Genomic DNA, 72,089 nt, shown 5'->3' on the forward strand with positions numbered 1-72,089 from the left:
ATGGCTCTATGTCAAGGTTTCTAGGCTTCTCTTCAGACTTCTTTCAGAATATTTTATTATTATTTAATTAACTTCTTTATGATATTTTTTGGTTCAACTTCATTAGTCACCGAAAGCCCTACAGACTCTCACAAGCAACCCACCGATTTTATTAATATCTTAATTTCTGTATTGGGAATTAATTAAGATACCTCCTCAGGTGGATAATTTCCTAAGTTTTTATTTCCCACTGCTAAATTTCTTCTGTGAAATTACTAAAATTTCAATAGAGTAGGGAAATGGGATCAGAAGGTATGTGAGGGAAGACGGTAACCTGAAAGCATTTATCAGGAAAATGGAGAGGAGGCCAGGAAGGCTTATATATGGATCAGGAGGGTACATAGGTACCATCAAGAATAAGGGAAAGCTAAAATGTTCTTGAACACAGCCATTGTATGTTCAGTGAGACAAGATTACCAGGCAGTTTGTGAGCCTCAGATGTCCTGTTCTCTTCACTTACCATCAGTCTTTATTCCTGCCATGATAGTGAGAATTGCCCATAAGCTAAATTTCTTATTCATATTGCTAGTTTAAATAGAGGGAGGAGGTAAATACAGAATGTGTGTGAGGGAGGATGGTAACTTGAAAGCACATGCCAGGAAAAAGAGAAAAGAAAGGAAGGAAGTTCAGGATATATGCCGCAGCATGGCAACTGGGCACCACTGAGAATGAGGGAAAGCTAAACTGCTCTTGAACAACGACAACCTAAGTTCAGTGAGGTGAGCTTACCAGCCCATTTGTGAACCTCAGATTACTCAAGAACCAGGGCTGATCTGTAGACACTAAGCCCACTTCCCTCAGAGGTTCTGTTCTCATTTCAACACCCCTCATCTTTCTGCCTCCCATTCTGTTTTGCCAGACAGGGCATTTTGTGGGAATTGCATAGAGGGAAGAAGAAGCCAATGGGTACACAACCAAAAACAATTACAAGAAATATGAGGCTTGGCTGTCTAGGCCAGGCACAGTACATGCCAAACAAGGTAGATATCTCAGCAACCAGAATGAAGGTCCCAGAAAATTTCTCACACAACTCCAGCCACTCTGTGTGTGCCTGTGTGGAAGTCTGTGCCTGTGTTGGGTTGTGCATGAGGGTGTGTGGGAGTGACAATTGAGTGGTAATTGTGTGTGTGTGTGTGTGTGTGTGTGTGTGTGTGTGTGTGTGTGTAAGTGTGTAATTCTCAAGGACTATTTTGCCTGTACTGTAAGACTTCAGCCTCCTCAGTATTTAGGATAAAAGTCATGAAGCACCAGAGCATAGCTTCCCAGCTGGTATTCATAATCTATGCTGTAGATGTTCAAAAATGACTGAGTAGTCAGCTAAGGTTGCAGGGTTCACTCACACTGGCCATAGAGGATAAGGCAATAGGTGAGAGAAGAAGCTATGAGCACCTTCAAGTTGTGGCAGTTCCCCTGATGTGGTGAACTGCTTATGTCCTAACCATCAGCCCATCACCATGACAACTGTTTTGACCATGAGAGTGGTTTCCAGGCATCCAGGCAAGGGTGAGAAGCAGAGAGGAGATGCTTCCAGAAAAGTAACTGTGGTAGAGTGCGGAGATGGGAATTCAGCTGATCTGAGTAGGAGAGACAGGGACAGGAAATGGATGTAGGGATTTTAATTACACATAAGAGGCTTCCAATATTATGATGTCACCTGGCTCAGAACTCTAGAGGAAGGCCAGAGGATATCACTATAATGACCAGTGAGTGACCTGTGTCACTTCATTCCTGCATCACAGGAAGGTGCAGCCTGTTGGAATGGAGGTGCACCTGCATATATCACTAAGCAGCGTCAAGCCTCATCCCCAGTATTGTTGCATTGGACAATCTAAGGAAGATTAGCACAGCAGGAATAATGTTTATGCACTAGGTCCTACCTCAGAAGGAACACTGGTGCTATTTTGGAGCCTGAGTGGGAATCTATGTGTACATGTGGCATTGGGAGTATCAGTGTGCTGGAATGACAGTGGGTATAGTGAGAGGGGTAGGGGTGGGTGTTTGCATGTGAGTGTATGCACATCTAGGTCCTGGGGTTCTGAACAGGTCATGAACACTGTCCTTGAGGTTTGTTAGATAAAAGCCACCACATAGCACTGGAGTTCTAGTTACACAATTTTATTCATGGGCTATTCATTATTTGTTATGCCCCTAGTGTTTGACTCAGTTTCTTTTTTTTGAATATATATTTTTTATTGTAATTAGTAAAAGGGTTACATGATATTTGCCAGATAGAAGGTGCATTAATTCACATACATTGATACCCTTTCACATATCTTGGTACCCATTTCCCTCTCCCCCCACCCCCCTGACTCAGTTTCTTATCTTAGTTTTGCTCAGCCTAAGCTCAGGCACATCCTTATCAATAGTTATTTACTCATTTATTTATTTTTTATTCCTTCAATTATATATTATTTATTGTTATGAATTATAACTAGCGGTCTAGTCTCAGATGTTCTAGGCCAATCATGACACTGTTCCTCAGAGTGTTAGATATTTAATTACAGTAAAGAAATTTACATCAGCACTTGAGCAAAATGTGCAACTCCCCTCTAGCCCCAGAGAAATGTTTTGTATATTTATTTATTCAGTTTTAATTTATGTATGTATTTAATGTGACTTAACAATGGATTTTATTTTCAGGCTTGCCAGGTTTCTTCTCAGACTTCATTCAGAAAAATTTATTCGTAGTAAAATTAATCAATTAATTTATTTTGGTTGAACTTGAGTTGTCACCTAAACATCCTAGGACATGCACAGATAATCCTCAGAAATTATTTTATTCACGTGTTAATATCCATACTAGGGATTGATTTGGATATGTCCCCATGTTGGTAATTTCCTCATTTTTCTGCCTACCTGCTAAACTTCTTTTTTTTTTAGGGTGGGGAAGGGTCATGGGACTTGAACTCTGGGCTGGGTGCTGTCCCTGAGCTCTTCAGCTCAAGGCTACCGCCTCACTTCCTGTTTTCTAGTGATTAATTGGAGATAAGAGTCTCTGGGCTTTGTATTGCCGGGCTGGCTTTGAACTGAGATCCTCAGATCTCAGCCTCCTGAGTAGCTGAGTGACAATTGGACCGGTGAGTATTTGAGTGGGTGTGTGAGACTCTTAGAGCTAGAGCTCCAAGCAAGTGTCGGGGATGTTATCTTTTAGATACTTCCCGCAAGGCTTGTGCTTGTCACTTGTGTCCCATCACTACAAATGGTTTTTGGTGATGGTGATGACTGTGGGTATTAGCGTGCTTAGTTGGAGATATAATTATGAAGGATCTGCCTTCTCTCAGTGTAAAACTTCAGCCTCTGCAGGTTTTAGGATGAGAGTTATGAGCCACCAGATCTCAGCTTCCTAGCTGGTATTTGTAATCAGCTCTAAATGCTTGAATGTATGGGTATATTTGCAGGCCTGGCTTGCCCTGGCCATAGAGGCTATGGAAATGGGTGAGGGGAGGAGCTGGCAGTGCCATCAAGTTAGGGCATTTTCCCCTGATTCGGTGATTAAGTCCTGTCTCCTGTCAGCATGACAGCTGTTTTGATAGTGAGAGTAGTTGCCAGGCACCCAACAGGGATGGGGTCAGAGAGTAGATGCTTCCAGGAAGATGAACAGCAGGGAGAGCAGGGCTTTGAACTTGATGTGTCCAGGTGTGAGATTCTGGGACAGCGATTGTGTGTAAAGATTTTTATTTGCCTGTAAGAAGTCTGCCCTCATATGGGTGTGACTTCTGTGAAGTTCCTGAGGATGACGGGAGATATCATGATTGTGCCATGTGACTTTCATCTTATCATTATGCATCATGGGAAGGGGCCGACCCGCTGAAATGCAGAAGCACCTGCTCTTGTCACTGTGGAACACTAAACTTCATGTACAGCATTATCCCTTCCGGGCACACACACTCCCCAAATCCCCCCATGTGCCTGTGGAGACACAACTCTATACATAGGTGCTATTCTTGCTCAGCCACAGTCATAGGAAGTAGAATGGATCTTTATCTCAAAAGTCACCCACCACACTGTCCTACAGGGAAATATTTAAAACATCCAAATATGACAGATACCAGTGGTTCACACCTGTAATCCTAGCTACTCAGCAGGCTGAGATCTGAGGATTGCAGTTCAAAGCCAACCTGAACAGGAAAGTCTGTGAGAGTTATCTGCAATAAAACCAGAAAAATGTCGAAAGCGGCACTGCGGCTCGAGTGGTAGTGCACTATCTTTGAGCATGAGAAGCTCAGGGACAGTACCCAGGCTCTGAGTTCAAGCCCCAGGACTGACAAAAAATGAAGTAAAAACTCCATATTTTCTAGGAACTGTGATCTCACAATCAACATGTAATTATATTTGCAGGAGTTTGACCTAATTTTGGTACTGTCTAAAAACCCAAAATTCATCACTCTCCTACAGGCATTCCCACTGAGTTCTAATGCATTCTTTTCTTTTTTTTATTGTTTGATCATCAGAGTGATATATAGAGGGGTTACATTTACATTAGTAAAGTAGTGCGTACATTACTTCTTGAACACTATCACCCCTTCTCATGTTTGCTCCCACTTTCCCTCACCCTCTCCTAAGTTGTAGTGTACATTTCCAACATATTGTCCCATGAATATCACAGTTATACTGGTACTCAAAAAAATTCTGGCATCACTCCTTACCTCAACACCACATGATTCAACAGGCAGAATCTTAGCCTTTGGACCTTTGTCTTGCCAATCCAGACGTTAGCACTCACCTGTGGGATTTTTTTCTTGGGGAAGCCTCCACTTTGCAGCCTCCAGTCTCCTCTTTCACAGTTGGTTTGGTCTCTGATAGAGATAGACATTTGGCCAATGAGCCCCTTGCAAAGTGGGTAATGTGAAGAGGATGAACTGTCACCAGGACTATTGCAGCTCAGTTAGCAGAAAACAGGAAATTGGCACCCAAACTTCCAAAGTGAGAGGAAGAAAACCTGGATAGATTGATTGCTGTCTGTAGCAAGATGCTACCAGTGAGCTACACAGGGATGCTGCCATTGCAGTCAGATGCTTAGCAGCGGCAGTGGAAGAAGTCCCTTGTGCTTTCTAGCTATGACTTGAAAAATTGCTTCAGAGGTTGATTTCAAATACCAAAGCTAGGAGCTAATTGTAAAAGATCAGAAAGAATGACATTGCTACATTTGTCAGGAAATGGAAAGACTTGGAAAAATCCATTGTTTCCCTCATTTGTAATAACTAGTATATGTCTAGGATTTTCCTGGTAGAGGATCACAATAGCTCAATAGCTATGTTTATATGACCAGATAAGATAATGCTAAGCAAAATGAACTCCAGATAGGAAACAAGTGGTTTTTCTTTGTGGGGATTGTTTTAATATACTATGTGAATTGTTAGCTTCTTTCTTTGTTTCCCCCCCATATGGTTGATCCCCTGTTGTCACTGTATCTGATTGGGTATCTGGTGTATTGTATATATGTGCATTTGAATTAGAGAAGGGAAAGGGAACAAGAAAATGGTGAGACAAAGGACAAAGGGTGATCCAGTATAGCCATGATATAAGACAATGTGTTGAAAATGAACTTTTCAACTTGGGAGGGAATTTAGGGAGAGTGAAGTAGGAGTGAGAGGGGTAACAATGTTCAACATGAAATGTACTCACTACCTTTATATATGTAACTGTCGGTCGTGGAGTTTGAACTCTGGGCTTGGGCATTGTCCCTGGGCTCTTCAGGTCAAGGCTGCAACCCTACCCCTGAGCCACAGCACCACTTCCAATTTTCTAATGGGTAATTGGGGATAAAGTCTCACAGTCTTTAGTGTCTGGCTGGCTTTGATCAGAGATCCTCAGATTTCAGCCTTCTGAGTAGCTAGGATTACAGATGTGAGCCACTGTGCCCTGTGAAAATAATTTAAGAGTATATTTCATAAACTGAGAGAACTCTTTCCACACCTCCCTTCTGGTACCTCAGCATCTTTTTTTTGCGAGTCCTGGGGCTTGAAATCAGGCCCTGGGCACTGTCCTCGGGGGTATCTCAAGGACAGAGCTCTACCAATTGGGCCACAGCACCACTTCCTGCTTTTTTGTGTATGTGGGACCAAGGAATCAAACCCAAGGCTTCCGGCATGCTAGGCAAGCACTGTACCACTAGGCCAAGCTCCCGGCCCAGCAGCAACTTTTATTGTCCTCAGAAAAGTGTAGTAAATCATTGCTATGCACTACTTATGCATTGTTTCTCAAGATTCTCCACTAAGTGAAAGACCATTTAGAAATATGAGAGGTACCAACATAAACCCCATGAAATCAAATCCAAGAGATCTACTTTGTCCTGGCTTTCTCTGTGATTGAAGACAATTTCCTTTACATCTCTACAATAGTTTCCTCATCTGTGAAATGAGGGATAGCTAATAACTCCTGCCCTGCCTGACTCACAGGGCTGTTGTGTTAGGTGGCTAATAGATGTGAAAGGTTTTAAAATTTTTCAACTATTATACACATATACATTATTAATGTTATGAGGCATTGGCTTCAGGAAAAGCTAGGATGAGAACATTACTTTACAAGACACAAAAGTATGGTTGTATTCCTTATCCTGATTTCTTAAATCTACTAGTTTAATTTGACTGCTTCATGAAGTTTGAGGTGCTAGAGTTTAAAATCCCTCCATGGTTTACAAGACTAATGTAGGCACAATGTGCTACAATGAACGTCATTGTGCTAGTAGCTTTAGTATGTCCTTGTTTCTGGACATTTGGGTAAATGCCAAGGAGTGGAATTGCTGGGTCATAGGGGAGCTCTATGTGTAGCCTTTTGAGGAATCTCCATACTGCTTGCCAGAGTGGTTGAACAAGTTTACACTCCCACCAACAATGTAGTAGTAATCCCTCCTGGCCACATCCCCGCCAGCATTTGTTGTTATTAGATTTCTTGATCATGGCCATTCTAACTGGAGTGAGGTGGAATCTCAGAGTTGTTTTGATTTGCATTTCTTTTATGGCCAGAGATGTGGAGCATTTCTTCATGTGTCTATAGGCCATTTTTATTTCTTCTTCAGAGAAGACTCTAAGTCTTTGGCCCATCTTTTTATGGGTTGGTTTTTTTCTTTGGAGATTAGTTTTGAGCTGTTGATATATTTTAGATATAAGGCATTTGTCTGTTGTATAGTTAGTGAAGATCTTCTCCCATTCTGTGGGCTTTCTATTTACCTTGCTGGCTATGTCCTTTGCCATACAGAAGCTCTGCAGTTTAATGCAGTCCCATTTGTCCAAACTTTAATTTGTTATGTCTCTACACCTTTATTAAGGAAGTTTCAACCTGTGCCAAGGAGACTTGGTCTATCTCCCATTCCTACTTGTAAAGTTTTCAGTGTATCTGATTCTACCTGGAGGTCTTTGATCCATTTGGAATTAATCCTGGTGCAGGGTGATATAGAAGGATCCAACTTTAGTTTTCTACAGGTGCTTAACCAGTTCTGCCAGCACCACTTGTTGAAGAAGCTGTCTTTCTTCCATTTTATTCTTTTGGTTCCCTTATCAAAGTTTAGTTGGACATAGGTCTGTGGGTTGATTTCTGGGTCTTCAGTTCTATTCCATTGGTCCTCAGGCCTGTTCTTGTGCCAGTACCAAGCTGTTTTGTTTACTATAGCTCTGTAATAGAGTCTAAAGTTTTGTATTAATAGTCTTGCCGAGCTGTTCTTTCTGCTAAGGATTATTTTTACTATTTGGACTCTTTTGTTATTCTATTTGAATTTTTGGATTGCTTCCTCTATTTCCTTAAAGAATGACATTGGGATATTGATGGAATTGCATTGAAATTGTAGATAACCCTTGGCAGGATTGCCATTTTCATGATGTTAATTCTTCCAATGTAGGAGCATGGGAGGTTTTTCCATTTCCTCAGTTCTGCTTTAATTTCCTTTTATTCAGATTTTTAAAGTTTTCATCATAAAGGTCCTTTACATTCTTAGTTAATTCCTAAGTACTTTATTTTCTTTGAGGCTATTGAAAAAAGAGTTCCTTTCCTGATTTCTGCCTCGATCCTCTCATTGTTGACATACAGGAAAGCCATTGATTTTTGAGGGTTAATTTTATGCCTGCTATTTTGCCAAAGTTTTGAATCATCTCAAGCAACTTGGGAGTGGGGTCAACAGGGTTCTTTAAATACAAAATCATGTCATCTGCAAAGAGGGAAAGTTTCACTTCCTCTTTCCCTATTTGGATCCTGTTTATGCTTGCTTCTTGCCTTGTTTATTTGCGTCCCTTTCTATACCTAAGTTACATCTTTAAGTTTTAGTTGCCCATTGAAACTTTAAGAAGCAATTTCAACTGTTTCAGTTTCAAATCTGCTTTTAGTTTAATTTCATTTTTCTCTATTAGCTCTTGTTCGCTTCTTTTTTATTGTATTCTATTTTTGCCTACTACATTATAGAAGCCCTAGAAAGCTTTCCCTCTAGGGAAGTTTCCAAGGTTACTTTTGTCAGATGACATAGATATGAAACTCAAGGAAAAGGTCCCAAAGAAGTAAACAAAGCACAAAAGCTCTACAGACTGTCAAGGGGAGGGAAGGTACAATAGAGGAGCGCAACCCTCAAGGCCTGTACATGCTCAAACCTTTTACCATTCCATAATTCAAGCTCCTCATCTAAAGTAGAAATTGTTGTCCTGCCTACCTCACAGGGGTGTTGTGAGGATCTAGTGGACATATGAATGAATGTAAAGCACTGTTAATTCCATAGACTCAATGGTGTAACATTCAGAAAGGTATTTCAGTGGTGGTGTTGCCAAGCTAAGGTCCCTGATGTTTAAAAGGTAGTGGAGGAGGAATAGAATAAAGTTTCCCTGGTAAAGTTTGTCTACTAGTAGAGTTGACACTGCATCCTGATTACCCTGATGTGAATAAGCAGTTTATTGTACATACTATCCTCCCACCAGCCTTGTCTTTCTGTTACACAACTAATTTCTGGTAATCACTATAATCTTTTGTTGCATCCAGTCTCTGCTTTCTACCTACCTGCAGTGCACTGCCTGTGTCATGTGTGGCCATCAGAACCAACTGTACTTTCTGTACTTGGGTGAAAGAGGCTATCTTTACATGGTATTTGAACATTTTTTTCATTTCTAAAGTTAATAGATATTCCATAAAATATTTTTCCTTGAAAATTAGCCTGAACAGTAAATAACCTAAACATATTAGGGTTGTGATAGGAAAACAATTTATAAATATCTTACAAAAATTCTAATACTGATCCAGAACCCCACTCTGTACATAATTATTTCATCCCTACTTGTCTAATGTGTAGTCCAGACAGTGGGTTACTAAAAGGGTGGAGCAGGAGAGTTAGTGGAACGAATACTAAACTATATATCTAAGATCTAGTTGTGGCTGAAAATATAGCCTAGTGGTAGAGTGCTTGTCTAGAATGCACAAAATCTTGGGTTCGATTCCTAGCCACATACAAAGAAAAAGCTGGAAGTAGTACTGTAGCTCAAGTGGAAGAGCATTATCCTTGCACAAAAAACTCAAGGACAGAGCTCAGCCCTAAGTTCAAGCCCGAGCACTGGCAGAGAAAATGTTCTGGATGTTGGCCAGTTAAGCCATTGACATGGGGCCTGTCCTCTCACTGAGTTTTGTAGATGGTAGAGGAAGTAAGGAACCTACAAGTACTTAAGAATTCCAATCCAATTAGTCCAGATTGAGGGCCTCCAATGTTCTGTAACCCTTCTGAAATTAGCTGCTATTAATCTTCAGTTCTTATTAAAGTTTAAGGCTGGTTTCTGTACAGAATAGCCACAGCTCCTTCAGATACTACTACTAAGTAGTATGCTACGCCATGCTTTCTAATGGCAACATAGAATTCCATGCTGTATATATTGTAAGGAAATGGAAAGACTTGAAAAAAAAATCAGATTAAGTGAAGTAAGCCAGATCCAAAGAAACATAGATTCTATGGTTTCCCTCATTTGTAACAATTTGTACATGTAAAGCTATGTACATAAGATCATATAAGATGAGGCTAAGCTAAATGAACTCTAGGATAAGGAAACAAGAGGAAACGTAATTATTGTTCTTAATATGCTATGTGAGTTACTTCTTTTCTTTTCTCCTTATGATTTATCTCAAGTTGAATGTTGTACCTTGTATATTGTATATGATTTTGTTTATTTGAAAAAGGGAAGGTAAGTGAAAAACAAGACGAATGGGAGTGGATGGGGGAGAGAAAGTGGGAGAAAAACATGGGAAGAGGTAGCGATCTTCAAAAAGGGATGTACCTGGGCCAGAGTTTGGCCTAGTGGTTAAAGTGCTTGCCTAGCATGCATGAGGACCCGGGTTCAATTCCTCGGTACCACATACATAGAAAAAAGCCAGAAGTGGTGCTGAGGCTCAAGTGGTAGAGCTCTAGCCTTGAGAAAGTCCAAGGACAGTGCTCAGGCCCTGAGCTCAAGCCCAGGACTGGCAAAAAAAAAAAGGGATGTACCCACTACCTGATGAATGTAACTAACCCTTCTGCATATCACCCCAACATTAAAAATAAAAAATTAAAATTAAAAAAATAAAAATAAAAATAAAAAAGTATGCTAATATTGTTATCTTAAATTCTAGATGAGATTAAACAAAAGGTGTGAGATCTTGTCCCTCCTCCAGGGGTAATTTACAATACTAGTGGAGGCAGTCTACTCAAGTATAAACACAAACAGCTGGTGATCATGTTCTGGCTCCCTGTCCTGTATTACTCTGTAGTAAGTTCAATGCTCCTCTGAAAAACACATGCCTAGCAACCCATTTACCTGTTATAGACACTGCATAAGTAATGAGTGAAAATCAGTGGTTTGCAGAATTTGGTTATTACTATCCTGAGCAACATAAGCATTGCTTTTTCTTTCTTTTTTATTGTAATGGATAAAGGGGTCACAGTTACATTCACCAGACAGAGGGTACATCTCATACATTTACGATTTGTCCCATTTCCCTTCTAACCATTGCTTTTTTTCATTTTATAAATGTTTCATTTATAAAACAACCATTGCTTTTTTCATTTTATAAATGATTTCTTGTAATGTTTGCTTTGTATAGAATTATTAGATCTGTCCATGCTGTGTTTATATGTATGAATCTATACTTTGGCATATAACATTCATACTTCTTAATATTTGGTTTAGGGTGTTCATTTTATGTTTGGAAAGCAACAAATATGGTCTCAGATCTTTGCTCTTATTTTCCACTCCTTTCTCTTTTTGCCCCTTTATTTCAGTGGTAGGAACATCAGGATCACAGATGTGAACATGTATGAATGTATGAAATCAATACTAGGAAATGTCACTCCAAAATGTATATTGAGATCAGAATGAGGGAAAATTACTTTCAAATGTAAATGTGAACATTTTAGCTGGGTTACTACAATCACTGATTATAAATACTACACTTATTTCTATCTTCTATGTTATTTGAAGACATTACTGAAGAGTTTAATACTGTTTATATTTTAATGTTTACTCTATGGTATAATCTTGATTGATTTTATTAAAGAATTTATTAACATTGATTTTTTACATCATATTTCAAATGACATGTTTAACAAACAAGTATTCAAGAAGGGAATCTCTATGTATAATCACTGGCAATTGGATTTTAGAACATAATTAAAATTAAGCTGAGAGTTTGTATGTCATAGATACATATTAATCTATGTAATAAAACATTGTGTCTATAGAATCATATTTTTTCTTTTTTTCCCACCAGTCCTGGGCCTTGAGCTCAGGGCCTGAGCACTGTCCTTGGGCTTTCTCAAGGCTGGAGCTCTACCACTTGAGCCACAGCACCACTTCTGCCTTTTTTCTATGTATGTGGTACCAAGGAATCCAACCCAGGTCCTCATGCATGCTAGGCAAGCACTCTAATTTCAACCAAACCAAAGCTTAATCAACACACACACACACACACACACACACACTCACACACACACATACACACACACACACACACACACACACACACAGAGCATATCTGAGCTAAACCTTAGACTTACCAACTTGCTATTTTGGGGCAAAGTTTTAAAACTTCTCCAGGCAGCGCATGCGTGTTTCTGGTTATCATAACCCTTTCCATAAGCTTTACCAATCCATTTGAATTTCACAACATATACCATTATTTTAAATACAGAAATTTGATACCTAAAAAATTAAAGTAAATGCTCATCCAGACAGTTGTGTTTTACAGGTATAATTTGTTTCCTGTGTACCAGGTCTCTAACCTTACATAGCTGTAGCAGTCCCTCAGTAGCCTTCCCTCAGTGGCTGTGATTCCTTCACTTATTACCCGGGCTCAGTGACACACACCTGCTATTCTAATTATGCAGAAAGCATAAATAGGATGGCAGACTAACCTGGACATAAACTTTAGGCTTTATTTGAAAAATAAAGCAAAAAGGCCTGGAGATGTGGCTTAAGTGTTTGAGCATTGACTAACAAGTGCAAGGCCGTGAGTTCAAACTGCACTACTACTAAAACCAAGATAGTAAGTTTAAGTTTTTTCAGTAATAGCTGTTCATGGACAGATCAAAGCACTGGATCATCTTTGAACTATTTTATATAAACAAATTGTTCTTCAGAATTTACATAAAAAGAAAATCGATTCTGTGATATATTACCTGGTTTTAGTATGAAAAGGTTAAGAATTAAAGTAAGTTTACTTTGAAACTTGACCCCTTTTGTGAGTTTCTCTTTCTTTCTTTCTTTCTTTCTTTCTTTCTTTCTTTCTTTCTTTTTTCTTTTGCTTTCTTTCTTTCTTTTTTCTTTCTTTCTTTCTTCCTTTCTTTCTTTCTTTGTGGGTTATGGGGCTTGTACCAGGCCTGGGCACTGACCCTGAATTCTTCAGCTAAAGGCTACCACCCTACCCTTGAGCCAAGCCTCACTTCCCGTTTTGTAGAGGTTAATTGGAGATAAGAGTCTCAGGCCCTATAGCTAGCCTACACAGTGGGAGAAGATCTTAACTTACCATACAACAGACAAAGGCCTCTTATCTAAAATATATCAACAGCTCAAAAAATTGAATCACTCCAAAACTAATCTCTAAAGAAACAACCATCCCATTAAAAGATGGGCCAAAGACTTAAAGAGAGTCTTCTCTGAAGAAGAAATAAAAATGGCCTATAGACACATGAAGAAATGCTTGACATCTCTGTCCATAAAAAATGCACATTAAAACAACTCAAAGATTCCACCTCACTCCAGTTAGAATGACCAGGATCAAGAAATCTAATAACAACAGATGCTGGCGGGGATGTGGCCAGGAGGGATCACTACTACACTGTTGGTGGGAGTGCAAACTCGCTCAACCACTATGGAAAGTAGTATGGCAGTTCCTCAAAAGACTAAACATAGAACTCCCCTATGTCCCAGCAATTCCACTCCTTGGCATTTACCCAAATGTCCAGAAACAAGGACATACTGAAGCCACTAGGACAACGATGTTCATTGCAGCACTATTTACCATAGCAAAGATATGGAACCAACCCAGATGTCCCTCAGTTGATGATTGGATCAACAAGCTGTGGTATTTATACACAATGGAATTCTATGCTGTCATCAGAAAAAAATGATGTTGCCCCATTATAAAGAAATGGAAAGACTTACAAAAAATCATATTACGTGAAGTAAGCCAGACTCAAAAGAACAGAGGCTCAATGGTTTCCCTCATTTGTCATAATCAGTAGAAACCTTGAGCTCTCCTAGCAGAGATTTACAATAGAACAAAATCTAGATACATAAGGCCATATAGTATGACCCTAAATGTAAGGACCTCCAGAATATAGAAACAAAAGCCATATAATGAGTGATTGTTGTCCTTAATGTACTATGTTATCTCTCATCTGTTTTGCTGTCCCTTGGTTATCTCATATTGTTACAATATTTCACCTTGTTATCTGATATATGCTTAAATGATTATTTGAAATTGGATAGGGAAGGGGGGGAAATGAAGATGAGCGGGCGGGATGGGGGGGGAGGGAAATGGGGACCATGACACGAGAAAGGGTATCAATGTTTGTGAAGTAATGTACCTCCTATCTGGTGAATATAATGCAACCCTTCTATTAATTACAATAAAACATATGAAAAAAAGAGTCTCGGGTCCTTTTGTGCCCGGGCTGGTTTTGAACCTTGATCCTCAGATCTCAGCCTCCTGAGCAGCTAGGATTACAAGCGAGAGCCAACACCACACCTGGCTTGCTCCTTTTATGAGTCTTTTTTTTTTGTCTTTTCACCCAAGTTCATTCTTGGCAAGTAATTTATTAAAGATTTGTAGAGATCTTTTCAGTGAATAACATTCTTCAAAGAGAATATATCTCAGATAATTTGCATTGTGACTACTTTATGAACTCTTTATTTTCAATATAGTTAATCTAAGAAACCCCATGGTAATTTGCAATGTAATTTTTTTACCAGTTTTCATATAATTTTTTAAGATAATCCCATTGATACCCTTGGCCCTCTGGAAGGATATATTAATGCTACAGCACAGCTACAAGAAATAACTTACTAATTGCATCTACTTCTTACCCTTCTAATATAGCAGACCATTCCTACTACTAATGTGTTATTAGTAAACCCTTTTCAAATTAACATTAGGACCAAGTTATTCCATAAAGAATATTTAGAAAGAACACTAATTTCTTTTTTTTTTTTTTTGCCAGTCCTGGGCTTGAGCTCAGGGCCTGAGCACTGTCCTTGGACTTTCTCAAGGCTAGAGCTCTACCACTTGAGCCTCAGCACCACTTCCGGCTTTTTTCTATGTATGTGGTACCGAGGAATCGAACCTGGGTCTTCATGCATGCTAGGCAAGCACCTTAACCACTAGGCCAAACTCCCGGTTTTCTTTGGTCTGAGTTTGAAACTGGCATGCTATATACAGTCTAAAAATTAGATGTTCATCATCATGGATTTCCAAAGAAACAGCTATTGTATCAGTGGCCTGGGAGGAACTCCAAGGACTTCCTCAGTGACAGTATCCACTAAATTTAAAGACAATCGAATGATAGTTATTCGTTCTCTTAACAAGCCAATGTTATCTTAACAACTGATGTTGATTTTCATAGAATGAGCTTATGAAATGTTGATTTTTTTTTGTTTGGTTAGGGATGGATTTTTTTATGTGACATGAATAGGCCAAAAGACTGGGAAATGCAAAGCAATCACCATTGAGGTAGCATCTTATGTTACAGTTATATTCGTCAGATAGTAGGCGCATTACTTCTCACACATTGATACCCCTTCACATGTTTTTGTCCCCATTTCCCTACTCCTACCCTGCCCAATCACCTTGTTTTCTCCCTTCTCTTTCCTATTTTAAATAAACAAATAAACATCTTATGTTTTAATATTTTCATACTTTTTAATTTTACAAATACATTTCTTGCTGCATTGTAGGTATTAAGAAAACAATTAAAAGCCTTTTATAATAATTGGAAAAAATGCAAACCTATATAGTATTAGTTAGCTTTCTCCTCAAGGTGGTGGAAGGCTGCCATGAGCAACTTAGAAGGGAAAAAGGTTCATTGTACTCATTTTCATAGATTTCATTCTATCATGGCATGGTAAGCTGTGGTGGAGTCACTCACATTATGGCAGATAAGGAGCACAGTTAGTGAAAATAGAAAATGCTTAAAACAATATGTAGCCCATTGTTATGGACATGGTCTTAGAGATATACACATAACTACATAGACATAAAAATCTATGACAGGCTATATACTCTATAGACATAATGTTTTATTACATAGATTAATATATACCTATAACATACAAACCCTCAGCTTAATTTTAATTATGTTCTAAAATCTAAGTGCCAGTGATTGTATATAGAGATTCCCTTCTTGAATACTTGTTTGTTAAAAATAACATTTGTAATATGATGTAAAAATCAATGTTAATAAATTATTTAATTAAAAAAAACAAGATGTAACCCTTGAGGACACACCCTAATTTCTGTGTTACTCAGCTGTTTATGACCACACAGTTGAGAGAACCACATAAAGAGTGGAATTATTTATTTGTTTGACCATTTGAAAGTTAATCCCAAACCTAGGATGAGACAGAACATCTTGGCTGTAAGCATATCGCAGAGGCTACTGTATATAGTGGGAGGAAAAGTAAAGGGAATGCTCAATGGAAGGCTCAGGCAAGATACAGCCTGAGAGGGCATGCCCCCCCCCAGTGACTTTTCTACACCAATGAAGCCTCTTGTTTACTTTTCACTGCCTTCCAATAAAGTCATCAAGGGATGAGTCCATTGTTTAGCTCAGAGAGCTCAAATTCCAGTCACTTCCCCAAAGCCCATCAGTTGCCAACAGCTCACGAGCTGGTAGGGATCATTTCATATTCCAACTCTGATGCATGTGGCAAGTTAAGACACCAGGTGGAGAATATGGATAGCTCATTGATATAGCTGATGTAGCCCTGGGTTCTGTTCAGTTTTTAAGTGGTGAGGATTGAGGCCAGGGCCTGACAACATTATATTTATATATATTTATATACATATATATTTATATACATATGTGTGTGTGTATATATGTGTGTGTGTGTGTGTGTGTGTGTGTGTGTGTGTGTGTGTACCCAAGCTGGCTTGGGTAGAATTCAAATTCAAACCCAGAATCTAGAAGACAAAACATGTTTTTCTTATGTTTATATTGAAGAGAAGACTAGTCATGCTCTCTTCAGAACATACATGGCCTCCTAAAGCAAAAGCTTAATTCTCTAAGTAGAACAGAAATGATTCTAAGGGAAGGACTGAAACCTAGTAGCAGATCTAGTTCCCCCCCCCCTGAAGTTTTTGGTTCCCAACAGAACTAAGATGAGATAACTTTACAACCAGACATAGTAACACACAATTTTAGTCCCAGCTGCTGGGGACACTGAGGGGGCAGGATTGCTTGAGCCTAGGCAACATAAGGAAAAAAGTTCACTGGCAATGGAGAAAGATGCTATTTTTTAAATATATTCAAATATTATGGCCATGCTCTATCATTAACGTTGGCATGTACTCAGAACTAAGACTGAGTTTTTAGATGCTATTATCTTTTCCAAAGTTGTGAAAACAACTTCCAACATGAATTCATGGACAACTGTGTTATATAGAATTTATCTCTAGGGGAAAAAAGCAAACCCATATTTATTATAAAATTAGACATTAAAGCTTAAAAATATATAACATCGTTATGTACCAATAAATTAGCAGGAATCACTATATGCCCTTCAGTAATACCTGAATATTAATGGTCTTAATTCTTCAGTTAAAAGACAAATCTCTTTTTGGACAATGTAACCCCTTTCCTCATTGTTTCCCAGGTTTTCCCTCCCAACCCCAGCCGTAAGTCGTAGAATTCATTTTCAACATATTATCAATGCTGCATTTGTTCATCCTTTGTCCCTCCATTTCTGTGCTCTCCTTACCCTCCCCAAGACAGATAAACCAACAAATAAGTCACAAAGAAAACAAAAACACTAACAAAGGAAAAAAAAACCCTCTTTTTCCATTTCTTGGAGTTCGTTTGGATACATAGTATTTTGTATGATCATATGCACATAGGTATTGTGCCTTTGTGTTCTTCTTCTAAGAGTATCCTGTGTGTGAATGCCCAGAGTACTGTACAAATTATCATGCTCTAGTGTATTTTAGACCTAGCTTCTGCATATGAGAACATAAATTGCCGGAGCTGGAGCCAGCCGGCATCAAACTGGGATTCCTGATTTTGGGGATGAGGACTAGAAAAGATAAACTCGAGAAACAGATGGGGTCAGGAAGTCTACAGCCTAAGTCAGCAGAAGCTTAGGACTGTAGCCCCGTTTATATCAAGTTCCAGTCTCATATACTTTTCTTAAAACCAGGGAACTGCCTGGGGTTACATTTGTACAAAACAGTAATCAAGTCTCAGATCAGTTTTAAATACTGATGATGTAGCTCACATGACAGCTCATTTCTTTGTGTACTTAGCTCTAATCATTAGTGCAGGTCCAAGGTCAGTCTGACCCCACACTTGGCCCCCAACAATAAACCATTTGCCTCTCTGAACTTGACGTACCTCTCAACATATTCTTTCTAATGTCTGTGTAAAATTCCAGTGTGTATATGTACCGCATTTATTGGGTCCACTCATCTATTGAAGGGTATCTAGGCTGTTTCCGCTACTTCGCTATTGTGGATAATGCAGCAATAAATATGGATGTGTAAGTGTCTTTATGGCATCCTGGCATGTGATGTTTTGGGCAGATGCCCAGGGGTAGTATGACTGGGTAGTAGGGTAGATCTATGCTTCATATTTTGAGGAACTGTAGTCCAGATTTGTTGTGCTGGCTCACATTTCCATTAACAGTATAAGAGGATTCCCTTTCCCCACCCCACCCCCAATATTTTTTTTATTCCATATCACTATGGTGGCCAATCTAACTAGGATAAGATGGAATCTCAAAGTTACTTTGATTTACATTTTCTTATTGCCAGGGATAATGAGCATTGCCTCATGTGTGTCTTTGCCATTCTTACCTCTTCTTCTCAGAAGTTTCTTCTTAGCTCTTTTGTCTATTTAGTAATTGGCTTATTAGCTTTTGGGGGAGGGGTGAGTTTCTTGGGATTTTGTATATTTTGGGTAACAGGCCATTGTCTGCTATATTGCTGGTGAAGATCTTTTATTCTGTTCGCTGGCTTTCTAGTTTAGTAACTATGTCCTTTGCTGTGCAGAACCTTTTTTAGTTTGATGTCATCTCATTTGGCAAGTCTCTCTTCTATCTGCTGGGATTCTGGGGTAATGTATAGAGGAATTACAGTTACCTTTGTTAGGAGTGGATGCCCTTCTCATGTTTTGAACATTGGTACCCTTCTCATGTTTTTCTCCCATTTTTCTTCCCCAACCCCTTCCCAATCATTTTGTTTTTCCCCTTCCCTTCCCTATTTCAAATAAACCAACATATATACAGTATATTAGGTACCAAAGGCAGATACAGTAACAACATGAGATTAACAATAAGGTGGGGGAAGGAAGAAAAGAAATAACTTCACATGTACATTAAAAACGAAAATCAGAAAGATAAACTTCTTGTTTCCATATCCTGGAGGTCACTTCAGTTAGCTTCATCTTATATCTGCTGGGATTTTTTTTTCCTAAAAGGTCTTGCCTAAGGGTGGGAAGCGTAGCCTAATAGTAGAGTGGTTGCCTGGGTTCAATTCCTTGGTACCACATACTCATAAAAAGTCAGAAGTGGTGCTGTGGTTCAAATGGCAGGACGCTAGCTTGAGCAGGAAGAGTCCAAGGACAGTGCCCGGGCCCTGAGTTCAAGCCCCAGGACTGGCAAAAAAAAGTTTCTGCCTATGCCCATGAGTTCTGGTGTTTCTCCTATTCCCTCTTGCTGCAGTTTCAAAGTTTCATTGTGGTTTTTGATCCACATTGAGTTGAAATTTGGGCATGGTGATACACAGAGATCAACTTTCAGCCTATGGATGTCCAGTTTTCTCAATACCAATTATTATAGATATTTGGCTCCCTTATCAAATATCAGTTTCCTCTAAGTATATGGTTTTATTTCTGGGTCTTCTATTTTCTATCGATCATTGAGTCTATTTTTGTGCCAGTACTGAGCTCAAACCAAATGATTTTTTTTTATTTTCCAAGCCTTAAATGATCCCAAAGCCAGATATTCTCCACCCCTCCACTAGGAAATGAATTATACGAAGACAGGCTTTTTTTTAATTGTTCACTCCTAGAATCTCAGCACTTGACAGCACAAAGGAGTTACTCAAGAACAGATTTCTGAATGAGTGGAAGAAAGTTTTAGATAAGAGTGTACAATGGAGTAGCACAAAGTAAGATTAAAGAAGCACAAATCCAAAGTAGCATAGAGTGAGATCTTGGAAAAAGCCAGAATCGATTCAAAAATAACAAGGAAGAAAGGACATGGGCTTGGCTCAAGTGTTTGTGTCCCTAGTAATCAAGACTCCCTGGATTGAAAAAAACCCAAATAAACCAAAACATGTAATGAAATGGTCATTACAGGAGGTGGCTAAATATGTAGAAGTAAGTTTAAATTACATTAATTCTATATTGTTTTTTTTAACCAGTCTTGAGGCTTGAACTCAAAGCTTGGGCACTGCCTTTGAGCTTTCTACTAGTTGGGTCACAGCACCACCTCACGTTTTTTCTGTGTATGTAGTATCGAGGAATTGAACCCAGAACTTAGTGCATGCCAGGCAAGCACTCTAGCACGAGGCAACATTTCTAGCCTCTATATGCTTTTTTTTCAATATTGTATTTTATTGTTCGAGTAATGTATAGAGGGGTTACAGTTACATTCTTCGGGTAGTGAGTACTTTATTTCTTGAACATTGCTACTCCTCATGCCTCTGTTGCCCTTTCTCTCCCTCCACCCTTCCCAATCATGTTGTTTTCCCCTTGCCTTCCTCCATATTCTTTCATCATGTACATTACTTGGTACAAAGCTGAAAGTGTATTTCAGGGGGAATTTGTTTTAGTTTTGTTTCCTATATTAGATACTTCCCTGAGATAAACATCCATTATGTTTCAGACAGATAAAATCAGGCTTTATTTTATAATGGAATTAAATCATTAAACATATTATCCTGCATTTTTCCAATATTTTTAAAGTTTTATTTATTTATTTTAGGGAGATGATCTCAATAAATACCTTTTAAAAATTTTGTTATTGTAATTAATACAAGGATTACATTATATTCGCCAAATAGAAGGCGCATTACTTAGCAATCATTGCTACCCCTTCTCATGTTTTTGTCCCCATTTCCCTCTCCTTCCCCCTCCCCTCATCTTGTTTCCCCCTTCCCTATCCTATTTCAAATAAATAAACATGTATACAATATATACATTTTCCAATATTTCAAATATATACATTATTGGTTGAAATATGTGTGTAGTTTTTCTAGTCCCTGACCACCAGCAGTCAACAGAAACCCAGAAGCTTCCCATCCCATAACTTGTGAATTCAAATCTGCACCAAAATCATTCTGATTCCTATGGGTAAGGCACTAAGAGACCCACGTTTCAAGCTGTGAGGGCACATTTGAATTACCAGGGAAGGTTCCAAATAAATAGACACTGCATAGGCCACATGCCACACTTACTACTGAGGGCACACCCACAGAATCTCTCCAATGGATTTACTTCTATGTGCTGGCAATTTTGACATACTGAGCTTTAGCAGAACAGCGCAGTTGGTTCGGGTGGCTGAGGAAAGCGATCAGGAGCCAGGCTGTAGGTTTTGGGGGTTTGCTAGGTACTTGCAGCGGCGTGTAACAGCGTGGGAAAAGCTCGGGCAGCAAGGCTTCCTCAGGAAGGGCCAAATATGGCCAGGCTAGGGGCGTAGCCACGCCCACTCCCTGGGGCTCGCCCAGTTCCCTACCAGGCCCACGAGCCTTCATCTCGCGCAGACTCAGTGGCTGTCGCCCCGTCGCCTCCTGTGACGTCACGACGCCTCGCCGAGTTCAGCCTCCAGCCGGGGCCTTCGGAATCCCACGCGGAGTCACAGTGGGGGCGGAGCGTCTGCCGGTGGAGCTGTTCCGTCCGACCGCGCAGTTTGAATGAAAGCGCCCCAAGATGGCGGCAGCCGGGGCCGAAACGCAAAAAGGTGAGACTGGAGCGCGACACCTACCCCTTGCCGGTCTGCCCTCTGATTCCCAGATATTCGCCTGAGGTCCAGCGAACATCCCCGCCATCTCGCCGGCTAATCCGTTGGCGACTCGGCGGGGAATGTCGCCCCTTGCTGTGGATACACACCAACCCCTCTGCCAGCTACCCAAGACGCTCGCTCCTCAGCTTCCACCTTGCCCAGGTCCACTCCCTCCCTTGCTTCCCAGTAGTCCTCCGTGCCGTGTCCTCCTTTGTGTCATTCCTCCGTGTCGTCTCTCCCACTTGTATTGTCCTCCCCTGTCGTCTCCCCATAATGTCGCCCGTCCGCGTCTAGTCTTCTTCCTCGAGTTGCCCCTCCATGTCCCCTTCCCCAGACCCAGGCCAGGGTTGCTTGCTGGAAAGGCTGAAGCTTTGGCTCCTTTGTGGCACTTTGAGAAAGGGAGTGTGCAAGCTGCTTTCGACTGTTAAAAGCCCGCAGCGGTGATGGTGAACTCGGGACTTAGGCGTGAGGGTCATGGGAGGACGAGTGATAGGGAATGGATTGCCACGCCCCTACCCCCATCGCGGACACACCGGGAGGTCGATTACCTCTTGAGTGGAGAAAGCCCCAGAAAGTGGTTATTTGTGAGAGTGACCTCTGGCTTGCCGTGTAACCTACCTTCCTTCCTTCCTTCCTTCCTTGGTTCCTTCCTTCCTTGGTTCGTTCGGACGTTCCTTCCTTCCTCCCTCCCTCCCTCCCTCCCTCTCTTCCTTCCTTCCTTCCTTCCTTCCTTCCTCCCTCCCTCCCTCCCTCTCTTCCTTCCTTCCTTCCTTCCTCCCTCCCTCCCTCCCTCCCTCTCTTCCTTCCTTCCTTCCTTCCTCCCTCCCTCCCTCCCTCCCTCCCTCCCTCCCTCTCTTCCTTCCTTCCTTCCTCCCTCCCTCCCTCCCTCCCTCTCTTCCTTCCTTCCTTCCTCCCTCCCTCCCTCTCTTCCTTCCTTCCTCCCTCCCTCCCTCTCTTCCTTCCGTCCTTCCTCCCTCCCTCCCTCCCTCCCTCCCTCCCTCTCTTCCTTCCTTCCTTCCTTCCTCCCTCCCTCCCTCCCTCCCTTCCTTCCTTCCTTTCCTCCCTTTTTCCTTCCTACCTTCCTTCCTTCCTTCCTTCCTTCATTCCTTCCTTCCTTCCTTCCGTTTTTTTTTGCCAGTCCTGGGCTTGAGCTCAGGGCCTGAGCACTGTCCTTGGACTTTCTCAAGGCTAGAGCTCTACCCCTTGAGCCTCAGCACCACTTCTGGCCTTTTTTCTATATATGTGGAACCAAGGAATTGAACCCGGGTCTTCGTGCATGCTAGGCAGGCACTCTACCACTAGGCCAAACTCCCGGCCCCCTTCCTTTTTTTTATTGTCCAGGAAGAACTTGAAGTTTTATTTTGTGGTGGCTGGAAAATTAACGCACCTGTTGTGAGTGTGTGTGTGTGTGTGTGTGTGTGTGTGCGCGCGCGCGCGCACGCACAGTTAAGCACTCTTTGAAAGCCTGAAACTTTGCAATGCATTCTGGAGTCCCCGAAGTGACTTTATTATTGTACCTTAAAAATAGTACTTCTTTCAGGAATGCCAGGGTCAGTGCTAACTGATGTGGGGATTTTCATTGCTTTGATACATTTTCTCAGAAATAGTCCAGTGACATCTTTTTCTCTGTTGCTACAGGCTGTTGTTTTTTTTTTTTTTAAACCACGCCTTTGTGTTACAGACTCAGTTAACTGGGGTCTTTTAAAGCTTTACCTGGATAGAAATTCTGTATATGAGAGGAGAGCCCCCTGTTGTACTGACCCTCCAGGCTCTTGAGTTCCCAAAGCTTTATTTGTTCGTCAGAAATTGGTTATCATTATGATTCATTTCATATGAATTTATGTTGCTATGGAAAAAATTGTGAAGCTCCATTTATGCACCTGTATGTGTTTCAATATGAGTTTTGTGGGCCTATGGACTGGATGGTCCCCACCCCCTTTATAGGTTGCATTGTTGGATCCAGAGGTTTAACGCACCATGATTTGAGAACTACAGTCCTATTGCAGCTAGGAGTTTAGAAGCCCTGATCTGGGCTTCTCAGGGCACTTGTCAGGGACAACACAACTCTGGGCTTTAGCCAGCAAAACCACTTGGAAGCTAGTATAACCCTTTGCCTCCATCAGCAGACCCAGCAGGCAGCTATAACTGATCTCTTCTTGTACAGGCCTCTGTACTACCCTTTGCCTTAAGCTACAAATATCACAGCTCTTGGGCTTATGGTGGCTAACAACTTGGCCTTCCAGCTTGGCAGCTCTCTGGAACTCTTCAGTGAGCAAGACCCGCAATTTCTCTTCTTAAGTTTTTCACAGATCTTACTGCCTCTTATCTCCTCTGCTCCCATTCATTTCTGCCTTGGCTTTCTGGAACCCTTGTCCTCTCATCACTACTGCCAGGGTGATGCCAACTTTGCCACTGCTGCTGCTCTGCTTCTGTTTCCCCTGTCCTTGTTACCAGCACAGTTCCCTCTACTAAAGATAAAGACAAAAATATAGACAAGAAAATATTAGTGGAGTAAACCTTTTATTGGGTCTGCTGTTGTAACACTAGCCAGCACACGATAGAGGTTTCAGGTGGCCATGTAAGTATAGAGTGCCCTTGCACCAATCACAGTATTAACCTCGTGTGCTTGCACAGTCACAGTTCTGCTGGGCCACCAGAGAAGTACTCTTCCTCTGGCCCAGGTAAAGATGCATGGGGTCACCTAGAGTTCTCTGCAGCTTGTGGTGGCAAATAATAATAGTAGCAACAATAATGATAATTCTGCACAAGCTAGTTGACATGGCTGGTAGTAACTCGGACAATACATAGGGGAGCCAGAGAATACCTCATCATTAAGCAGGTATAGTAGCTGTGTGTATTCCTCAAGACAGTGCAGGATTCAGCATAAAGGTAGTTGGGCTGCTTTACTGCGGGCCTTCACTGGAGCCAAGAAAGGGTGTAACAGCTGTCAATCACAAGGGTCAAATTACCCAGGATACCAACAGCTTAATGAAAGAAAAAATAAAGATTGAACGGGTGCTTATAATAATAAAGATGGTCATTATGAGTACCTAACTTTTTGTTTTGCGTTTTGGTTTCTGCTGGTCCTGGGGCTTGAATACAGGTCTTGAGTGCTCTCCCTGAGCTTTGTTACTCACAGCTGGTTTTCTACCACTTGAGCCACTTCTCGGCTCCCAGCCTCTTTTTTTTGTAGTTAATTGGATAAGAGTCTCTTGGACTTTTCTGCCAGGGCTGGTTTTGAATCATGATCTTCAGATTTCAACCTCTCCTGAATAACTAGGATTAAAGTTGTGAGCTGCTCGAACCCAGCCTTGACAGTGTTTTAAAACAGACAAAGTAAAAATATGAGTTTGTAGTTACAAAAGGTCGAATTAAAGGAAAGGTTACTTTTTAATTGTGATTTTACGAAAATATATTTTAGAGGTATTTTTGACAAAAAGTATGACCAGAGATAGTTTAATTAAGATAGTGATTCTATGTAGAATATAATGATAAAGTGAAAAACATTACCTCTATTGACCCTTGCCTCTGTATGTAATCTTTAGAAAGTTTATAGGCATAAAAGCTTTGTCACATGGTCTAAAAGAAATCAACCAATATCAGTAAAAGATAGGATAGAAATCTATTAGAAAGTGCAAGAACATGAATACCACAGTTTTTTAATGCTTAACTTTATCTTGAGCACACATAATTGGTTTCTTATCATATTGATTTTTACACCAAAATTACCAGTTGAAGGGTGGGGATGTAAAGATTTTAAGAATCTCATTTTTGTTTTAACTGAGTAGCTATTTCATTAGTAAAGAACTCTATTTTCTTATTGTAGTGTGGTGTGTTCCTTGCCTAGTTTCACTTGATACTCTTCAGGAATTATGTAGACAAGAAAAGCTCACATGTAAATCGATGGGAGTCACCAAAAGGAATCTAAGCAATTATGAGGTGGAATACTTATGTGACTACAAGGTAGAAAAGGTAAGGAAAATATCTAGATCCTTCAAATAGATCTATTCACACTTAAATATTTCCTATTTTTGTGACATAAAATTAACCTTAAATAAGCAAACTCTTCTTAATGTTTCAAATCTTAGGTAGTGATTATTTGTATGTCCTGTAACCTGTTTGCCAAGTAATATTGATAGGATTTTAAAGCATAAAACATGTTAGCATTGGAATATTTTAATGTATTTATCTCTCTACATCCAACTCTTGATTATCTCCACGTGGATCAGCAGAGCAAACAGTTGGTCTCAGGTTGGCTTCTCATTTTGTTCCTGCATCATAGTTCCCCCATGATCACCTGAAATGAACCTAGAGTTTTAACCAATGTTAATGTTACTATATGTCTTCAAGAAGCATCACCATTTGTATTTCCAACACCAGATTTTAGGAGGCTCAGTGGTATAACAGAATGTTCAGAATTTCAGTCATTTTGCTCTTTTGTTTAGTATCTTACGACTGATGTCAGCAAGCTCATCTAACTTCTCTGGGTTTTCTTTTAGTGCTCTTAAAAGTTGAGTTCTTCCAACTCATGTACTGTTTATGAAAATGAATACCAGGAAGTAGAAATATGTTTGAGGGGAAAGGACAAAAATGGGCCGCAGCAAATGAATGGAGAGAAAGAGTGAACAAATGCAGTCTTTCTAGCCAATGCACATTATGTAAAAACTGAACTAGACAACTTGAGGGTAGAGAGTGGGAAAATAAAGGAGAATAATGGAAGGGTGACAATGACCAAGAAGTATTGCAATCATAAGCTAGCTTATGGAATTGTAACCCCTTTGTACAATCACTTGGGAATTGTGACAGTAAATTGAGTTCTTCTAAGAAGCTTTTTATTTTTGCATTTGATTTTTATTTTCTTTTTGGACTTGTGCAAAAAGGTTTTAATTAAACAAATCAGTTACAAGTATAATATACCTTTGATCAGTATCACATCTTTCATTGTTCTCCCCATCTTTCCCAATCTCATTCATCCCTTCAAATTATGTGGCTCCATTTTCACATGCACATTGAATAACATGATTAAATAAGTTTTTTTTGCCAGTCCTGAGCCTTGAACTCAGGGCCTGAGCACTTGGATTTTCTCAAGGGTAGAGCTCTACCACTTGAGCCACAGCACCACTTCTGGCTTCTTTTCTATGTATGTGGTACTGAGGAATTGAACCTGGGTCTTCGTGCATGCTAGGCAAGCACTCTACAACTAGGCCAAACTCCCGGCCAATAAGAAGCTTTTTCATCTAAAACTTATAATTATATTTTTTCAGTAATTCATTTATAAGTTAACCTCTGATGAAGAATTGTTGTTTTGGTAAGTAATCTCAGTTCTTTCAGATCAAGGAATCAAGAATCCTACTTTAATTCTTTGTTGTTCCTTCTGTTGAATCTTTAGCAAATCTAGTTCCCCTTTGAAATATTCATCTTTTTGGTATTATTGCCTTTCCTGCTTTGTAGAACTTCATTTTCACCTGTGCCCTCAGCATCCCTCTACTCTGAAACAACCCAGCCATCCTCCACATCCATTTACAAGCTCTGAAAAATTCATATCACTGAGAACATCAGATAAGCATACATATTGGTTACATCAAGTACTTCTATTCTCATACCTGTCAATTCTAGCTGACATGTGTTTTTTAAAATCTATTGCTTTGTTTCCTCATTCAAATCATGTATTTTCTCAGTGTTTAATACTTTTTCTGGATTTCTTTTTCTACCCCTTGTTTGCTCATATTCAACTGAATACTTCCAGGACAATGAACAGATCTATTTAGACTGGAGTCTTAATTTTACCACCAGTTATCTGTAGTAACTCTTACTTTTTAAGATGTCATATTTTCTTCATATTTACCATCCTAGGACTTTAACCTGTGATAGTGCTTTAAGTTTTTGAAATAAAATGCTGTTACATAACCCTGTGCTAGCCTCTGACTACTGGCCATCCTACCTTAGCCCCCAAAGTGCTGAGATTAACTGACACATGCCACAATATCCAACTTGATGTCCTTTTAAATATCAAGTTTCATTTTCACTGATTTGTCTCAATATATTTAAATATTACCCGGCCCTCAGAAATCTTTCTTAATATTCCTTCTCCCCTCATGTAAGTATTCCTATAGTCATTTCCTATTATTATTTTTTTTCCAGTCCTGCGCTTGGGCTCAGGGCCTGAGCACCCTCCTTGGACTTTCTCAAGAAAGTGGTAGAGCTCTACCACTTAAGCCTCAGCACCACTTCTAGCTTTTTAAATATGTATGTCGTACTGAGGAATCAAACCTGGGTCTTTGTGCATGCGAGACAAGCACTCTACCACTAGGCCAAACTCCTGGCCTATTTTTTTGTTGGGTCATGGGACTTAAACTCTGAGCCTGGGTGCTGTCCCTGAGCTCTTCAGCTCAAGGCTACTGCCCAACCCTGGAGCCTCAGCCCCACTTCCCATTTTCCATTAATTGGAGATAGGAGTCTCACGGCTTTGCAGTGCCTGGGTTGGGCACTAAGATTACAGGCATGAGCTACCACGCCTGGCAGTTCCCATTAATTTTTAGCAGCATTATTCAGATATAATTTGCATATCATCATACAATGCACATATATAACATTTACAGTTCAAAGCTTAGTATACTGAAATTAGTCAATTTTAGCATTTTTTGATTGTCCTAATAAAAGCCCCTGGCCATTACCTCCCAAATCTCTCTGTCTGTTGTTTTGACTTTTAGTTGTTTTTTTTTCCCAGATAAAATCTATTGCTAACTTTGCTGTGCTCCCTTTGAACCATGATAGACTAGCCTCAAAGCAATGAGTCTTCTATATCTAAAATATTGGGAATCACCAGCATACACTACCATGCTCAATTCCATTAACTTTTTAACCCATTTTTGATTTGTGCCCTTATCAGTGACCTTCTAATGCCAAATTTGAAGACCTTAACTCTTACCACAGTAGTTTGCCACATTCAACTGTGTTGCTATGTTTTCCTCATTGGAGCTCTTGTCTGTGGAAAGACAGCCTAGGTTCAAATTCTGGCTTCTTTGTACAAGGCTCTCTGTTCTTCAGCTTTTTTGTCTTTAAAATAGAGTAATAGTTCCATCTTACAGGGTATAATTGTCATTAAATGAGTTAATATAAAATAGATAATTGAAGAAACACTGACATTTGGTAATTTTATCAGTGTTTACTATCATCCTTTATCTCCACTCCTTTTTATTATTTTAATTGAAGTCAAGACCTCCTATTTGAAGTCTGGCAGTCTACCTCTTAAGAAACATCCCCAGTGTCTTTTTTTTATGTTTATCATCTTTGAGGTAGGCCAGATCAGCTGATATACACTTAATTGTACTTCACTGTTCACTGAAAATGACAGGCATGCATCACTGTACCCAGCCATTGGTTAAAAATGAAATCTCATTTGCTTGGACTGGCTTCAAACTGATCCCTCACATCTGCCTCCCAAGTAGCTGGGGTTACATTTTTAGATGTTCGTTACAAATCACCTACTGTTTTCTATTCATTCCTCCTCTGAAATGTAGATAATTTCCAAGGTCCTGTCCTTGGCCTTCTTCTCATTTCATAGTTGCTCTCTGGGTGACCTCTTTCTAATGGTTTCTGCTTGTTCCAGTTTGTTTCATGAATCCTAAATCTTTCTGTGGCCTTCACCTCCTTTTAGGCTTCATTTCAAGTAAATATTCTACAGTTACTCAAGTTCAACACATTTGAAATTTTCCATTTTGCTCCCATAAGTCTGCATTCCATACTAATGGTCCCTGTCTTTATCAACAATATCATAATATTTCTAAGTATAACTTTCAGTTTCATACTTTAGTTTATTCTGTCTTATCCTCTAAATCTAATAGGTTAGTTCTACCTCTATATTTGTCTCTTCCCAGTCATCCCTATTATTCTATTACATAAAGAATTAGTTGCCTAAGAGTCTGTATTTACAAACTTAAGGTGGAGTTCATTCTAAAACAGAATTCCATATAAGTTTCATGCTGTTTAATCTCTTCATTTCTTCTTATCACTGAATTTGGTTTCTTGTTTTGGAGTAAGCAACCTTTCTTTGCTTAGTTAATATCCTCAACACCTCACTTTTGTATAGTATTAATATTGGCTTCATGTGTAACAGTATTACTTTAATATACCTCTGTCTTTTTCTTTTTCTTTTGTATATTCACTGTTAGTAAAAGAATTTTGACTCTCTCCTTTTCCTATGTAGCCTCCTTCACTCAGCTCATAAGTAATGCAGTATTAGTACCATATTTGAAGTTGCCATTACACTTTGTAAAACCCAACTGTGATTTCATTGAAGTCTTGCTGAAGACCTTTTAATACTTCTTTGTTGCCTACCTTTGTAATCTGAGACATATACTTGCAGATTTACTGAGCATCTACTATGGCACTGGAAACAGATTAAAAACAGACATAGCTTATATCTTAATTTCTTGAACACGTCATGTACTTTTGTGTATTAGGTAGTGGTAAGTAAATTGAATTATGTTTTGCTTCAGTCATTTCTCCAGTGACCCAGTCCCTATTAGAACACCTTGATAACTTCTTGCTATATTCTGCAAATATCCTATTGGCTAATGTATTAGTTACTTTTTCATAGCTGTGGCTAAACACTGGACATGACTGAAGGACAGATTATTGGGGTTTGCAGTTTCAGAGGGACAAGGCCATAGTTGCTTGGGGAGTGGGAACATGTGGCAAAGGTTTTCTCCTCATTGCAGACAGGAAATAGAAAGTGAGACAGGGCTTAGGGCCAGGAAAACCCTTCAAAGGCATGCCCCCAGTGACTGATATCTTAGTTTACACAATAGCCCCAAATATCTCCCATTAGCTGTGAGTCAAGACATCTACTCCTGGGCCTATAGGGTACATAACAGATCCCAAGATTCTGCTGTTCATGACCAGCCTGTAAAGCCTCCTGAATTCAACATGCTCAAATGCCCTCTGAGACACCAGGCAAACTTAGCTCTGAAAAATCAAGAAGAAAGAAATTACATACTACCACTGGCTGGTGTTCATGCGAGTTATGAATCCTAGCTACTCAAAGGAGCTGAGATCTAAGGATTGCAGTTCAAAATCAGCTCAGGGTAGGAAAGTCAGTAAGACCCTTAACTTCCATTAAGCATTAAGAAAAGCCAGGGGTGGAACTGTGCCTCAGTAGTAAAGTGCTAGCCTCATAAATGTTCAGCATTTCTATTCAGGGACAGCACCCAAGCCCTGAGTTTCAGCTCCAGTATTGGTGCATGCGTGGGTGCGCGCGCGCACACACACACACACACACACACACACACACACACACACACACTCACATCCAATTACAGTGGCACAAAGTAAATATTTTCATTCCTAAAAGGGAAGAAGGGAACATAAAAGGGGAGCGCTGGGACCAAAGCAAAATCAAGGTTTTCCTTCTTCTTTTCCCCATGTTTGTTCGTTTTCAACAAACATTTGCGTTTCTTCTGGGTGTTAGATGGGATAAAGGGTAATATAAAACAACTCCACATTTTTAAGGAACATAGAGCCCAGTGAGAAAGACTGACAAGAAGATAATCTGTCGCAGTAAGTACAGTGGCAAACATTATTACAGGGTGTGTAGGAAGCACATACAGGATAAGTCAGTTTCTCAGATGATGTTAGTTCCATTGGGGCCTGAAAGAACAAACAGTAAAATTTAGTCCAGCCTCTATTTAGAGAGTATAGCGAATAGTGAAAGAAAAACCAAGATGAAGGAAGGATTTTTCAGCGAGCTTGAGACAATGGGAACCCATTTAAAAGGTTGTAAAACAAGTGATACATCATTGTAATTTGGAGACTTCTCTGACTACCTGGTCTAAAAGGCTGTGATAATCTAGGAAAAAATGATGGTCCTTGAAGTAGGGATGGCAATAATAAATAAAAATACCAGATGGTGTGTGTGCGTACATGTTTGTGTGTGTATGTGTATGTGCACATGCATGGAGTCATGGAGCTTGAGCTCAGGGCCTTGATGCTGTCCTTGAGGTTTTGGCTCAAGGCAAGCACTCTAGCACTTGAGTTACAATTCCACTTCTGTCATACTTTGTAATTAGTTGGACATAAGAGTCTCATGAGCTTTCCTATCCTGACTGGCTTTGAACCATGATTCTCAGATAGTAGCCCCCTTAGTAGCTAGTATTATAGGCATGAGCCACTGGCATATGGCTTGATTTTTGTTTAAATGTAAAATTTGTGAACCAGTGATCCGTAATTTGGGTAATGGGGATCTGAAATTAAAGCACTACATCTAGAAAAGTATGAGTTTCTGATTTGGGTAGAATTAGTATAAATAGCATTATTATTCAAGATCCAAGAATATTAGAGAGGGAATTACATTGGATTTGATAGGGATAACTGGAGTATACTTTAAAGTATTGGAAACATGACTCCAAATCAAGAGTGAAATATAATTGGACAAATAAATCTTGAAGTAATTGTCAAAAAATAATGATTGAATTCTTGGGAGTGAATAAATTTATTACCTTCAGTCATTTATTTTCCATTTATCATATCTTGTAGTAAGAACTAGGAATCTCATCATTAAAGGACGTGGGTATGTTATAAGGTTACAGATTCTGAGAGAATTAAGTGCTTATACTAAGTATTCTGTTATAGCTGAGATGAGTGCTTAAGTTATCCCAGAGGGATGGGGTTTCATTAAGGATACTTGGTCTTGAAGAATGAAAAGATAAGTAGATTAGAAATTGTTCAGGATATTGCGTATAGCATAGGATTTAAGGATACTAACTCAAACTTGGAAAAGCTGTTTACATCTACAGAACTGTGTGCCATTAGCAAGCAAGCACACAAAACAGGCAGGCTGCTCCCTTTTAATATGTAACCAGTCAGGACCTCCCCCTCTGCTCAGATTGGCTGAGCTCAGATTCACAATCTGCAAAAGGATGTGGCTTAATTAACAGGATGCAGATAAAATTCAAGGAGTTTCTAACCAAATGTCTTAAAGTACAGCAGGAAAGGATTTAACTCAAATGTAATTAACATGAGCCAAACATGTACCAAAAACAGGAACTTTTAAAACAGTTCTTAACTGGATGAAAAGAGCTTTTGTCATACTTCAAACCTTGATTTTCAGGTCTTAGCCTCCTGAGTAGCTAGGATTATAGGCATGAGCCTGTACCTAGCAATTTGCTTAAATCTTCGCTCTAAGCATTTGCTTATTTCTCACCCTCCTGTAGTATCCCTTATATAAATTCAGTCTTTCACAGAGTAGTTTGTTCCACTTACCAGTTTTCTGGTTATTTGTTCTACATTGACTTTTCTGTTTTAGTGGGATTGACTATCTGAATTATTCTGGCATTTATATGTGTCTCGAATTGCTATTTCACACACTATAGCTTATTCTCCAAATAAGATTTTCCTACTGTAATGCCCTATACTTCATCATGCTTCCTACTTACCAAATTTCAAGTATTTAGTAGAGATACTAGAATATGTAAATTAATTTAACATATATTAAACGCAGTAGGAAAAATGTCTTTAAGAAGAAATGCATGAATTTGTGAGAGCCTGAGGTCCATATTGACTTGGAATACCCAGTTGAGATTGGGGGCACTGCTAACCTAAGAAACCCTCCTCTACCATCTAGCTCATATTAGCATGTCTTGAATTAAACTTGGATCCTTAAAGGGAGCATATATCGTTTTTTATTCAGATATTCATGGAACTCTATATTTTTAACTTATTAAAGGATGGACAACAAATACATGAACTGCACCTTATTATTAACATATAGACAGTATTCAATTATGTCCATTTATGAATCCCTGAAATGTTTTCTTAAAGTATAAGTGTTAAATAAAATGTGTAAAATACAAGTTAAGAAAAGTCTTTAGATATTAAAGTGCTCGGTGAAATATAAAAAAAGAAGAAATGCATGTATTGTATTCTAGATTACACAGGGGTAACATGGGTAACTTTACCACTCTATTCCATTTCTGTAGGTAATTAAGAATTGCATACAGATCAGAATAAGATACTGATAAACGTAAGGGTTAGAATTTTAGGTTATTTGAATTTGTTTCATAAAGTCTGATTATTCTGGGTAAACACTATTTTCATTTTTCAAAATGGAAATACTACAATTCCAGAATAAAATATTATTAGTATTTTTGTATTATTTTTCCAAAACATTGATGTTCTATATGTGTTTATTATCCATTAGTGAATATGATTCATAATAAAATAATCATTTAAAATGCAAATGACTTAAGTAACCACTACTATATACTATTTGGGAAGTAAAACTTGAGTGGCAGATATTTTAGTTTTCTAAATGATAGTTGAATCATCTGACTTAAAGCCAGTGTTTCTGTTTCTTTCATGGATTCTCTGGCAACATTTATTTGGTCAGGGTTATGGTTGGAAAAAAAATGGAATAAAACCATGACCAAAGATGTATTGCTTTCTTGTGGTATCAAAATTTAAAATTTAGAATTAAGGAGATTAGAAATTTTAAGATGTATCTACTGTTGCATAAAAATTCCAGCTTGTGAGAGAAAACTTTAAGCTTTAAGTTCATTATGACAAATAGTTAGCTTTGGAACTGTTTATTTCCACAATCAAGATAAATACCTTTTGGGGTGACCTAATTTACTATTTAATACAGTATTCATGAGTTTCAGAGCTTTTAATCTGTCTCCAAGTAAGACACTTTGATCTGCTGTCAAACATGTTGTATTGTACCTAAATTCTATATTTTACAAAACATAATGAAAAATAGTTTTATTTGTATGATTTGCACTTTATCAGGAACTTAGGAACATTTACATACTCCAAACTATTCCTAAAAGAAAAAATGGTGATGGCTCATTCTTTAAACTATTTTAAATAATTGACACTATCATAATTTGATTTTCATTTTCTTTTATATTTTAAGGATATGGAATATTATCTTGTAAAATGGAAAGGATGGCCAGATTCTACAAATACCTGGGAACCTTTGCAAAATCTCAAGTGTCCATTACTACTTCAGCAATTTTATAATGACAAGCATAATTATTCATCTCAGGTAAAGAAAGGCAAAGCAATACTTCCCAAAGACAACAACAGAGCTTTGAAACCTGCCGTTGCTGAGTATATCGTGAGGAAAGCTAAACAAAGGCTAGCTCTGCAAAGATGGCAAGAAGAACTCAACAGAAGAAAGACTCATAAAGGAATGATACTAGTTGAAAATACTGTTGACTTACAGGGCCCACCTTTAGACTTCTTCTATATAAATGAATACAAGCCAGCCCCTGGAATCAGTTTAGTCAATGAAGTTACCTTTGGTTGTTCATGCACAGATTGCTTCCTTGAGAAATGCTGTCCTGCTGAAGCTGGAGTTCTTTTTGCTTATAATAAGAAACAACAAATTAGAATCCAACCTGGTACTCCCATCTATGAATGCAACTCAAGGTGCCAGTGTGGACCTGATTGTCCCAATAGGATTGTACAAAAAGGCACGCAGTATTCCCTTTGCATCTTTCGAACTAGCAATGGCCGTGGCTGGGGTGTGAAAACCCTTGTGAAGATTAAAAGGATGAGTTTTGTCATGGAGTATGTTGGAGAGGTAAATTCACTTTATCATATAACATAGTATTCATGTAAGGTTTATACTTTTGAAAAGTAACCTGTGTGCCGCAGCAACATAAATACGTCATACATCTTGATATTATCATTTGCAGATATATAGGAATAATTTTCAGGTTTAGGAGAAAGGTCACTAGCATGAGTAGAAATATCTTTATGCAAAAATTGGACGTAATGATGAATTAAGTTATAGTGTCATCTTCCAACAAATATCCATATTCGTTGAACAAATCATGCATATGTTTTAAAATGTAATATCTATCTTTACAAAAAAGTCATAAGAAAAGTAATGCTAAGCACATACTGACTTTGAAATTAGAAGTTATAATTTACTCCATTCATTTGGCCAAATAATGATATCTAGTGGACCAGTGGTTTATGACTATTACAAAATATGCATTTGTTGTATCCATAAGAAAAATCTCTTTATAACTCAACCACTATACAGACCATTCTGTAAATTATCAATACTAGCAAATTTATTTTTATACATATGCATAAGTATAAATTAGTATTTTTCATGTACCACCATACTGTTGTAATAAATAAGTACCCTATTGTACTAATCCTCATAACCTGAAAGAAACTTAACAGAAATTGAGCAATTTATCCAAAGCTAAGTAGAATGCTCAGTAGAAAACAAGAGGCAGGATTCGTAACTACAGAATGATTCTTTTCACTGCTCCACGGTGTCCTGAACTGAATAATGGGTTAAGATGTGATAAGAAAGATATACGTGACCATATATGTTGTGGCTCAAAGTAATAGGGCACTAGCCTTGAGCACAAAAGCTCAGGGGCAGTGCCCAGGCCCTGAATTCAAGCCCTGTAACTGGAAAAAAAAATTGGCTTAATGAATGCAGCAACCAGAATTGATCGATAAAACAAATCACTTTGGAGATTTTGGTTTCTTGAGCTGTTTTCATGAGGAAGCTGTGTTCTTTTTTTCAAGTATCACAATATTTATTGATAGATACAAGCATATAAAATCAGGGCATGAACATGATTTGATAAATTAAGTTGACTTAATTTCAATATTATAATAAGAGGGATCAATTCAAATTCTCACCATTTGTTTCACAACCACAAAAACCACCAAGGGCATTAACAAACTCTCAAATCTGATCTGAAGCTATGTTCTTAAGAGCACTGTACTAGATGATATTTTTGCCACTGTGGTACTGGAATTGTACCTAGGGCCTCCCACATAGCAGGCAAGTATTCAACCACTGCGTTATAGCCCTAGCTACTGGATTGTTTTGAACTATTAATATTTGCTGAATACATGTTCTGTAAAGTTAAATGCAAGTTTATCCTAGCTTCTCTCCTGTTTTGTAATATACTTCCATTTGTAACTGTGTAGAGATTAGTTATAGGAAAACAATAACTTCAGAGTATATTTGGAACACATACTCATAAATGTACTCTTCATTCAGTTATAGGCTGTAGAAAGCTATAGTTGCAAGGGGTTTTGAATGCCCTAATTGTAATAAAAGTAGTGCATTGTTTCCACCTATTAATTTTCTCAGGTTTTATTTAACAAATTATTTTTGGGCATCATTTCCCTATTTCTTCGCATATAGCTCTTAGTTTTTGGTGAACATTGTTTTGATACCACTTGAACTTTTTGTAAATATATGTAGACGTTAATATATTAGTTGATTTATGGAATGAATATTTCTTTAGTTCAGCAATAGCTATATAATGTGCTATGGTTTTGCTGGTATAATGTTACACGAGTCCCAGCTGCTCAGGAGGTGAGGTAGAAAGATCACTTGAGCTTAGGAGTTTGAGAACAGCCTGAGAAACTTAGCAAGACCCTGTCTCAAAGAAAAAACTATAGTAGTTTTTTCTCCTTAGGTAATCACAAGTGAAGAAGCTGAAAGACGAGGACAGCTATATGACAACAAAGGAATCACATATCTCTTTGATCTGGACTATGAATCTGATGAATTCACAGTGGACGCTGCTCGATATGGAAATGTTTCCCATTTTGTGAATCACAGTGTAAGGAATACTTGACAAGACCAATTCAGTTTGGTGCTTTTTAAAATGATTTTTCTATAAAGTATAATTACCTTGAAAATATAGACGCTTCCAAAGTATTTTAATATTAAGGTCCTTTTCTGCTATGTCATTGTTTATTGGTGTTCTAGGAAGATAAACATTGAGATGCTCAGAATACCCTGTTTTGGACAAATGTGATAGTTCACATCTATATTCCTAGCTGTTCAGAAGGTGGAGATTGGTAAGATCACAGGTCATACCTCAATAAATAAACAAACGCTGGGAGTGATGATTCCTGCCATCCCAGCTATGTGGCAAACGTAAGTGTAAAACTGACCTGGGCTTATACTACACACTGAAAGCAAAGGGGCTGGTGGTGGTGTGGCCCTTGTGCCTAATAAGCACAAGGACCTGAATGCAAACCTCACCCTTGCCCCGCCTCCAAAAAAACCAACATGTTTTCACAAGTCTTTACTTAGGTTAGTTCATTTAGATTGTACTGTCACATCGGAGGAAATTAAGTAAAATGTTTATCCAAAGGTTTGTCATATCTTACCGAATTGACATGGTTAAATCTTAAGATTGTGCTATGCTTTCTCCCTTACCCACATTTTCACTTCCTATAGTTTCTGTTATATATACTCAGCTTCAAGTGTTCAGTGGAAAAGTTAAAAACAAATAATTGATAAATACTAAGTTGCCTGCCATTCTGAAAGATGAGATCTGTCGCTGTTTCATTTCATCCTATCTAGAACATGGTTCAGCCCTTTTCCAAGCATGTCCACACTATATAAACTACCTACTTGTTAGTAACTAGCTCACTGTGTTAACTGTCACAATGCATCACAGTGCTTGTGTTCAAGTGACCCTTATTTTACTTAAGATAGCCTCACACACAAGAGTAGTGATGTAAGGAAATCGGATATGCAAAAGAGAAGGTGGAAAGTGCTTTCCTAAAGGTGAAAGAAAGTACAACTCAATTTTGAGGGACACATCACAGTTGCTTAATTTTATTATAGTATTATTGTCTTGTTACTAGTTTATTTCTGTGCCTGGTATGTAAGTTTAGTTTATGATAAACTATAGCACATAATAGCATTTGGCACTATGTACAGTTTCAGGCATCCACTAAGGGTCATGGAGTAGATACCATGAGAAATGAGGGAGGACTACTGTGCAGCTTAAGATAAATGTAGTTTCTTGGAATGTGAGAATGATTTGTATATAATAAAGGGTTTATGGAGTATAGAGGAAATTAGGATCATTTTTCCATATTATAAATTATCATTACATTTTTCTTTTTTTTTTTGAAATCCCTTTTTTTATTGTAATTAGTAAAAGGGTTACATGATATTTGCCAGATAGAAGGTGCATTAATTCACATACATTGATAACCTTTCACATGTCTTGGTACCCGTTTCCCTCCCCCCCCACACCCCCCCACCCGTCTTGGTTTTCCCCCCTTCCCTATCAAATTTCAAATATCCAAATACAAATAAATTCAATGTATCAGATAACAAAGTGAGATACTATACCAATATGAGATAACCAAAGGACAGCAAAGGAGATGAGAGACAACATAGTACATTAAGGACAACAATCTTTCATTATATGGCTTTTGTTTCACTATCCTGGAGGTCCTTTCAATTAGCTTCACATTTATTCACCATAGCAAAGATATGGAACCAACCTAGATGTCCCTCAGTTGATGAGTGGTTCAACAAGTTGTGGTATTTATACACAATGGAATTCTATGCTGCTGTCAGAAAGAATGACATCGCCCCATTTGTTAGGAAATGGAAAGACTTAGAAAAAATCATATTAAGTGAAGTAAGCCAGACTCAAAGGAACTTAGGCTCAGTGGTTTCCCTCATTCGTCATAATCAGTAGAAACCTTGGGCTCTACTAGCAGAGATTTGCAATAGAGCAAAATCTTGATACATAAGGACATATCATTACATTTTTCATTCACATTTGAAAGAATTTAAGAGTTGTAATCCTAACAGAATCTTACACTAGAAACAATTTCCAGGAATAAGGGAAATGGCCAATGTGGTTGATATTAACTCCATTTATAGGAATTATAGTATAAATAATAAAATTCATCTCAGAATAGCTGGTCTTATAAAGATGCCATGTTAAAACTTCTGGTTGATCATATACCAAGAAACTGATATATGACATAGCAGTGATATGTGAGAAACTTAACTGTATTTTTAGTTTCCTGATTTAAACTTTGGCTTTAAAGTTTATTTGGTGTTTGTGGAACTGGGGTTTGAACTAAGGGCCTCATGCTTGCTAAATAGGCACTTCACTACTGAGTTACACCTCCAGTCTTTTTTGAGATAGATTCAAACTTTTAGTCCAGGTCTGTGTGTAGAACATGACCCACTTTTTTATACTTTCTGTAATAGCTGAATGACAGGCATGTACCACCATACACAATATCTTCTGTTGAGAGAGAGTCTCAAATATTTTTTTCCTGTGATGGCCTGGAAACTTCCTGATCTCAGCCTCTTACATAACATATCTTACCATCATGTTCAGCTATTGGTTGAGAAGGGAATCTCATGAACTTGTTGGGAAGGTAGCCTGGAACTGTAATCCTTCCCATCTTTGGCTGTTGAGTAGTTTAGGATTATAAACATGAGCCACTGCACTACACTGGCTAAAATTTTGTTCTTAATAAATTTGAGGTGAAATAATCCTTTAGTATCTCAGTATTGGCGTCAGGATTTCTTGTGGGCATCAAAACACTTGAATGCTCCTGTACCAAACACTATAGTATTTGTATACAACCTGCACATTTTCTCTTATTCCATAAACCATGTGTAGATTACTAATAATATAAATACAATGTAACTAGTGTGTTACACTCTATTATTTAAGTAATATTTGCAACAGAAATCAGTTTGTACATGTTCAGTGCAAGTATAATTTTCCCATAAATATTTTAATTCACTTTTGACTGAATCTGAAGTTAGTTAACTCTGGATACAGAGCTCACAGAGGGCCACCTCTCAACATATATTTTATTAAACACTTGTTTTGATTTGTCTATATAACTCCTTAATCTCTCCTTTTGCATATTTCATAATGTAGTTTAGAGATCTCAAAATGTTGAACAGACTTAAATAAATGTTTAAACAATCAAACTATGTGACATAAAATCAGAGTGGAAATAAAACAGATAAAACAATAATGTTAATTGGAACTAGCGCTAAAATTCTCCAGAAAAAAAAATAGAGACTTAGATGAACAAGGTCAGCACACTCATTAATTATTAAAGCTGCATGGTTATATTTGCAGAATTTTTGCATTATGTTCTCTTATGTATATCAGAAATTTTTATAAGGGTAAATAGTATTTTGAAAGTGCTTTCCATGATAAGCAACTTAGGTCCCACACAACTTTAAAAATGAACACTCTTAGCTGCTTGCAGGTGGGTCACACCTGTAATCCTATTAATGCAGGAGGATCGTGGTTCAAAGCCACCTCAGACAGGAAAGTTGATGATTTATCTCCAGTTAAGCACCAAAAAAGCTAAAGTGCTAGCCTTTAGCAAGAAAGCTCAGACACAGCACCTAGGTACCAAGTTCATGTTCCAGAATTGGTACAAAAAAAATGAATACCCTGAGAAGTTAAAAAATTGTATATGGTGTGTAAAAGAGCTCTGGTTGTAACTTAAATGGCTCCCATATTCCCTTTCAGTGTGACCCAAATCTTCAGGTGTTCAATGTTTTCATCGACAACCTTGATACTCGTCTTCCCCGGATTGCATTATTTTCCACAAGAACCATCTATGCTGGAGAAGAGCTGACATTTGATTATCAAATGAAAGGTATGTTTCTTTTTTATTTTATTTTGTCAGGGTGATGTACAAGGTATGGTTTTCAAGTGTAGTTTCATTGGTGTGAGTTTCAGTATGAGGAAGTATATCTAAATCTTAGATTACTGGAACCAAATTAATACATATGAAAGAAATTGCCAGGCACCTGTGGCTCACATCCATAATCTTAGTTACCCATAAGGCTGATATCTGAAATCCCAGTTCAAAGTTTGCTGGGGAAGAAAAGTCCAAGAGACTCCAATTAATCAGTAAAATTTTGGATTAGAAGGCATGGTTCAAGTGGTAGAGTGCTAGGAGTGGACAAGCCAAGTGAGAGGGTGAGGCCTAGTATTGGCACCAAAATAAGAAGGAAAAAAAAGAAATCAATTGAAGCTATTAAGACTTAGTTACATTAGTCCAAAGTTCATCGGGTGACTAGAGCTAGAGGTCAAGTATGCTTTACTTGGGCTTTAGGAATGAATGGTTTTTCTTATATACCACATTGCCTAGTGATTTGTATTCAAAACTTCCATTTTGGAAGTCCATTAGAGTATCATTCTCAATACTACTTGTATTAATATGCCCACATTTGTGAAGACATATTAAGAGCAATATAGCCACAAAATTGAAAGTATGATGTTAAATCACATGTGAACTTATTCCATTCATTCTTGAATCTGACTTTTGAGAGGGCATTTAATTGTATTTGCTTTATTGTACCAATGTGAATATTTCCTTTCATCTGTTTTTCTAAGAAGAACAATGGCAATGAGACTTCATTTCATGTGCTCTCAGCAAGAAAGGACTTTCCATTGGATTTTCTCAGTAAGTTTCACATGTCAGGTAGCTACTCACAAGGATAGGCAAATATCAGTTTTATTTCTTACTGGCCCATACCACCCTTAGAAGACAATTGATGTCTTTCTCAGAATATCCACATTTATGCATACAAAATGAATTCACTTACTCTAATGGTGTTGAGTCAATAAATATTTTTATTTGCTACCTTGAAAGAACATATTAAATGCATTCTAAGTAGCACTCTCTCTCATATTTTTGTCTTTTTCTTGTACATTCATTCAGGTTCTGGAGATGTATCTTCAGATTCTCTTGACCACAGCCCTGCCAAAAAGAGGGTCAGAACTGTATGTAAATGTGGGGCAGTAACCTGCAGGGGTTACCTCAACTGAGATTTCAGGAAGTAGATCTGATAACTGTATTTGTTTTCTAATGTTAATATTTAAAGCATTTGGCACTGTTTAATGTTATTAAGATTATACCTGTTAATTTATACTCCATGTTCAAGACATTTGCCAAAATTATTACTGTTGATTCTGAAGAGGACTCAGGGTCACATAGATTTAATTTCTAATTTGAACTGTACATATTTGGTGATGAGAAACCAAACGTGAAAGACAAACTGTTTATAAATGAACATGAATGCTTGGTCTGTGTGGCCAGGGAAGTGTCCCCTTCTATGTTTGAAGATTTTAAATATGTAAGGTTATAATTGCTGACATGCAACATCCACCCTCATTTCAGAGAAACAGTTGATCCTATTTGTGCAGATAAACACATTCTATTTTTATTACTATGTTGTTATTCCTGTTTAATATTCATTAATCTTATATTTGAACAAATAGGTGATGCTGGATTTTTTACACTATTTTATACATTTTCCTTAAAACATTGGCATCTCGATTATATATACAAGGTCTAAAGTTAAATGTAAAATTTTTAATTTAAGCTTGACTTCATATTTTGAAGCAATCTACATAATCCGAACCTATAATTCTCAAAAGATATTTTAATCCTACAAAAGTAAATAAAGTTCCTGAAAATTAAAAAAAAAACCTCTGAAAGTTCAGAATGGCTGGAAACAAAGCTTTCTTGAAAGGATATGACTGTGGGACCAGGAGGAGTTTTCTTGGCATTACAGGCAAGAGAAATGAAATTCTCTAAAGTGCCACTTATAAAGATATCTCCGTTGAATACCTCTGGTCTAAATAGTGCAGCAAGGCACTTAAGGAGCTGCTGTACCCAGAGATGATATAATATTCACTTATGTTACCTTTCATGTCAGGCACTTTCATGTCTCTACACCCAATTATTTTTATATTTCCTGTGGATTCTTCTTAAAAAGTACTCTGTATTTGAATGAGAATTTTTCATTGTAATAAAGCTAAACTTGCCTGAAGTATGTGCCTGAATTGAGATCTTTTATTAGTTGATCTGAAAAAACTGAAATCAGATTTTCCTCCCTATATTATAAGACCTCAGAAGGGAAGAACCACCTGCATCTCTGATTTTGGAATTTCTAATCATATTGTTAACAAGAAAGTAAATGTAGCAAATAAACATGGCTTTCAGTGTTTCTAAATACCAGTTCTGAAGGCTTTAGTGACCTATAAAGTCTGAAATTAAATGGAGCACTTCTTCATCCTCAACCTTTTTGTTGAGAGAAGCTATATTTTATTGTTGCATAGCAATCATGTGACTTTGCACATTCACAGTGTGGGATACACTGCATGTTTGAGACTTTATGCTATGTTAACTACTCAAAATTTGTTGGATGTATCAAAACATTTCAGTGACATTTCTTTTATTTTCTTCATGAGAAATTTTTCATGTAGTGCCAGTGGTAAGGAAGCTTCCTGTGCCAGGCTCGCTTTTAGTTACCATTCTCCCAGGTTAAAGATTTTATGCTCTCTTTTTTTTAAATCAGCTTACAGTGGTTGTATAGAAAAGGAATTCATTATTGATCTGCAGAAAAGATGAATCCAATGTTTCTATATGAATCCAAGGTTCCTTATAAGCACTCAAGCATTAGAATATTAAATGTACAATTAAATAGTATAAGGGTAGATTCTTCTGAAATTTGTGAGCAGTTAAGTCAGCAGATATTTAATTTTTCTATGCTAAGTATTCCCTGGAAATGCTAAGAAATTTTAGAATTCAGAGCTAATATTCATTGAGTAAAAGATTTGTACCCTTTACATGTACTCCTATAGTTCTCCAAGGTTTTTATCATTTCTACATTATACAGAAGGTATAATGGGTGGTTGTGTAAGGTTATTGATTTTTTGTTTTTTGTTTTTGTTGTCAGACTTGGGGCTTAAATTCAGGTTATTGGAATTTTCCCTGAGCTCTTTTCCTAAACACTGGTGTTGTATCACTTGAGCCACAGCACACTTCTGGTTTTCTGGTGGTTAATTGGAGATAAGAGTCACATACTTTCTTGCCTCTGGTGGCTTTGAACTGTGATCCTCATATCTGAGCCTCCTGGCCTGATGGTGTAATTTTAACATGGCCAAGATCATCCTGCTAATAAACTTTTAGGCCTAAAACTACACTTGAGTTTTTTGTGCCAGTCCTGGGGCTTCGACTCAAGGTCTGGGTACTGTCTAAGTTTCCTTTTTGCTCAAGGCTAGGGTTCTACCAATTGAATCAGAGCTCCATTTCTGGCTTTTTGGTGATTAACTGGAAGGAAGAATCTCACTGATTTTCCTACCTGAGTTAGCTTAAACCACAATCTTCAGATCTTAGCTTCCTAAGTAGCTAGAATTACAGGCATGAACAACTAGCACCCAGCTCACTTCTAACTTTTTGGTAGTTAATTTGGAGATAAGAGTCTTACAGACTTTCCTGCTCAGGCTGGCTTTTAACCTCAGTCATCATATATCACATTTTTGAGTATGTAGTATTACAGATGTGAGCCATTGGCTACTCAACGTTTTTTTTTTTAAGACTGCTATTCAAAGTAAATTTATTTTCATGTCCCTTGTTTAATTACTGGATAATGCAAAGCTAGCTCATTTAAGGCATCTCATAGTAAGTTTGCTCTAGAATGCTGGCAGGAGAGGGGGGAGAAAGGAAGGGAAGGAGCTGTACTTTTAGCTTATGGAGCACTTGACTCTTTTTTAAAGCACTTGAATCTTCAGAGACTTCATAAAAACTTCCATTTCTATTAGTTAAATACATATTTAGGTTTAAAGACTTTCCTAAAGGCAAATGTGATTAGTCACTGGGTTTCCTCTGTGATATATCTTGGCATTTTGAATCTTGTTTTTCCAAAAAAAATTATCCTCTTGAAGAAAATAACTAAAAATAGACCTAACTTATACTATCTACTTTTACTTCTTTGAGGACCCTTTATTCTGATTTCCACAGTGATTCACTAGTTTTATTCCTACCAACAGTTATGAAAGCTGCTGTTCCTTTGGATGGATCATCACCATTATTAATAGTTTCTTGATGTCATTCTGATTGAGCACAATGGAGTATTGGTATAGTTTTGATTTGGGATCCTTTATGGTTAAGGATATTGGGTATTTATTTCTTCATGCATATATTAGCCATTTATATTTGAGACATATTTAATTTGTTTTCTCATTGATTGAACTGTAAAGATACTTACACTGTTTAGTTATTTGAACATTAATCCTTTATTGAATAGCTGTTGAAGATTTTCTTCCATTTGTGGGTTTTCTCTTGATTTTGGTAATTGAGATACAGAAAGTTTTTAATTTGATGCAATCTTATTTTCCAGTTCTTCCTTTTTATTTGCTGGATAGGAAAAGTCCTGTCTAAAGATAATTAATTGCCTATGCCTGTATCTTCCAGATTTCTTCTGTAGTACTTTTAATATTCCAGGTCTTAAATTAAGATCTTTGATTCAGCCAGGCACTGGCAGCTCACACCTGGCTACTCAGAAGACCCACATTTGTGCCAGCCCAGGCAGAAAAGTGTGAGACTCTTATCTCCAAAATCACTAGAAAACTGGAAGTGGTATTGTGGCTCAAAGTGATAGAGTGCAAAAATTCAGAGACAACACTGAGGCCTCGAGTTGAAGCCCCACAAACAACAACAAAAAAAGGTCTTTGATCCATTTTTTTGATTTCTTTGTTTTTGTGCCAGTACTGGGGTTTCAGCTCACACGCTAGGCTTTTGCTACCACTTGATCCAAAACTCCATTTCTAGGTTGTTGTTTTTTTGTGTGTGTGGTCTTGGAGATGAGTGTCTTTTCTACCATGTAGTTTACATCCTTCCTGTTAATCTTGTGAGAACTGTTTTTCTGAGAAGTTCCTATTTGAGCCAGGTGGCTTGACCCTTGCCAATTACATTTTGTTACATCCTTTTCCTGCTACACTTCCATTAAGGCATCCTGTTCAAAGCTCCTTGAATTTAGTTGCATCCTGTTAATTAGGCCACATCCCTTTTGCAGATTCTGAACCTAAGCCCAGCCAGTGCCAGCAGAGGGAGCGGCCTAACTCTAAACTCTGTGTGCTTGCTTGCCAAATTATTATATTATTTTTTTTGTCCGCCATTGGACTCTGGGCCTGGGCGCTGTCCCTGAGCTCTTCAGCTCAATGCTACTGCCCTACCCATGGAGTCACAACACCACTTCTGGTTTTCTGGTGGTTAATTGGAGATAAAAGTCTCATGGACTTTAGTGTCTGGGCTGGCTTTGAGCCTTGAACGGAAATCCTCAGATCTCAGCCTCCTGAGTAGCTAGGATAACAGGCATGAGCCACCACTCCTGGCTTACTTGCCAGATTTTTCACTGATGGCCCATTGTTCTATAGAAGTAAACTTTGCCTTGCTGAATTCCTTGTGATTTGGCGTCCTATTTCTACATGATGCTCTAACATCCTGTGTGCTAGTTCCAACACAGGACCCAGAGAGACTGTATTTTTTTCTTCATCCTGCCCTTGTATCCCAAAAGTTCCTGTAGATTATTTGCTTTTCATTAGATTCTAGGAACTTTTGGATTGTTCCTTTTATTTCTTCTGTGACCTACTTGTCCTTCAACAATGTGTTGTCATTCCTCATGTGCTTGTTTTGCTCCATGTGTATTTTATTTTGCTGTTGAGTTGTTTTACTCCATTATTGTCTGACAATAGTGGGGCATATTTCAGTTTTGTCAAGACTTGCTTTATAAGCAGTCCTGGGCTTGAACTCAGGGCCTGAGCACTGTCCTTGTACTTTCTCAAGGCTAGAGCACTACCACTTGAGCCTCAGCGCCACTTCTGGCTTTTTTCTATGTATGTGATACCGAGGAATTGAACCTGGGCTTTCGTGCGTGTTAGGCAAATAGTCTACCACTAGGCTCTTCTGTTTTAGAGAAAGCCTTATGAGTTTATGAGGAAAAATGTGTGTTTAATATCTATCGGATGAAATATCCTGAAAAAGGTTGTCATGTCCATTTGACTATAGCAGGGAAGAGATCATCTGACCTACCGGACCATGCGATGTTTATTTGGAAAATGCAGTTTGACATGTAATGCTTCACACTACATTCCTATGCTCCAACAACCTGTGATAATAACTTGTATCTCTTTCAAAATACCATAAATGCCCAAGTGGCCCTTGGCAGATGAAATATTCCTTATTACTATTATTAGTATTATTGAATTCTGTAGTTTCATTGTTAATTTTATCTGGATGACCTACTTTTCGGTGACAGTGTGGTGGTGAATTCCCCTAGTATTGTGCTGGGGAGTTTCTCTGTACTTTTAGATCTAGAAGTGTTTAATGAAGTTTAATGAAGTTTGGCCAGCTACATTTGGTATACACATGTTAATGATTGTTATTTTGTCTTGATCACTTTATTTGTATAAACTGGTCAGTCTTCTAATACTAGTTTGATATGTACTTTGGTTGGAGTATAGTTACTTCTACTTGTTTTCAGGGTCCATTTACTTGGAAGATATTTTCCCACCCTTTCACCCTATGCCACATTTTTTGGCTTTTTTCATACATTTTTGTAATTAATAAAAGGGTTACATTATATTCACCAGATAGAAGGTGCATTACTTCACATACATTGATACCCTTTCTCATGACATGGTCCCCATTTCCCTCCCCCCACCCCTACCCCTCATCTTGTTCTCCCCCCTTCCCTATCTGATTTCAAATAACCAAATATGGATATATCCAATATATTAGATAACAAGGTGAAATACTGTATTGGAAGGATTGTCCTGCCACTTCTCACCACAGAGTAATCTAATTCAGCAATAACAATTCACCATTTCAACAAATCAGATACATAAAGTAATACACCATTGACAGTATTATCTATAAAATCATGTTATATATAAATATGACTTCCATTCTTTGACGGTACAGTAGGGGGTCAGAAAAATACTTTTACTTGCATAGGAGCTAAAAATTAAGAGAGCTGAGGTAAGGGAAGAAACATGAACATGGAGAAGTTTGAGCACTGCAGATAATATACTATTGTGTACACATGTATTTCAGTTTTTGTGTGTGCCAGCACTTGGACTAGAACTAGGGTTCATGCTCTCACTTGGCTTTCTTGCTCAAGGCTGGTGCTCTACCACTTGAGACATGCCCCAGTTCCTATATTTCAATTCCTGTGAAGGTGGTGGTTTCAATGATTGCCAAGGGATAGAAGATAAGAATGAAAAGAGATGAATAGTTTGTAAACAAAAGACAAGAAATGTAAAAAAAGAAAGACAATATAAAAGACTAAAAAAAGCCAGATGCTGGTAATCCTAGCTACTCAGGAGGCTGAGATCTGAGGATCCCTGTTCAAAGCCAGCCTGGGCATGGAAGCCCATGAGACTCTTATCTCCAGTTAAACACCAGAAAATCGGAAGTGATGCTGTGGCTCAAGTGGTAGAATGCTAGCCTTCTGCTGAAGAGCTCAGGGACTGTGTGGGAGCCCAGAGTTCATGCCTGACAAGAAAAAAGGCCGGCCACAGTGGCTCATGCCTGTAATCCTAGGTACTCAGGAAGTTGAGATCTGAAGATCAAGGTTCAAAGCCAGCGGGGGCACAAAAGGACCTTTAGAAAATGGGAAGTGGGGCTTGGCTTAAGGGTAGGATGGTAGCCTTGAGCTGAAGAGCTCAATGCTGTCCCTGAGGACAGCTCCCAGGCTGAGTTCAAGCCCCATGACCCGCACACACATAAAAGAAGACTAAAGAACACTTAAATTCATTTTTTTCCTCGTTGAAAAGAGTAAATGCTGCACTGTAGCGTTATAATGGACTATTTCTTCCAGTTTTTGGTCCTTAGATCTTTATTTTTTTTCTGGCCCTGGGACTTGAACTCAGTGCCTGGTCACTGAGTTCTTCTTACTGAACCTTCTTACTCAAAGCTAGTGTTCTACCACTTGAACCACATTTCTGACTTTTTGACAGTTTATTGGACATAAAAGTCTTAGGGACTTTCCTGCCTGGACTAACTTCAAATCATGTTTCTCAGATCTCAACCTCCTGAGTATCTAGGATTATAGGTATGAGCCACTGGCACCTCACTGATCCTTAAGATTTCTGCCTGCATGTTTACTCGTGCATCCTCAGGGTCTTTCATTGACCCAACTGCATGCAGTATCTGTGATTGGTTTAGACATGGGTCAAAATCACCTGTTGGAGTGAGACAGGGAAGATCCTGTTGAGTAGCAGCAACTCCAAGGATTGAGCTACTCTGCCTAGATTCAGTAGGGTGAATCCCAGAATGTAACAGCAGAAATTGATTTGGTAGCAGGGGCCTCTGAGTCAATTAATGGGTAAGCACTCTGCTGCTTTGGTAGCCTGTGCTTTGTCTGGCTCAAAGAATCCAGTGATAGTTCTAGCTTTTCTATATTGAGGTTTTGTTTTCTTCCTAGACCTCTAGTTTAATGTTTTAGAGAATAAAGGGCAAATAGTGCCTGCCTCTTATGTATATACATATGCCAACCATCAGGTTTAGGACTCTATCCATCTGGCTTATACATTTCTGTGCTCTTATTGACTAGGAGTAGGTCTAGATGCTGAGCTCTGGGAAGCCAGCTTACTCACTTCTTCACCCTTGTCTTGAGGTGGAGATTTGGACACAAGTCTAGTCACCAGCTCTCTCTCTCCTGTCTCTCTACCTTTTCTTGCCATGAAGCCAAGACAGCCTCTGAACTCTAGCCAGCCACTCATTTCTTCAACCCACATCTTGGGATGGCCATCCAGACTCAGCTTTCACAAGTCAGCTTGGTCACCAATTAGCTCACCTCAGCACACTTCTGTCTTGGAGTAGAAACCTAGATGCTGAGCTCCAAATGGCCTTGCCATTTAATCCTTAATATCCTAGTTTGATTATTTTTAAATTTAATACCCTATTCACATGAAGATCTTGCTCAATTGCTCTGGCTCGCCTATAACTAAAATTCTGCTACCTAAGCCTCCTGAATTGCTGAGATTACAACCTTGTGTGGCCTGGGGAGAGGGAAGGAAAATACCTCGCCCCCTTGCTCCTACTTCTGAAGTAGCCCCCGGAAAAGGCAGTTGCAGACAGACTAATAAAAATGCTTAGCCAGGCACTAGTGCATCATGCCTGTAATCCTAGGTACTCAAGAGGCTGAGATCTGAGGATCGAGACTCAAAGCTAGCCCACGCACAAGAGTCTGTAAGACTCTTATCTCTAATTAACCAACAGAAAACCAAAAGTGGCACTGTGTCTCAAAGTGGTAGAGCACTAGCCTTGAGCTGAAGAGCTCAGGGACAGTGCTCAGGCCCAGAGTTCAAGCCCCACAACCGAAAAAAAAAAAGAAGAAAAACCTTTGTTAAACTCCTTTGTATCTTTAACCATGCCTCTGTTGATTTTCTTTCTTTCAAGTCAATAAGATTTTTTTTTGCTTGAAATTATGCTTCATTGTAAGGGCTTGTGATTCTACTGATGATGTTTGGCTGCTGAGGCCAAATTTCACTCCAAAGTGGTAATCTAAATATATAGATTCAGTGTCTACCAAAACAATTGCTCAAACCCTTCATACTAGGATATTTTTAAATTTAAACAATTATAATCACTCAAGTTACTGCAGTTGACTCAAAACTGTAAACTGTTCAAAGGAAAATTTGAACTACAACCTTATCCCTAGCCTTTAGTAGCAGATGAAATCTAGGACATTGCAAACAAATTAGAGCCAGTACTAGTGGCTCATGCCTGCCATCCTACTTTCTCAGGCTGAGATCTGAGGCTCAAGGTTTGAAATAAAGGTGGACAGGAAAGTTCACGAGACACTTATCTCCAGTTAATCAACACAAAGCTTGAAATGGAGCTGTGGTTCAAGTGGTAGAGTACCAGCCTGGAACAAAAAAAGGCACAGAACAATACCCAGGCCCTGTGTTCAAGCCTGAATTCCAGCACTCATATACACATGCGCACGACACAGGCACACACACATGCAGAGTCACTGGAAATTGTGCCAATATAAGTAACTTTTAAAATTGGAAGCAACTTATATCTAGCTATTTCTCCTAAATAAAAATAAAAAAATGTATAAACATGCCTGTGTGTGACTTTCAAAAACAAACAGTGCGTGACCATATTTGTAGAGGTTGTAGACTATAACATATTACTACTTTTATTACAAATAACTTTGTACTCTCAAATGTCTGAGGGTAAATTACATTAAAAGAACTCTGAGCGGCCCGGGAGTTTAGCCTAGTGGTAGAGTACTTGCCTGGCATGCATGAAGACCTGGCTTCGATTCCTCGGTATCACCTACATAGAAAAAAGCCAGAAATGGTGCTGTGGCTCAAGTGGCAGAGCTCTAGCCTTAAGAAAGCTCCAGGACAGTGCTCAGGCCCTAAGTTCAAGGCACAAGCCTGGCAAAAAGAACTCTGAAGGTCTGCTGATTGTTAATTCTGAGGCATATGTTGATGAAATACAGTTAGGCATAGATGTATGACTTTGACCTAACACCTTAGGATCATGAAAAACCTCAAAACTGAATCTCTCCAAGTGATGAGGCTCATGCTTAGAATTCTAGATGCTCGGTAAGGAAGACATGAGAATGGTGGTTTGCACCTAGCCCAGGGAAGAGGATTTGTTATCCCCAATTAAGCACCAAGAAGCCTGCATTGGAGGAGTGGTTCAAGTGGTACAGCACCCAAGCTGTGACGTCAAACCTTAGTACTAGCATGTATACACACACACACCCTAAATGGAATTAAAAGCACACGAAAAAAATAAACCCTGAATTGCTGAGATTCCTGGGATACAAGAATGTTTCTGCTCTGCATGGACCCCAAGAACAATAGGAAGTACTCGTTTACCCAGCACTTTGGATGCACACACGTAGACCTGTGTGCTCTGATCTTTCATGAGATAGTGGAGGATGTTGGACATATTTCTAAACACATCCAGCTTATCCACAAGCACCTGCAGGAATACCTGGTAGAAGCACAAAATGGGAACAGTGTTACAGGACCAATACTCAGGGGCTCTGGTAAGGAGAAGATGGGCAGGGAGGGAATGGGAGAGATGGAGGGGGTCGGGGCAAGGAAGAGGAGTGATGTAAAGAGGATGGAGGAGAAGAACAACTTCATTAAAGTTGGTGAGTAGGTACTTGAAGCCTCAGTCTGCCTTGAAGTTCAGCCACACCACATGAAACAAATTCCCAGTGATCCAGCTTTAAACCAGCTTTAAGATTGACTGCACAAATATTAACCATCCTGTAAAATCAGGAATGAGATAAGGATGTCCACTCGCTCCACTTGTAGAATTCCTAGAGAGACCAGTAAGACAAGAGGTGCAAATAAAAAGGGAATCCAAATAGGGAAACATGAAATAAAACTCTCTTTGCAAACAACTTGATCTTATATTTTGAGAACTCTATAAACTCCCCTCCTAAGTTACTCAAATGGACCCAGAACTTGGGCAAAGTAGCAGGGTATAAGGTTAAGCCTCAAAAATCAATGGCATTCCTGTATGCCAAAATGAGAGAAGAGGCTGAAATCAGGAAAACTCTTTTCGTAATAGTCTCAAAAAATTACCTAGGAATTAGCCAAGGAACTGAAAGATTTCTGTGATGAAAATTTTAAAACCTGAGAAAGAAAATTAAATCAGAACTACGGAAGTGGAAAAACCTCCCATGATCCTGGATTGGGAGGGATAACATGAAAATGACAACACTGACAAAGGCTATCTACAAATCCAATGCAATACCCATCAATGTCCCAACATTATTTTTAAGATAATAGAGGAATCAATCCAAAAATTTGAGTGGAATAATGAAAGAACTCAAATACCTAAAACAATCCTTAGTGGTAAGAACAGTGCTAGAGGAGTATCAATACCAAACTTCAAAATCTATTACAAAGCTATAGTAATAAAAAAACAGCTGGGTACTGGTGCAAGAACAGGGCGGAGGACTGATGAAATAGATCTCAAGATACAGAAATCAACCCACAGACCTGTCATCACCTAATCATCAAAAGGGAGCAAAAACAGACCTGTCATCACCTAATCATCAAAAGGGAGCAAAAAAATAGGGTGGAAGAAAGATAGCCTCTTCAACAGAGTGCTGACAGAATTGGTTAAACACCTAAGGAAAATTAAGGCTGGATCCTTACATATCACCCGGCAGCAGAATTTGTTTTTGTGGGTCATGGGGCTTGAACTCAGCCTGGGCACTGTCCCTGAGCTCTTCAGCTCAAGGCTAATGCCCTACCCTTGAGTCAAGCCCCACTTCCTATTTTCTAGAGGTTAACTGGAGTTAAGAGTCTCAGGTCCTTTTGTGCCTTGGCTGGCTTTGAACCTTGATCCTCAGATTTCAGCCTCCTGAGTAGCTAGGATTACAGGCCTGAGCCACCATCCGGCCAGAATCAATTCTAAATAGATCAGTGACCTTGAGGTAAAAGCAGATACTATGAAAAATTTCCAGGAAGGAATAGGTGATACACTGTGGCTGCTTGGCACAGGTCGAAGCTTTCTTAATAAAGGTCCAGAAACACAACAAACCAAAGAAAGGTTGGACAAGTGGGACTGCATTAAACTGTAGAGCTTCTATATGTCAAAGGGCAAGCCAGCAACATAAATAGCCCACAGAGAGGGAGAATTTCACTAGACATACAGCAGACAAGTGTCTGGTTTAAAGTATACCTACAGCTAAAAATTAAATCTCAAAACAAATACTCAATGAAACAGCCACTCCTTTAAAAAGTGGGCTAAAGACTGATAAACTTCTTTCAAGAGGAAATAAGAATGACCAACAGACACATGATGAAATGCTCAAAAATCTCTGGCCATAAATGAAATGAGAAAACAACTTGGAGATTCCACTTAACTCCAATTAGAATGGCCATTTCAAAAAATGTAATAACAACAGATGCTAGCAGGGATGTGGTGAGAAGGTAACAATACTGCACTATTCGTGTAAATTTGTTCAGCCAATCTGGAAAGCAATATGGAGCTTTCTCAAAAGACTAAACGTAGAACTCTCCTATGACCCAATAATACCACTTCTGGACACTTACCCAAATGTCCATAAACAAAGACATATTAAAAATACCAGCACAATTTGTCTCCTTTCTTGTCTCCACCACTTGTGCTTGCATGAATTCTGCTGCTGGCTGCTCTGTGGAGTTCTTCAGTAACCTTCTTACTGCTACCGAGGCTGCTACTGCTACCACTTCTACCTTCTGGTCATGGTTGTTATCAGCTTAGCTGTCTCTACTAATTATGAATATCAAAAGTAAGCAGAAGCAAAACACTTAAGAGAAATCTTTCATGAGTCTCATGTTACACAGCACAGTGATGTGACCTTCTGCTGTGAGCTGAACAGCTTGCTTACCTAGCCTGGAAGGTGGTTTGGCAATGGTTTTTGTGCAAATCATGTCATAATCCTTCATGCAAATGAAAGATAGCAAGAGTATGTGCACCAATCATGTTGCAGTCTTCCTGCAAATAAAAGATTGCATTTGTGCAAATCATAGGTCTTCTGTTGGGTCACTAGGGGACATGCTCACCCTTGACCTGGATGAAAAGTGGCTGCTTAGAGTTCACTAAAGCTTGTGAAGGCAAAAAGCCAGCGTTAGCTCTTTGAAATGGTATAGCTGGAATGGTGACTTGTAGAACCAAGAGATGTACTTGAACAGTAAGCAACTGAGATTGTAGTGTAGCCTCCTGAAGCCATCTCTACAGTGTTTGAAACAGCCAGGTTGGCATGAGGGGGGCAGTACAGCCAGCTGCCAGAGAGGAGCTGCTTAGGTGATAGCCCTTAAGGCTGCTCATCACCTAAGAAGGGTCAAATCACTTGAGCTAAGGAATGAAATTCTCAGCCCCATAACACGTTAGCACAAGTAATGCTTTCAAAAATTCATGATCTTTTTTTAAATTTATTTTTTATTGTAATTAATAAAAGGGTTACATGATATTTGCCAGATAGAAGGTGCATTAATTCACATATATTGATACCCTTTCACATGTCTTGGTCCCCATTACCCTCCCCTCCACCCCCCCGTCTTGGTTTTCCCTCCTTCCCTATCCAATTTCAAATAACCAAATACAAATAAATCCAATATATCAGATAACAAAGTGAGATACTGTAACAATATGAGATAACCAAGGGACAGCAAAAGAGATGAGAAAATTCATGATCTTTTAAAAAATTCTGTGTTGTGCTAGGAAACCCAGGACCTCACATATGCTAGGAAAACACTCTTCTGAGTTATCTAGCAACTCCTCTTTACTCCACCTCCTTTCACCTTTCCCTATTTTCTTTTCCCTCTGCATTATTTGTTCAATTCATGGTCAAAGAACTCTCAAAGCTGTAAAATGCACATTTATATTTGTGTGGGTATTAAATTATTAAAATTACCATAATAAAGTAATGGAGATCCCTGAAAAAAAATACCAGCACAAAAGGACATAGCTAGCAAATTAACTAGAAAGCCTACAGAGTGGAAAAAGATCTTCACTAACCATACAACAGACAAAGGCCTCATATCTGAAATATATCAACAGCTGAAAAAATTGGATCACTCCAAAACTAATCTCCAAAGTAATAGCCATCCCATTAAATGATGTGCCAAAGACTTAAAGAGAGTCTTCACTGAAGAAGAAATAAAAATGGCCTATAGACACATGAAGATATGCAAATCGAAACAACTTTAATATTCCACCTCACTCCAGTTCGAATGGCCAGGATCAAGAAATCTAATAACAATACATGCTGGCGGGGATGTAGCCAGGAGGGATCACTACTACACTGTTGGTGGCAGTGCAAACTTGCTTAACCACTATGGAAAGCAGTATGGCAGTTCCTCAAAAGAATAAACATAGAACTCCCCTATGACCCAGCAATTCCACTACTTGGCATTTACCCAAATGTCCAAAAAAAGGACATACTGAATCCAATAGCATAACGATGTTCATTGACCATAGCAAAGATATGGAACCAACCCAGATGGCCCTCAGTTGAAGTGTGGATCAACAAATGTGGTATTTATACACAATGGAATTCTATGCTGCTGTCAGAAAGAATGACATCGCCCCATTTGTAAAGAAATGGAAAGACTTGGAAAAAATCATATTAAGTGAAGTAAGCCAGACTCGAAAGAACATAGGCTCAATGTTTTCCCTCATTTGTCATAATCAGTAGAAACCTTGGGCTCTCCTAGCAGAGATTTACAATCGAACAAAATCTAGATACATAAGGCCATATAGTATGACCCTAAATGTAAGGACCTCCAGGATATAGAAACAAAAGCCATATGAGTGATTGTTGTCCTTAATGTACTATGTTATCTCTCATCTCTTTTGCTGTCCCTTGGTTATCTCATATTGTTACAGTATCTCACTTTGTTATCTGATATTTTGGATACATTTTTATTTGGTTGTTTGAAATTGGATAGGGAAGGGGGGGGAATCAAGATGAGCGAGGGAGGGAGGGGAGAGAGAAATGGGGACCGTGACATGAGAAAGGGTATCAGTGTTTGTGAAGTAATGCACTTTCTATCTGGTGAATATAATGTAACCCTTCTATTAATTAGTATAAAAAGTATATGGAAAAAATACCAGCACAACCATGTTCATTGCAGCATTATTTGCCATAGGTTAGATATGGAATTGACCCAGACGCCCGTCAATAGATGAATGGATGGATCAAGAAAATGTGGTATTATATACAATGAAATCCTATGCTGCCATCAGAATGTCATTGCCATAATCATAAGGAAATGGAAATACTTGGAAAAAATCATACTAAGTGAAGTAAGCCAGACCCAAAGAAACATAAGCTTCTTGGTTTCCCTCATTTTTAATAATTAGTATACATGTAGGATTTTCCTAGCAAAGATCAAAATAGCTCAACGGCTATGTGCATATGAATGTATAGGATGAGCCTAAGGAAAATGACACCCAGGATATGAAAAAAAGAGATTTATTTTTGTGCTTGTTTTTAATGTACTTTGTGAAGTTATTTCTTTTCTCTTTTGTTTCCTCCCTTATGATCTATCCTATGTTGTTAGTGCATGTTACTTTGATACTGGGTGTATTGTATATATGCTTATTTATTTGAATTACAGAGGGAACGGTAAAAACAAGATGATGAGACAGAGAACAAAGGGTGAATCAATGTAATGGCGATATTCACAAGACAATATGTTGGAAACAAACTGCAACTTTGGGAGGGAAGTGGTGGGAAATGGTAGAAAATACGGGATGGGGTAACAGTGTTTGAGAATAAGTATATTCACTATAGTAGGAATATAACTGTAACCCCCCTATACATCACCTTCACAATAATTTTTTTAGGATGATTCCTTCTTTATTTCTATTTGAAGATCTTTTCCTTCCCCCCACCTTACCACTCCCTCCTTTTTGCGCTCCCCCCCCCTCTCTTTCTTCGTGCTACTCGAAGTTGAAATCAGGCTTTCAGTTGGTTAACCAGGCACTCTATCTCTTGATCCATGTCCGCAGACCTTCTTCCTTTGGTTATTATTGACAATACAGTTTTTAAAATAAAAATATCTTAATGCCCCTTGCAGAGAAAAAATTAACCATTATTTCACATCCTGAAAATTACAATAAAAGGTAATAAATATGCTCATGATTTCACATCATAACTGAAGTTCCCATCAGGATTGGTAAAACAAATTAATGATTCCGCAAACAATAATAATAATAATAACAATAATAATAATAATCCATGCTCAGATCTTTCAATGTGGAAAATAAGTACATCACTGTTACTGACTGAAAGTCTCTAGTCCTTTTAAAATTTAGAGGTTGAATTTTTCTTAGCTCCCAAGGTGATTTTATAAGTAGCCTCAAAAGGAGAGTGTCAGTTTTTGTTTTGCTTGAACTCAGGGCCTGAGCACTGTCCTTAGGCTTTCACAAGGCGAGAAGTCTAACACTTGAGCCACAGCACCACTTCTGGCTTTTTCTTGGTGTTGTACCAAGGAATGGAACCCTGGTCTTTGTGTATGCAAGGCAAGTACTCATGCCACTAGGCCAAACTCCCAGCGCCAAGGGTCAGTTTTTAAATGAAGACCTCCACAGTGTAGTCAATGCCCTTTAAAAGGCAGCTTTCTCTCTCTCTCCCTCATGAGGACAGAGAGAATGATTGCCATCTGTGAATAAGAATTATGCAAGACCTCCAAGTCTACTGCAGATTTTTTATAGCGGCTCAAAGGCCTAAAACAATCACAAATGTTTTGGTCACTTTTTTCTAAAGGTTTGATAATGTTTATTTATGATTAAATGAGAATTCAAAGTTCAGAAGAAAGTGCAACCATCATTGCATCAATAAGAAAAAAAATCAAAGCAGTTCCATTACCTCACCTGCAGCTTCATCAACCCTAGATAGTATTTTCAATTTCAGTTGATACCCATTGAAAGAAAAGATGGAGCTGCAGGGTGCGGTGGCTCTCACCTGTTATCCTAGCTGGTCGGGAGGCTGAGATCTGAGGATCATGGTTTAAATCCAGCCCAGGCATGAAAGTCCATGAGACTCTTATCTCCAATTAACCAACAAAAAACCGGAAATGGCGCTGTGGTTCAAGTGGTAGAGCACTAGTCTTGAGGTGAAGAGCTCAGGGAAAACACCCAGGCCTGAGTTCAAGCCCCATGACCAAAAAGAGATGTAGCATATATCAGTTCTTTATACTTTGCCATACAGACTCTACATAGAGCAATTTCTGATTGCATTATGTTCTAAACTGTGATAAAGCAAAAATACATTTATTAAGTATGACAAAACCCTTTTTCCTATCAAACCACATGTGTGTGTGTGTGTGTGTGTGTGTGTGTGTGTGTGTGTTTTCATACTATTTTTTTCAGTTTTTTAAAAAATTTTGTTGTCAGGGAAATATATAGATCAGGAGGTTACTGTTACATTGATCACGTAGTGGATGCATTGATTCTCAATCATTGATCCCTCTTCTCATGATTTTGTCTCCATTTCCATCCACCCACCTCCTCCCAGTCATCTTGTTTTCCCTCCCCCTTCCCTTCCCTATTTCAAATAAACAAATAAACGTATATACAAGACACTAGGTAACAAAGTCAGGTATAGTAATCACATGAAATTAACCATAAGGGGAAAAAAAGAGAAAAGAAATAACTGCACATAGTACATTGACAACAAAAATCACAAAGAAGAACCTCTTGTTTCGATATACTAGAGTTCATTTTGTTTAGTCTCATCCTATATGATCATATGTACATAGGTTTTGAGCTATTGTAATCCTCTGCTAGGAGAATCCTAGATGTGTACTAATTATTACAAATGAGGGAAACCACTGAGCCTATGTTCCTTTGGGTCTCGCTTAATTCACTTAATATGATTTTTTCCAACTCTTTCCATTTCCTTACAAATGGGGCAATATAACATTATGTCAATATAACATTATTTCAATATGACTTTATATCAATAAAATATATATCCCATCATAGATTTTTATGTCTAAGTACTTAAATTTATAAATCCAATACCATGTCCATAACTTTGGGTACCCAAATATTGAGTCTTCACTCTTGTACTGTTTGGATCTAATATCCACATATCAAGGAAAGCATGTGCCTTTTGTTCCTTTGGTCTTGACTTATCTCACTCAACATGATTTACTCTAGCTTCATCCACTTCCCAGTGAATACCATTATTTTACTGTCTGTTGGCTATGTCGAATTCCATTGTGTGTGTGTGTGTGTGTGTGTGTGTGTGTGTATCACATTTTTATTGTATCCATTCATCTGTAGTAGGGCATCTGGGTTGTTTCCATCACTTGTCTATTGTAAACATAACAGAGATGAGCATGGCTGAGCATGTGTCCTTATCATATGCTGGGTTATGATGCTCAGGATAGATGCCCAGGAGTGGTACGGTGGGATCATAGGGAAGGTTTATTTTCAGTTTTTTGAGGAAACTCCAAACTGCCTTTCAGAGTGGCTGAACTAGTTTACATTCCCACCAGCAGTGCAGTAGGATTCCTCTTTTTCCCCAACCATGCCAGCATCTGTCATTGTCTCAGTTCAGAATTTTGGCCATTCTAATTGGGGTAAGGTTGTATCTTAGGGTTGTTTTTATTTGCATTTCATCTATGACTATGGGTGATGAGCATTTTCTCATATGATTTTTGGCATTTTAACCTCTTCTTTTTTGGGGGAGGGGGGTCATGGGGCTTGAACTGGCCCTGGACACTGTTCCTGAGCAATTCAACTCAAGGCTACCACCCCACCCTTGAGCCAAGCCCCACTTCTCATTTTCTAGAGGTTAATTGGAGATAAGAGTCTCAGGTCCTTTTGTGCCAGGGCTAGCTTTGAACCTTGATCTTCAGATCTCAGCCTCTTGACTAGCTAGGATTACAGACATGAGGTAACTTATTTTTTTGATAATTTTCTCTTTAGTTCTCTTACCTATTTACTGATTGGTTTGTTGGGTTTGGAGGGATTAGTTTCTTCAGTTCCCTGTACATATTGGATATTAAGCATTTGTCTGATATATTATTGGTAAATATCTTTTCCCAGTTGGTTGGCTGTCTTTCTACTTTAGTAGCTATGGCTTTGTCTGTGCAGAAACTTTTTATTTTTAGGTGGTCCCATTTGTCGAGTCTCTCTCCAATCAGTTGTGACCCTGGGACACTGTTCACGATCTTTTTGCATGTGCCTATGAGTTTCAGTGTCTCTCCTACTCTATCATGTAGCAGTTTCAAGGTTTCAGGTCTGATATTGAGGTCATTGATCCATTTTGAGTTAATGTTCGTGCATGGTGATAGACTGGGATCAATTTCTAGTTCTCTTCATGTGACTGCCCAGTTTTCCCAGCACCAATAATTGAAGATGCTGTGTTTATTCTACTGTATATCTCTGGCTTCTTTGTCAAATATATGTTGACTATAGATATGTGCTTTTATTTCTGGGTCTTTTCTGTTTCATTGATCTTCTGGTCTGTTTTTGTGCCAATACCAAGCTGTTTTTTTTATTATGACTATAGCAGAGTTTGAAATCTGATATTGTAATACTACCTGCATTGCTTTTTTTGCCCAGAATTGTTTTGGCTATTCTAGGCATTTGTTGGTCCATATGAACCTTTGGATTACACCTTCTATTTCAGTAAAGAATGTCTCTGGGATTTTGATGGGGATAGTATTGAATTTGTATATCAATTTTGGCAGTATGGCCATTTTCACTGTGTTAGTTCTCCCTACCCATGAGCTTGGGATGTCTTTCCATTTCTTGGTATTCTATTTGATTTCTTTCTTTAGGCTTTTGTAGTTTTCATTAGATAATTCCTTTACATCTTTTGGTGGGGTTAATTCTTATTTTATTCTTTGGGGGGCTATTGCAAGTGGGATCATTTTCTTGATTTTCCCTTCTGTTTGTGTATTGTTGGAATATAGAAAGTCTACTGACACTAGAAGGTTGATTTTTTATCCTGCCACTTTGCCAAAGTGATTTATTAGTTCTAGGAGTTTGGGAGTGAAGTATATTGGATTGTTCATGTCATCTACGAATAAGGATAGTTTGATTTCTTCTTTCCCTGTGTGGATCCCTTTGATGTCCTTTTCTTGCCTTATTGCTCTGACTAAGAGAGTTTCACCACTATATAGAAAAGAAGTGGAGAGAGTAGGCATCCCTGTCTTGTTCCTGATTTTAAGGTAAATGATTCTAGTCTTTCTCCATTTAGTATGATATGGCTGTAGATTTGTCATATAAGGCTTTAATTAGTTTAAGGAATGTACCTCCTATTCCTATTTTCTCCAGTGCTTTCAACATGAATGGATGCTGTAGTTTTTAAATGTCTTCTCAGCATCCAGAGAAATTATCTTATGATTCTTATCCTTAGATCTATTAATATGATGCATTACATTAATAGATTTGTTAATGATAAAACAGCCTTGCATCTGTGGGATGAAGCCTACTTGATTGTAGTGTATAATTTTTAAAATTTGTTTCTGCATTCTGTTGGTTAATACTTTATTGAGGAGCTTTGTGACTGTGTTCATTAGAGAGATTGGTCTGTAGTTCTCTTCTTTTGTTGGGTCTTTCCCTGGTTTGGGGATGAATGAAATATTACCTTCATAAAATGAGTTTGGGAAGCTTCCCTCTGTTCAGTGAAATAAGATATTTTTTAACAATGTGTTGCAGAATTCATTGTCTAATTTTTGAAAATGAATGTATCCTACATTTTGGATAGTAACATCCCAGATGTCTCAGATATTTGGTAAGTCTTATTTACCATGATTAATTCTCCTGGTTACTATTTTCAATAACATTATTTGAAATAGGGATTGCAATGCAGTCTGAATTTTTACACATCATGATTTTAAGTTGTCTGCATTCCCATAAAATCACATGATCATTTGTATCTGACAACTTTTCCTCTAGCTCTTAAAATGGTTATTTAACATAATCATATCAGGCAAAACCAATTATATGTCAATCATATAATGAATAATAGCTGCATCTGGAAAAGAGTCCCATACACGTTGCAAAACATTTCCTATATTATACTTATATGTAATAGGGTTATTAACCATTCCCTGAGGCAAGACTTTCCATTGATAGCATTTTGCAGGTTCTTTCATATTTATACATGGAATTGTAAAGGCAAATTTTTCCTTATCTTATTATGATATAGGAATAGTGAAAAGTCAATCTTTGAATCAATAATTATTGAGTTTTCAATCATTGCATGAGAAGGCACTCCTGAGTGTATAGCATCCATGGGCTAAATAACGGCATTTATTTTTCTGAGATCTTGAAGTGTTTGCCATTTTCCTGATTTTTTTCTTTATCACAAATACTCTTCCAAGGACTGAGGGCTCTTTATGTCCAGCTTTATGTTCCTCTTGAGATAAGTGATATAGAGTATCCAAATTCTCTTAGGTTAATGACCTGCTGATCAACCCATATGGGGCTGGTAGTGAGCCACATAAGAGACAGGGTGCTGGACGCAGGTAGAGGGCCGTCAGGAAAAACTCAGTGTGGGAGAGAAAATATACTGAGTATCCTATTGTTCTATAAAATCTCTTCCCAAGAGATTAATTTCTATATTAAAAAGTAAAGATTGTAAATAAAATATATGCAAAAAATTGAAGGTTGTGTGGAGAACATAGCCTAGAGTGTTCGCCTAGCATGCACAAAGCCCTGGGTTTGATTCCTCAATACCACATACACAGAAAAAGCTGGAAGTGGTGCTGTGGTTCAAGTGGTAGAGTATTAGCCTTGAGAAAGCCCAAGGACAGTGCCCAGACTCTGAGTTCAAGCCCCAGGATTAGCAGAAAAAAAAAACTTCAAGGTTGTATAGATCCCATCTGGCCAGCAGATCCTATACAGGTCAACATAGAAGCACTTTGCCAGACTTCTTGTACATTTCCTACTCCCAACACCTGAACGTTTCTTTTTTCTTTCCATACTTCCAATTATTAGGCCAATGTTTCTGAACAATAACAGTTACATCTATTCCTGTATTTATTAATACTTTGATTTTTAAATTATTTTGAATAGAATTGCATCCAGGGGACCAGGAGTATAGCCTAGTGGCAGAGTACTCACCTAGCATGCCCTGCGTTCAATTCCCCAGAACCACATACACAGAAAAAGCCAGAAGTAGCACTAACTCAAGTGGCAGAGTGCTAGCCTTGAGCAAAAATTATCCAAGGGCAGTGACCAGGCCCTGAGTTCAAGCTCCAGGACAGGCAAAAAGAAAGAAAGAGAGAGAGAGAGAGAGAGAGAGAGAGAGAGAGAGAGAGAGAGAGAGAGAGAGAGAGAGAGAGAGAGAGAGAGAGAGAGAGAGAGGGAGGGAGGGAGGGAGAGACACAAAAGAAGAAAGGAAGAAAGAAAGAAAGAAATCCTTTCTCAGTTCTTTAAATAAAAACAATCTAAAGTCCCTTAAAAATGCACTCAGGGCAATCAGGCCCAGGTAGTATTATACAAAATTTGCTTATTAGTGCTTCCAAGTCTTCCTTCCAATGGATGCTTTACACAAGGGAGGGGACTCTTTATATGGAAGCAATAGAATCTGGGCAATTCTCTCTCCTGCCTTGATATGCAGTAGAGACAATGGTGAGCCCATACTTTGTTCATGCCCATTTTAGTCTTCATAAGTTATACCTAAATGAACTTGTAAACCTTTAAAGTCCAATTACTTCTTCCTATAATTAATCCTACTGTTAATGTTGGTAAGGATCCATAGACCTGCACCAATAATTTTTTTTCTCTTTCTTTTCTTTTTTTTATTGAAATTAGTAAAAGGGTTACATGATATTTGCCAGATAGAAGGTGCATTAATTCACATACATTGATACCCTTTCACATGTCTTGGTACCCATTTCCCTCCCCCCCGACACCCCCCACCTGTCTTGGTTTTTCCCCCCTTCCCTATCAAATTTCAAATATCCAAATACAAATAAATTCAATATATCAGATAACAAAGTGAGATACTATACCAATATGAGATAACCAAGGGACAGCAAAGGAGATGCGAGACAACATAGTACATTAAGGACAACAATCATTCGTTATATGGCTTTTGTTTCAATATCCTGGAGGTCCTTTCAATTAGCTTCACATTATATGGCCTTATGTATCAAGATTTTGCTCTATCTGCACCAATAATTTTATAACATCTTGATCAGGAGTCAAAAACATAGCTACAATTAGCTTTGTTCTTTGTTGCTTGTGGGACTTGAACTCTGGGCCTGAGTGCTGTCCCTGTCAAGGCTTGAGCTCTACCACTTTGAGCCACAGCACCACTTCTAGGAGTTACAGTTTTAAGACCAACTCCTGTGCTACCTGAAATAGCAGTAATTAAATATAAGAACTTAATTCTGCAGGGAATCCCATGACATGCATCTGCTACAATTTTGGCATTTGTTATCAGAGACCAAAAGGGCAGTGTGTTTGCCTTCTTTATCATATTAAGAATGATATTGCTTTGCCTAGTGATTTTCCCAGTTACATCTAAGACATATCTCAGTGGATTTAGAATGTCTGTGAGAGAAATTTTTGCTTATATGACAGTTTTTTTAATTTAATTTAATTTTTTATTGTCGGGATTATGTATAGTGGGGTTACAGTTACATTTGCCAGATGGTAGGTGCATTACTCACACATTGATATCCCTTCTCATGGTTTTGTCCCTGTTTCCCTCCTCCACCCTCCCAATTATCTTGTTTACTCCCCTTCCCTTCCCTATTTCAAATAAATGAATAAATGTATGTACAATAAACCAGGTAACAAATTCAGATACAGTAACAATATGAGATCAACCAAAGGGCCACAAAGGAATAGAGAAATAACATAATACATTAAGAACAACAATCACGGGCTGGGAGTTTGGCCTAGTGGTAGAGTGCTTGCCTAGCATGCATGAAGGCCCAGGTTCGATTCCTCGGTACCACATACACAGAAAAAAAAGCTGGAAGTGGTACTGAGGCTCAAGTGGCAGAGCTCTAGCCTTGAGAAAGTCCAAGGACAGTGCTCAGGCCCTGAGCTCAAGGCCCAGTACTGGCAAAAAAAAAAAGAACAGCAATCACACAAAATAAAGCTCTTGTTTCCATATCCTAGAGATCCTTTCATTTAGTCTCATCCTATACGACCTTATGTATCTAGGTTTTGCCTTATGTATCTTGGTTGTGCGCTATTGTAATCCTCTGCTAGGAGAATCCTAGATGTGTACTAATTATTACAAATGAGGGAAACCATTGAGCCTATGTTCCTACATCACTTAATATGATTTTTTCCAAGTCTTTCAATTTCCTTGCAAATAGGGCAATGCCATTCTTTCTGATGGCAACATAGAATTCCATTGTGTATAAATACCACATCTTGTTGATCCACTCATCAACTGAGAGGCATCTGGGTTGGTTCCCTATCTTTGCTATGGTAAATAGTGCTGCAATGAACATTGTTGTGCTAATGGATTTAGTATATCCTTTTTTCTGGACGTTTGGGTAAATACCAAGGAGTGGGATTGCTGGGTCATTGTCCCGTCCAGCGGGTCGTCAACTAGGGCCAAGAACCTATAGGGAAGAATGAGAGAGACAGGAGACACGAAGAAGGCAGCAAGACAAGAGTTCTGATCAAGCTGCGAATTTTATTTTTCACACAGGGGTTTATATAGCTCTTCAGGAGAGGCAAGAGGGGGTTGGGGAAAAGAAACTGCTCTTGGTAGGAGGTCAGGTGGTAGGATGTTTGCATATCAACGCAAGCCGGCATGCGTTGCTTAGTGACCTAATCACAAAATGTTTCGGCCCTTAGGGCAAGGAACTATGCAGGTACATTCTTAAGCTAAGAATTCAGGGAGGGGGAGAATGTTCCTGACAGGTCTTAGGGGAGCTCTATGTTTAGTCTTTTGAGGAACCACCATAGTGCTTTCCATAGTGGTTGAACGAGTTTACACTCCCACCAACAGAGTAGTAGTGATCCCTCCTGTCCACAGACACTTTTTGTGTGTGTGAGCCATTTCTCCTCTTCCATAGTATTTTCTGTTGTTTACTCTAAGCTTAGTTATGGCTGTTGCCAACAGATTAGCATTATAAACAGAAGAACCAATGCCATTACAAGCTTTAACATAATCGGCAAGATTGCTGTTTGTGGTCTTGATCATGCACAAAGCTTTCTGAAACCTAGTTAGCATTCTCAATGGCAAGCATTTGGAGATTATGAAGACTAACCTTTAATTGGGCTATAAAATCAACATATGGTTCTGTACCTTCCTGCTTCATTCTCACAAAAGGAGTTGTTGGCTGTCCCAGTTTCGTTTTCTTTTCCCAGTCTCTGGAACAGCAGATGCATCCTGACTGATGGCTGGATCATCATACTGTATCTGTTAAGCCACATCCAGCCAAGCTCCTAGTCCATAGGTTGTTCAGTCCCAATATGTACACAGTCTGGTCATGACAATTTCTTAAAGCTTGGCTGTGAGATTCTTCATTCTACCACATCTTGACCAATATGTACTGGCTGAGCCCCAAGCAAGTTTTATCCAAACTGTCCCAGTCATGGAAAATCAGGTGCTCAGCCTCTGGAATCCCAACAAAATACTCATTGTATATGGAGGTGGCCCCATAAGTAGATATAGCTTGTTTAAATTCTTGGAGTGTCTTATAATGTAGTGAAGCATAACACCTTGTGGGAAATTGACATCCACTCCTGGACTAGATGGGTGGAATCTAACTGACATCGCAAATGGCACATTAATACAAGCTTCTAATTCTCCTTACTATTGAGCCTGTTGTATTCCTCGAGAAATAGGAGAATTCACCAGTCTTTGGAGAGACAGGTGGCAGTTTAGGACCCCTCCCCCCTGAGAGAACTCAGGAGGAAACATTTCTCCTATTGGAGGCACTGGAGGAAAATTCCTCCTCACTGCTCTCCCAAGTTTCACACTCTTTTTTGCACTCTGACATAAGATCTAGAGTCTTTAGCCTCATCCCTTTCCTAAAGGAATTTCCTCCACAGGATCACACTCTGATGATGGATGAGTTTGAAAAGGGTGTAACACCATTCTAATCAAATTGCAAACTTTTAACAAGATGACTTCTCCCTGTTTATGGGTGTTTTAAGAAGGCCAGACTACTTCCTTTCATTGCAGCATTTGCAGAGTTCCTTGTGGAGGTAGCCAACAACAATATTCTTCTATGTATAGAGTGAAATCTTCAAAATCCTTTCTCTTTACTTTCACTCCTGAAGCTGCCACCAGCATCTTTACCAACTTAAAATACTCAGCCCTTTTTCTTTCTACTTGTTCTATTGTTACCCTGGCAGTTTGGAAGCTTGTCTTAGGATGCATTTCCTGTATCGGGAACTCTTCAGCTTTTCTTCAGTTTGCCTCTATGAATACTATGTTGTCACTGCTCATTCCACACATTGAGCACCTTGTTGCTAACCAGAACCCAGGGCAGCCCAAAGGGATAATGGAGTCAAAGAAAATTAGGAAATACAGAGACATATGTGGAATGAGAAGAAAATCGGGACCAGCGGTCCCAAGACCCACCAGCAAGCATATTTGAGTTCACCACATGAATGTTACCATGGTCATAGGCAAAAAAATAAAGTATCTGTATTAATATAACAATCAGAGCCAAAAGAGAGTTTGTGAGATACACTGGTTCCCTTATTCTTTTGAGACAGGAGACTGTAGCACAGGGAAAGCACAGACATAAGTCCACAGCCTCAAGGCTAAGCTGGCAAGGTCACCAGTACTTAAGGCTATGCTTCCAGCCTTTCCACACTTAGCCCTCTCCAGTGCTGCCTGTTTTAACCCTTCCATGACCAGCTCTCAAGATTCCAAGAGCTCTCAAGGTGACATTCTAATCTCTCAGACCTTTTCTGGATTTCAAAACTCAGCTTCAACGTTCCCTACACAAGTATCAAGTTCTTCTTGTAGCCATATTTCTCAGTTTGATTCAAATACAGATTCTAAGAAATCTTAAAGGGAAAGGGAGGAGGTAGGAAGGGAAGGAAGAAAAATGGTCACCAAAATTGATAATTGAAGTAAATATTCTGCCATGCTCCTTCTGGCAAGTCCTTTGACTAGGTATAAGCTAGATGGTTCTAAATAAAAGAGAATTATTCCTGTGCTAGCAAGAAATTCTGCAGGGACATGTCTACAGAATCTCTTGGAATTCGGACTTCCTGAAGAGAGAGGACAAGATAACCCTCAAATTCTTGTTTGTTTAGTTTTCTCCTCTTCTTTCCATGGGGGACAAAATACAAAAGTGTGAAGGAAATAAAGTGAAGACAAGAAAAAGATAGGGAAAAGAATAGTAAAGACGAGTGTACATGTACTCTTATGGGAGCAGGTCCTTCAGAAGTAAAAGGAAGGAGGGAAACACAGTCCCCAACTATATGTTTTTGCAAATAAAATAAACTTTTCAGAAGTTAGCAAAATTTTTGGATACAGGATGCAAGAGAAATTCCTCCAGTGGATGTCTATTAAAAGTCTATAAAAGTGCTGGGAGTTTAGCCTAGTGGTAGAGTGCTTGCCTAGCATGCATGAAGATCCAGGTTTGATTCCATGATAACACAGACATAGAAAAAAGCCAGAAATGGTGCTGTGGCTCAAGTGGTAGAGCTCTAGCCTTGAGAAAGCCCAAGGACAGTGGTCAGGCCCTGATTTCAAGGCCTAGGACTGGCAAAAAAAAAGCTATAAAATTGCCAGGCGAGGTGGCTCACACCTTTAATCCTAACTACTCAGGAGGCAGAGATCTGAGGATTTGGTTCAAAGCCAGCCTGGGTACTAAAGTCCATGAGACTCTTATCTCCAATTAACCACCAGAAAACCAGATGTGGCACTTTGGCTCAAGGAGTAGGCCTGTAACCTTGAGCTGATGAGCTGAGGGACAATACCCAGACCCAGATTTCAAGTCCCATGACCCACAAAAAAAAAACCTGTAAAATTTACCCAACAATGTCATTTGTTATTCTGTGTGTGCATGCACAAACACCAGTACTAGGGCTTAAACTCAAGGCCTGGACACTGACCTCTTAGCTTTTTATTTTTTTCTCAAGGCTAGTAATGTTCTATCACATAAGCCACAACCCCACTTCCAGATTTTGTAGCTTAGTTGGAAGGTAAAATCTCATAGACTTTCTTTCCCTAGCTGGCTTTGAAGTGTGAACTATGATCCTCAGATCTTAGCATATTAAGTAGTTAGTAGTTAGGATAATAGGCATGAGCCACCAGCACCTGTCAATTGTTCTTTGGTCCTCATTCTACAGTTGGAAATTTCTGTCTCAGCTCATTGACTTTCTATGCCTTTTATTTGATCTCAACAAGACTGAAGACTACAAGTAGCTTATATTAAATACTCCAAAATAGTTATTGAGGGGTTGGGGATATAGCCCAGCACTTAGCATGTATGAGGCCTGGAATCAGACTCCAGCACACACACACACACACACACACACACACACACACACATCGAGTTATTAACATAAATACCATCATTTCTGGGAAGTCACTGTATGATATATTTTTCTTAATTTTTAGGTTCTGATAAATTGCCAATGTCAATAACTTTCATTTTAATCTAACTGTAAGAGGGGAACATGGTGATGCATGCCTAGAATCACAGCTACTCAGAAGGCTGAGGCAGGAGGATCCCAAATTCAAGGCAAGGTTATCCTGAGCAACATAGTAAGACCCTGTTTCAAAGATAAATGAATGAATAAATAAATAAATCAGTAAACTTACTGATGGTGATTCAATTATTTTTGAAGCAATGAAGTAGCATGTGAGAAAGCATCCAATGTTGGTGTACCTTTTAAGATGTATACTTAGTGTTCTAAATCTGTCACAACAAAAATACATCCCAAGTAGCTTAAATAGCAGAAATTTGCAATCCTGGTTTTGGAGGTCACAAGTCTAAAACCAAAGTGTTGGCAGAGGTAGGTCTTAGAGATGACAAATGGAATGCTCTGTCCCATAGCTCATCCATAGTTTCTGGTGCTTTGCTGGAGATCTTTGATATTGGTGGACTCACAGAAAATGCTCTTTTCTTTCAGATAATTACATAATCAGATACCAGATTGTTTTGCAACTCTTATTCCTTCCTGTGAATCCACCCATGAATTACAAACAGATTCAATTACGTTTAAATGGAGATTGTCAATGACAAAATACTGTTACAACTGGGCATTAGAGGCTCCCACATATAATCCTGTCTACTCAAGGGGCTGAGATCTGACCATTGAAGTTTGAAGCCATCCCTGGCAGAAAAGTTTTTGACTTTTAAAACGTAGTGAAAAAAACTGAGTCAGCACCTAGGTACTGACTACTCTCAAGTTCTGGTACACACAAAATGCTGATTAAGGACTAGAGATATGGCTTAAGTGATGGAGCACCAAGTATGAGAGATAAAATGAAGCCAGGCCCAGAGTTCAAGCCCTAGTTGTGACCATGTACACACACAAACACACACACATACACTCATCTGATGAAGATCTGATGACTGTGATGTGAATATCACTGTCTTTTCATGGCAACTGACATCTTATTCAGATCACATTGCTAAAAGATAATGTTCGTTATTGTTCCAGGATTTTATTTTATTTTTTTATTTTTTTGTTGTTGTTGTTCCAGGATTTTAAATAAGGAAAGCACAAGCATGAAGTAGGGTTGTAGTTTAGGCTAACCTGAGCAAAAAAGCAAGATGTGATTTTAAGAAAAATAACAAGTTACCAGATACCAATGGTTCATAACTGTAATCCTGTATACTTAGGAGGATAGGGTCTGAAGATAGCACTCTGAAGCCAGCCTGAGCAGGAAAGTCTATGAAACTCGTATCCCAGTTAATCCCACAAAAAATCTGGAAGTGGAGCTGTGGCTTAAGTGGTAGAACATGAACCTTGAACAAAACAGTTCCGGGACAAATGCAATTCCAGAACTGGCAAAATAACCATTTCCATGTGGAAACTCAGTTCCAAGTGCTTCAGGTAAGTGAGAGAAGCTAATGTGGAGCCCCTAGAAATGCAGTGAGTCAGTTGAAAGAGAATAGGCTTTGGAGTTCATGGGTTGTGTTTATATCCTGACTTCACCTCTTCTGCCTGAGTCCACTACACATAACTTGCATATCCTCACTGTGTAATAGCTATGGTTATGCCTCCTTTAGAATAGTTTCATGGACCAAAGGAACAAAAGATGTATGGTCTCTTGATATGTGGATATTAGATCCAAACAATACAAAAGTGATGCATCAATACATGGGTACTCAAGGTCACTGACATGAATTTGGAGAT

General features: G+C 38.7%; 1 protein-coding gene across 2 annotated transcripts; it reads left to right on the forward strand.

The window, feature by feature from the left end:
• Nucleotides 1-21,499: 21,499 nt before the first annotated feature.
• LOC150040900 (histone-lysine N-methyltransferase SUV39H2) lies at nt 21,500-43,317 on the forward strand. 2 transcript variants are annotated; one of them, XM_090326918.1, is made up of 6 exons: nt 21,502-21,641; nt 25,510-25,655; nt 34,594-35,265; nt 37,145-37,291; nt 41,003-41,132; nt 42,204-43,317. In XM_090326918.1, the coding sequence occupies exons 1-6, from the start codon at nt 21,611-21,613 to the stop codon at nt 42,308-42,310; spliced, it is 1,233 nt and encodes a 410-aa protein (XP_090183044.1). In that variant the 5' UTR covers nt 21,502-21,610; the 3' UTR covers nt 42,311-43,317. The 2 variants fall into 2 exon arrangements, with proteins under 2 accessions (XP_090183045.1, XP_090183044.1); XM_090326919.1 differs by lacking the exon at nt 25,510-25,655 and having other exon boundaries at nt 21,500-21,641.
• The last annotated feature ends 28,772 nt before the right edge of the window (nt 43,318-72,089 follow it).

Source organism: Megascapheus bottae, chromosome X, assembly GCF_031878675.1.
Source record: "Megascapheus bottae isolate mThoBot1 chromosome X, mThoBot2.hap1, whole genome shotgun sequence".
Lineage (NCBI taxonomy): Eukaryota > Metazoa > Chordata > Mammalia > Rodentia > Geomyidae > Megascapheus > Megascapheus bottae.

Coding starts and splice junctions, on each gene's coding strand:
- LOC150040900 (XM_090326918.1), top strand. CDS start 21,611: ATGGCGGCAGCCGGGGCCGAAACGCAAAAAG. Junction 25,656..34,593: donor GTGACTACAAGGTAGAAAAG/GTAAGGAAAATA, acceptor TTATATTTTAAG/GATATGGAATATTATCTTGT. Junction 35,266..37,144: donor TCATGGAGTATGTTGGAGAG/GTAAATTCACTT, acceptor TTTTCTCCTTAG/GTAATCACAAGTGAAGAAGC.